The sequence below is a fragment of the Delphinus delphis genome, chromosome 2, assembly GCF_949987515.2.
Source record: "Delphinus delphis chromosome 2, mDelDel1.2, whole genome shotgun sequence".
NCBI lineage: Eukaryota > Metazoa > Chordata > Mammalia > Artiodactyla > Delphinidae > Delphinus > Delphinus delphis.
The window spans coordinates 124315273-124387361 of NC_082684.1; the positions used below are offsets into that span (position 1 = coordinate 124315273).

At 39.2% G+C, this 72089-nt stretch overlaps 2 protein-coding genes and 1 non-coding gene across 3 annotated transcripts; all 3 read left to right on the forward strand.

The window, feature by feature from the left end:
* The first annotated feature begins 16905 nt into the window (after window positions 1-16905).
* NDN (necdin, MAGE family member) lies at window positions 16906-18560 on the forward strand. Its single transcript, XM_060003657.1, has one exon. The coding sequence runs from the start codon at window positions 17008-17010 to the stop codon at window positions 17983-17985; it is 978 nt and encodes a 325-aa protein (XP_059859640.1). The 5' UTR covers window positions 16906-17007; the 3' UTR covers window positions 17986-18560.
* A 13856-nt stretch (window positions 18561-32416) lies between these two features.
* TRNAK-UUU (transfer RNA lysine (anticodon UUU)) lies at window positions 32417-32489 on the forward strand. Its single transcript has one exon. It is a non-coding gene; the product is annotated as a tRNA-Lys (tRNA).
* A 24316-nt stretch (window positions 32490-56805) lies between these two features.
* Window positions 56806-60809, forward strand: MAGEL2 (MAGE family member L2). The gene has a single exon (XM_060003658.1). It carries the CDS (start codon window positions 56806-56808, stop codon window positions 60352-60354), a length of 3549 nt encoding a protein of 1182 aa, XP_059859641.1. The 3' UTR covers window positions 60355-60809.
* Window positions 60810-72089: the final 11280 nt, after the last annotated feature.

A 72089-nucleotide genomic window follows, 5' to 3' on the forward strand; every position in this document is an offset into this window, starting at 1 on the left:
GTTTAAAATATACACACATACACAGATAAACACACAGAAAAACCCACACATGCCCATAACATTGGAGCCAACCTAAAAGAGCTGGCAAGGGCTAATGCTGGAATAATTTGAACAACAAAGTTAATTACACTAGTACAGTTTATAAAGCAAAACACAAAATAAGTATTCATAAGTTCATCTTGACATTAAAAACTTAATTCAGGGACTTCCCTGGTGGTCCAGTGGTAAAGAATATGCCTTCCAAAGCAGGGGACACAGGTCTGATTCCTGGTCGGGGAACTAAGATCCCACAGGCCAAGGGGTAACAAAGTCCACACACCACAACTACTGAGCCCATGTGCCTCAACTAGAGAGCCCGTGTACCACAAACAACAGAACCCATGTACCCTGGAGCCCACGCACCACAACTGGCGAGAAATACCCTCATGCCACAGCTAGAGAGAAGCCTGTGCACCACAACAAAGAGCCCACACCACAACGAAAGTTCCCACATGCCACAACTAAGACCCGATACAGCCAAAAAATATTTCTTTAATAAATAAATGAAAGCTTAATTCAATAAACAAATTAATGAAAGTGAAATGGCAAAACTTACTCAAAGAAGCATTTTAATTAATGAGTATAAAAAATTGAGTACAACATAAAATCACCAACAGAACATCACAGTAAGTAATGCTGTAGGCAAGATTATGATAAATACAAAAATCACTGGGTAAAACTTTAAAGAGAAACAGGATAGCAGACTATTCACATGGCCTCAAGTAATTTCTCTCAAAATATTTACCACACTTAAAATTTCAGGCTGTACTATAAAACACTAATCATCAAATCAATGTAGTACTGACATAAAAAAGACAATAGAACAATGAATCTGAATCAAAAACCCAGAAATAAACCCCAAGTATATATGATCACCTAATATTTGGCAAGGGAGCCAAGAATACTCATTGGGAAAGACAGTCTCTTCAAAAAACGGTACTGGGATAACTGAATATTCACATGTGAAAGAATGAAATTGGATCCATATCTTACACCACTCACAAAAATTAACTCAAAATAGATAAAAGACTTAAATATAATACCAGAAACCAAGACACTCCTAGAAGAAAACATAGGGACAAAGCTCCCTGACATGGGCCTTAGTAATATTTTTTTTGGATATGGCACCTAAAGCACAGGTGACAAAATAAAAAATAAACAAGTGGAACTACTTCAAACTAAAAAGCTTCTGCACAGCAAAAGAAATCATCACCAAAGTGAAAAGTCAATCTAAGAATGGGGAAAATATTTGCAAACCTTATATCTGATAAGAGGTTAATATCTGAAACATAAAGAACTCATAGCAATCTATAAACAACTCAATAACGGAAAATGATAACCCAATTGAAAAATGGGCATAGGACCTGAATAGACATTTCTCCAAAGAAGATACACAAAAAGCCAACAGGTATCTGAAAAGATGCTCAAAATCACTAGTCAGTAGGGAAATGCAAATTAGATATCACCTCACACCTGTTAGAATGGCCATAATAATAATGAAAAAAAGACAAGAGATAACAAATGTTGGCATGAATGTGGAGAAAAGGGAAACTTTATGCACTATTGGTGAGAATACATTGAATAAATTGTATTCAATTCATTACACTGTGGTGGAAAACAGAATGGAGGAGCCTCAAAAATTTAACAATAGAGCTATCATATGATCTAGAAATTTCACTTCTGAGATTATATTCAAAGGAAATGAAAACAATAACTTGAAAAGAACCCCATGTTCATAGTTCATAGCAGCATTATTTACAATAGCCAAGACATGGAAAGAACATAAATGATCATCGATGAATGAATGGATGAAGAAGTTGTGATCTCACACAGACACACACAGACACACAGACACACACACACACACACATAATTGGATGTTATTTATCCATAAAAAAGAAGAAAAACCTGTTATTTGTGAAAACATGGATGTGCATTTAGGATATTATGCTAAGTGAAATGTCAGACATAGAAAGAATATTGTATGAGCTCACTTACATATGAATCTAAAACAAACAAAAAAACCAAACTCATAGGAAAAAAGATCAGATTTGTGGTTACAGGAAGTGTGGAGGGTGGGGGGAGGGAAATTGGAGAAAGGTGATCAAAAGGTACAAACTTCGAGTTATAAGGTAAATAAGTACTAGGGATGTAAGGTACAACATGATGACACTATAGTTTACTCTGATGTAAGACATATAGGAAAGATGTTAAGAGAGTATATCCTAAGAGTTCTCACCATAAGGAAATTTTTTCCTTATTTCTTTTTTTCTTTCATTTTATTGTATCTATATGAGAAGATGGATGTTAGTTGAACATATTGTGGTAACCATTTCACTTTATATGTAAATCAAACTATCATGCTGTCTGCTTTAATACATACAGTGACATATAAACAATGGTGAATGTCAAGTATTTCTCAATAAAAAATATTTTATATTTTCCAGGTTTATTGAGATATTATTGACATATAACAATCTGTAAGTTTAAGTGGCCATTATATATATACACACACATATGTATATATTTCATATACATACATATATGTATATATATTTTAATTTTTAAATTTATATTTATTATATTTTATATATGATATATATATAACCTATTTGTATGTTTCATATACTATATTTTATATTTTTATTATATATATAAATATATATGTATAGTAAAATGATTACCACAATAAGATATTTCATTGTGGTTTTGGTTTGCATTTCTCTGATATTTAGTGATGCTGAGCACCTTTTCATGTACCTGTTGGCCATTTGTATGGCTTTGGAGAACTGTCTATTTAGGTCCTTTGCCCATTTTTTAATTAGACCATTTTTTTTTTTTTTGCTGTTGAGTGTGTAACAATATGATTAGTTAACATATACATTGCATGATATGATTAAAATATTTTTTGTGTGTGGTGAGAACATTTAGGATCTACTTTCTTAGCAATGTTCAGGTATATAATACAGAATTATTCATTATAGTCACTATGTTATATATCAGATGCCCAAGAATTATTTACCTTATAACTAGAAGTTTGTACCTTTTGAGAAACATCCCCTCATTTCTCCTCCACACTAGCCTCTGGTTACCACCATTCTACTCTCAGTTTCTATGAGTTCAGTGCTCTCTTTCTCTCTCATATAAATATATCACATTTTCTTAATTCTTCCATTCACTTTCATTCATTTTATAGAAACTTAGGTTATTTCCATATATTGGCTATTGTAAATAATGCTGCAATGAAAATGGGGGTGCAGATATTTTTGGAGGTAGTGACTTCCTTTCCTTCAATTATATACCCAGAACTGAGATTGCTGGGTTATTTAGTAGCCCCATTTAAAATTTTTGAGTAACCTTCGTACTGTTTTCCACAGTGGCTTCACAAAATTGCATTCCTATCAACAGTGTACAAGAGTTGCCTTTTTCCCACATCCTCACTAGCACATGTTATGTCTCGTCTTTTTGCTAATACCCATTCTAACAGGTGTGTGGTGATATCTCCTGGTGGTTTTAATGTGCATTTCCCTGATATTTAGTGATGTTGACCACCTTTTCTTGTATCTGTTGGCCATTTGTATGTCTCTTTGGAGAAATGTCTATTTAAGTTCCTTGTATACTTTGGATATTAGCACCTTATCAGACAGATGGTTTGCAAATATTTTCTCCCATTTTGTAGGTATGCCTTCATTTTATTGATTGTTTCTTTTACTGTGCAGAAGCTTTTTAGTTTAATCCAGTCCCACTTACTGAATTTTACGTTTGATGCTTGTGTTTTGGTTTCATATTGAAAAAATAATCACCAAGACTGATATCAAGGAGTTTTTTTTGTTTGTTTGTTTTTGTTTTGTTTTGTTTTTGTGTGTGTGTGGTACACAGGCCTCTCACTGTTGTGGCCTCTCTCGTTGCGGAGCACAGGTCCGGACGCGCAGGCTCAGCGGCCATGGCTCACGGGCCTAGCCACTCCGCGGCATGTGGGATCTTCCAGGACCGGGGCATGAACCCGTGTCCCCTGCATCAGCAGGCGGACTCTCAACCACTGTGCCACCAGGGAAGCCCCAAGGAGTTTTTCTCTATGTTTTCGTCAAGGAGTTTCATGGTTTCAGGTCTTACATTTAAGTATTTAATCATTTTGAGTTAATTTTTGAGAGTGGTGTAAGATAGGGGTGCAATTTCATTATTTTTCATGTGAATATCCAGTTTTCCCACCACCATTTATTGAAAAGACTGTCTTCATCCCATTGAGTATTCTCGGCATCCTTGTCAAATATTAGTTGAATGCATATGTATAGGTTTATTTCTGAGTTCTTGATTCTGTTCCATGGATCAGTGCATCTGTTTTTAAGCCAGTACCATACTGTCTTGATTATTATAGATTTGTTGTAGAGTTTGAAATCAATGGGTGATGCCTCCAGCTTTTTTTCTTTCTCAAGATTGCTTTAGCTATTCAGAGTCTTTGTGGCTTCATACGAACTTTTGGATTTTTTTTTCTATTCCTGTGAAAAACGCCATTGGAATTTTGATAGAGATTTCATTTAATCTATAGATGGCTTTGGGTAGTATGGCCATTTTGGATATCTTTTATTCATTTTTCTTGTTTAATTGCTCTAAATAAAACACTGGTTTATTAAAATATGGTTATTTTAATATATGTTCACATTTTTCTTTGATGTTATTCCCTCCAGTAAGTGGTGGAACATAACTCCTCTCTCCTTGAGGGCAGTCTGGAATTAGCAATTTTCTTCTTACAAATAGAGAGGGAAGAATACTAAATTGACAGTGTAGAAACCTGACAGATACCACTCTAAGTGATCCAGGCTAATATCAACAATAAATAATGTTGATATCATCCATACTCTGTTATTAACGTCGTGAAAAAGCCATCTCATGTCTGTGTTATTTTTTCCCCCAAATTCACAACTCAAGTATCATCATAAGAAAATGTCAGACAAATATAAATGGATGGATATCCTTCAAAATGCCTCAGTAGTTTCATTCAAAAGTGTTAAGGTCATTAAGAACATAGACAGAAACTGTTGCTGATTGGATGAAATTAATATATGATGACTAATCTAGATATTCTAGATTAGATTCTGGAAAAAAAAGAACATTAGCTGAAATAAAGGTAAAGTACAAATAAAGTCTGTAGTTTTATTAATAATATTGCATCAATTTTAATTTCTTAGTTTTGATAAATATGTCATGCTTATTTAAGATATTAACTTTAACAGAAATGGTATGAAACACATACACAAACTTTCTGTACTATCTTTGCCTCTCTTCTGTAAATCAAAAATTATTTCAAAATAAATATGCAAAACCAAAAATGTAACCATTATTAATTGGATATAATAGCAAGATTGACCTATATTTTAGCCTACAAAAATCACTTTTAATATAAAGATAACCATAAGTTACAAGTAGAAGGGTAGAAAAATGTATACCATGCTAACATGAAGTAAACAAAATCTGTAGAGGCTACAGCAATATTGGACAAAGTATATTTCAGAGCAAAGAATGTTTCCAGGAGATCATTTCATAAATACTCATCAAGAAGATGTACGAGCACTAAACATTTGTACACCTAAATACAGAGCTTAAAAATAATTAAATTAAAAACAGATAGATCTAAAACAGGCAGTAAATATAATTATAGCTGGCAATTTCAATATTTCCCTCTCAAAAATTGTTACAACAAGTAGACAGAAAATTAACAGGAATATAGGAGAGCTGAGTGAGAGTGTAAACCAAATTAACCTAATTGACAGTTACATAACATGCTACCAAATGCTAGAGAATGCTAAAGAATACCCATTCTTTTCAAATGTACATGTAACATTTGCAAAGATAGACCATATTCTGGGCCACAAAAAAAAAAAGTCTCGACATATTCAAAAAGGTTGAAAAAACACAAAGTATGTTATTCTCTTTCCACAAAGAAATTCAATTAAGAATCAATAATGGAATGATTTCTGCAATATCCCAAATATTTAAAAACAAAATAACATACTTGCAAATAACTCATTGACCCAAGGGGAAAAATAGTCAAAGGGAAAATCACATCAAAATGTGTGGGGTGTTGTTGAAGAAATTCTTAGGAGGAAATTTATAAGATTAAATGTGTATGTTATAAATAAGAAAGATCTCAAATCAGTGACCTCAGCTTCCACCTTACAAGAATTTTTTAAAAAAAAGAGCAAATCATACCATGAGTCAGCAGAAGAAAGGAAATAATAAGTATTAAGAAGCAGAAAATAGGGAGATAGTAGAGAATATCAAAGAAACAAACAAAAAAACATGATTATTTGAAAAAAATCAAGAAAATTGACAATTCTCTAGCCAAACTGCTCAGGATCAAAAGACAAGAGATGCAAATCACCAATATCAAGAATAAAGAAGGCGACAACACTACAGTTTTGAAATGTATTGAAGGGACACTAATGGAATATAATGAACAACTTTACAGTCATTTATTCTACATATTAGAGATGGACAAATTCCTTGAATGGCACAAACTGCCAAACCTCATCCAATAAAAATATATTATCTGAATATTTCCCTTATATATTAAATAAATGGAATTTGACTAAAAATCCTTCTAAGAAAACCCTTAGAAACTGAGAGGACCTTTAAACAGAAAGATCTTAAGATTTGTCTAATATTTGAAAATTGATTAATGTAACTCACAATAGTACAAAATATAAGGATAAAACATATTATCTCAATCGAGTAGAAAAATATACTTGATGAAACAATGCATCATATCCTTGTAAGATTAAGAATAAGACAAGAATGTCCCATGTTACTAATGGATGTTCTACTCAGTGCAACAAATCAAGAAAAAGAAATAAAAGGCATGTGGACTAGACATGAAGAGATAAATAATTTGCATTCTCAAATTACAGCATCATCAATGTAGAATAGCTGAGGGAATCTACACACACACTCACACACAAAAACCCTATTACATATTATACTTAATATGTTGTATTAGTAAGGTGCTAGGATACAAAATCAATATGAAAAAATCAATTATATATATACATATATATGCATTAGCAAAATAATTAGACTTTTTAAATTAAAAATATTTATAATGGCATCAAAATCGTGAAATAAATAAAGATAAATCTGACCAAAATCATAAAATACCTGTACACTGAAAATTATGAAATATTGATGGAAGAAATTAAGGAATACCTTAGTAAATGGAGAGATTTACCAGGTCCATAGGTCAGAAGATTAAAGAATGTAATTGCTTTCAAAATCGTTTATATAGTCTATATGATCCCAATCAAAATCCTAGCAGATACTTTGGTAGAAATTGACAAATTAATTCTAAAAATCCTATTGAAATTCAAAAACCTAGAATAGCTAAAATAACCTTGAAAAAGAATAAAGATGAAATCCTAATAGTGTCTGATTTTTAGAATTATGATAAAGCAATATTAATCAAGACAGTGTGCTATTTGTTTCAGATAGATAGATCAATGGAACAGAATAGAAATCACAGAAATAGAATTGCACATGTATGGAAAACTGAATTTTGACAAAGTTGCAAAGGCACTTTAGTGTTGTAAGAATAGTCTCCTTGATAGAATGAACTTCAATCCATAACTTATTCCATATACAAAATTTGAGTCAAAATTGATAACTATAAAATATGCCATTTAAATTGTAAGTGTACCCCCAAATTAAACCTAAAACCATAACACTTCTATAAGAAAATTTTGGAGAAATTGTTTGATACCTTGGTCTAGGAAAATATTCCTTAGCTATGGCATTAACAAGCACAATCCCTTAAAGAACTGATATCCCTGATATTTATCAGTCCCTGATAAAATGTGACTTTATCAAAATAAAAAGACATCTGCTCTCAAAAAATTCTGTTAAGATAATAAAAAAGGCTAACTGTAACTGGGATAAAATATTTGCAAAGCACATTTCACCAAAGATGACATGTGGTTGATGATAAGCACATGACAAGATGGTCAATATTAGTCATTAGGTAAATGCAATTAAAACTACAATGTGATACCACTACACATCTATTAGAATGGCCAAAATTTAAAATGACTGTACCACGGGTTTGTGAGAATGTGGAGGAACTGGTACCCTCATGTACTGTTAGTGGGAATGTGAAAGTTTACAACTTTGGAAAAATATTTTGGCAATTTCTTGAAAAGTTAAACATTAACCTCCATATGATCTAGCCATGTCATTTCCAGGGAGAGAAATGAAGGCATATGTCCATACAAAGTATTTTACATAAATGTTCAGAGCAATTTTATTTGCAACAGCTCTAAGCTGGAAATGGTCAAAATGTTATCAATAGAGTTAAACAGAGTGATTAAATGGTTAAACAAACACATTTGTGGTATATTCATACAATAGAATACTACTCAGGAAAAAAATGCATAAACTCTTGGTATATGCTATAATATGGATGAATCTTAAAATAACAATGTTGAGTTAAAGAAGCCAAATAGAAAAAATTATATACTGTGTGATTCATTTATAAAAGATGCTAAAAAATGCAGACTATTGTGACAGAAAGCAGATCATTTGTTACCTGAAAGTAAAAGTGGGTTGGGGTACAATTACAAAGGGACATGAGAAAACATTTGAGGGTCATAAATATTACCTTGACTGGGGTAACGATTTCATGAATATTTATTTATTTGTCAAGGTATACCCTTTAAATATATGCAGTTTATCATATATCAATTATACCTCAATAAAGCTGTTAAAAATATAAGGCTTCACCTGTGGAATTAATGGTGAATAATTGAGAAACAGCAGAGCTAAGATTTTCAAAGGCACATATTAAACAGTATCTATGTCTATTTGTCCCCTGCCCCATAATGTATGGGCAGAATCCCACTGACCTGGAGGAAAACTTACAGTTCTACACCCCTGTCTTCTATGGGAAAAAAAAAAAAAAGCCTTCTCTCACCTTTCCCAGGAGAGTAGAGAGTTCAGTCCAATGAGGGCTGCAGTAGGCATGGGGTGAGAATGCATTCAAGTTGTCATCACAGGCTGTGGTATAATTAAGAATTTGTCTGGTCTTTGTTCGAGGTTCCTGGCTCAGAACTTCGAAAACCTTTGTAATTTCATGAGTGACAAGAGTGTCCTCGCTATGCTAATGAGGTGCGTCATGGGGGGCCAGTGAATTACTTCCAAGTGGGGGCTGGTTACCAGAAATATCAATCATGACTAGAAGGTTGGGGCTTTCATCTTCCAGACCACAAGGGTGGAGAGGGTGGCTGGAGACTGAGTTTGATTACATGGCCAGTGATTTAAACACTCATGCCTACACAAAAAGAAACCAGTAAAAACTCTGGAACTGAAGCTCGGTAGTGAACACGTTAATGTCCTAAGAGGGTGACACACCCTGACCCCACAGGGTGAGGACATGGAAAATCTATGCTGGGAAACCTCCCAGACCTTGCCCTATGTATATCCTTCATAATAAAACCATAATCCTATATGTAGTATTCTTAGTGAGTTCTGTAAGTCATTCTAGTGAATTGCGGAAACTGAAAGGGTCATGGGAACTTCCAAAGTTATAGATAGTTGGTCAAAAGTGTGGGTAGCCTGGGAACCCCTGAATTGCAGTTTGTGTCAAAGTAAGGACAGTATTGTTTAAGACCTTACCCTTTAACCTGTGGGGTCTGCACTAACCCTGAGTGGTAATTTCCAGAACTGAATTGCAGTACCTGCAGTTGGGGTTGAAAGAGTACAAGAAATACAATAAATGTAAAGCAAAATGGGGATCATTTATCTCTTTCATTGATACATTAATGGAAAGGGAGACATATAAGGCCAGCATTATAAGATTTATTTTATCTAATTTTATATCATTATGTAATTATAAAAATTAATCCCTGGCCATCAATGTGAGCAGGTAGAAGCAGCCATTCTAATAACTAAGGACTCAGATGTAATGAGGATGATGGGGTCCCATTTTCATGAAATGAAGAGCCTTTCTTATTCCAAAAGTTAGTACCTGAATGTAAGATCCTAATTTATCAGTGGTTAAGTGGGATTTGAGGCTATTTCCCATGGGGCTCCCAAATACAGCCAATAGGACCTAATGATATTGAGACAGTGAACTCCCCTCCTCCTGAGGCCAGCCTTCTGTAGGTCACTATGACTGTACTGTACCAGACACCAAGGAGTTATGAGAAATACTAGACTTGGACTATATCTAACATCTCAGTTCATTGTCTCTGAACATGAAAGAATCCATGTGGTTCCTTGTAAACCCCAAGTTACTCTATGTAATTTTGAAATCACCTTCTTATTCATCCCTCCAAAGGGCTCACCTTTCGGAGGAAAAGGATTTTGCTAAGATTCTTTCTTCCATTGATTGTTTTCAAGCACCCAGGCTGTGTCTCCACTTCTTACACTAATGAAATACCTGGAATCTCAATTTTCGTAACAGATTATTAGCCCCTGTGGTAGGTTGGAAAATAGCCGCCACTCACCCCCACCCCCCACAAAGATATCCATGTCCTAATCTCTGAGACACGTGAATGCTACTTCAAATGGCAAAAAAACCCAAAAATAAAACAGAGTGTCCTTGCAGACAAAGATTAGGATCTCAAGACGAGATGACCCTGGACTTCAGTTGGGCCCTAAATCTAATGACTAGAAGACAGGAGAAGGAGATCAAAGATGGAGCGATATATGTGGGAGACAACTCTGTGAAGACCCACGTCAAGGTGGAGGGAGAAACTGGAGTTATTCTACCACAAACCAAAGAATGCCAGGAGCCACCAGATGCTTGGAGGAGTGAGGAAGGATTCTCGCCTAGAACTCCAGTGGGATTGTGGCCATGCCAATATCTTGATTTCAGATTTCTGCTGCCAGAACTAACAGGGAATAGAGTTGTGTTGTTTTATCCAACCCAGTTTATGGCAATTTGTCACAGCAGTCCTAGGAGACTGTTACTGGGGAAGATTTTAATTTCAGAAGATGTACTGGTTTCAGTGTAGGTGATAAACTGTAAGTAAATAAATAAACAGTGAGAAGATGCAGCGGAAGTTGACTGTGGTAATCTAGGTGAGAAAGATCAGTGGGAAATTGTATCAGCATGCTGAGAGAATGGTAGCAGTGGAACTTAGGAGGTGAGTATTGTGTGATTCATTGGATGTGAGGATAATCAGTGGCATTCTCATTTCTTTCTGGGAAACTGGATGGACAGTCATGATATGTACTGTGAGGCAAGGAACATACAGGCAACAGAAAGATTGAGAGCAGCCACTGATGAAGTACAGTACATAGAATGTTGAATTTAAAGTTCAAAGTCATAATGTTCAGATGTCTCTTAAGCAGTTCAATATCCAGTTATAGACCACAGAAGAGACATCTAAGCTGAAGAAATAAATCTGGGGCTCATCAGTGTATAGACATCAACTTCAAGGTCTGGGAGATGGCACTGATCAAGGAGAACATAGGGTGAGGAGATAAGGGGACATAAAGCAGGACCACGAAAATCCTCAACTTTTAGGAGACACTTAAAATATTTGAGAAGGTGTAGACAGAGGGTTCTCAGCTGTCCCAGGAGTTGTGCATATGGAGAACTTGGGACTCTCTGGAAGAATACCTATGGCCTGGGTGGGGTGTGGACCTGTGTTGCCAGTACAAGTGAGGAAGCCAAGAGTGGGCTTAGTAGATAACTTGATCATTAAAAGGATAATAGGAAATACTACAAACACCAGTACACACACAAAATTAGCAACTTAGATGAAATACACCAACTCCTTAAAAACCACAAAGCACCAAAATTCACCCAGAATGAAAAAGATAAGCTGATAGGTCTACAATCAAGTTGAATTGGTAGTTACAAACCATTTGAAAAAGAAATTTCTAGGTACTGGTGGTTCCATTGAAAAAATTCTACCAAATATTTTAAAAAGGAATAAAAACAATTCTATACATTTTCTTCCATAAAATTGAAGAGTGGGGAACATTCTCCAAGTTATTTTAAGAGGCTCTTATATCAAAACCAGATAAAGGCCATGCAAAAAGTGAAAATTATAGACCAATATCTATGATGAATACTCACATAAGCATCCTTAACAAAATATCAGCAGATTAATGCAGCAACATGTAAAAAGAATTACGCACCACAAACTTGTACCCCGGGTCTGACTGAACAGGATTTATCTTCACGAAGATGTTGAAGATGAAGCAATCTATTTTAACAGGTCCTAGAACAGGTCCAGTGAGCAAAGTCATATGATAGTCTGGAAACAGGCTTACATGACCTGGGCTTCTTGGTCAGCTCTGTCTTTCCTCACTCCTGCTTGTAATTTTCAGTGGTTCTCAACTAGAGACCAGACTGCCCATAAAAGGGTTTTTGGCTGTGTAGGGGGAAGGTATCTTCTTTTTCTTTTCCTACACTTCTTTTTTGCTTTTCCCATGTCCGGAAGGCATTCATATGTGTGTTGATAGGGACAGAGGTGTTCAGATGTTGGTACTTGTGTGGTGTGCATTATGGTCTCACACAATGAAAAATTGTCCCACTCTCATGCCAGGACTGTTCTTTTTGAAGAACCTTGCTCTAGACAGTCTCTCAAGGTGGTGCTATTTACCATGTTTATCTCCCAAACTTCTACTGTCAGTCCAGGCGTCTTTCCTGAGACATACATACCCAGATACCTGCTGGGCACGACCCCTCCCTCTTCCCAGGTACATCTCTCTGAATAGTCTCAGGAAGTGGTGCCTCCATATCCTGGATCCACAATATTGCTCAATCCCAGCCACCCTGAGACAGGATCCCAGTGGTCCCTGGTATTCACCATCTCCCTTCACCTTTCCTTACTATTTACATCCCTACTGAGCATCCATTGCCTCTGTTCTATTCTCTGCAACAACATTGTGCCTCAAGAGATATGCATGGCAACATAATGCATGATGATTATTTAATTACTAACTTGTTTATTTGCTTATGGCCCTTTTTCTCCACCATTTCTCCTCACTGTGGATTGCAGAGACCACTTCTCTCCTTCTCATTTATTTCCTCAGGCAAAATAACTGAGATGTAGTGTTTCATAAATAGTTGCATAATGAAGATGAAATGCAAGCAATCATCCATTTTTAAGTGGATTCCTGTGAAAACTCTCCTAATTGGTCTCTCTGCCTCTGCTTCTCTACCTGCCCCCAACTCCAGACTTAACTCTGATTCCACTTGACTTTTCTAAAAGACACTCCTGACCCTGTTAGTCCTTGAGTGCTGGCAGGCTGCACTGTGGGTCTGGACAGGACTAGAAGGTCTCCGGTTGCAGAGGTGTCTTTAGGCCTCAGTTGGACAGGCATGCACAGTGTCCCCTAGGGAGACTGAAGGGGTGAAGGGCCAGGGTTGTGTCCTCTCCCTCACCCTCCCAACTGCGGACAGCAGCACTGCCTGTCCTCACTTCTTATTCTTTTCTAATTAAAAGGGGCCAGCCTGTCAAACAGTCCCAATGTGATTGGTTTCTCCCCTGACTGAGCTACTTTTCTAAAATGCAAATCTTTCAGGCACATGATAGACATTGCTCAATATTTGCTGAATGCATTAATGTAAGTTCTCTGTCTCAATTCCTTGGCCTGCAAGGCATTTGGGGCCCCTCTGGGGGCTCCAAGGTGGGGTTGCTGCCTATGTGGACAGGAAAGAGCCAGAAGGATTCACATTTCATTCGGGGCCTCTGGGCCTCTGCACTGTGAGCATGTACGCTGTCCACGGGAGGCTCTGGGGTGACCACCCCTCCCTCTGTTCGCTATGGAAACCAGTGCCAGGACAGGCCTCTCCTCCTATTCCTGAGTCTGCCAAGAACAGCCTATTCCACAGTTGTGTAATCTTTTCCACATTACAGAGTTTGAAGCAACCCACCAGCAAAACTGTCCACGCTAGAATATTTTATGTTAAAAGTTCTCCATATAGTTCTTGCATCCATGGAACTTCTGTTTAAAGAATCTTGATTTAAAGAGTGGCCCTTCATGAGTTCTATGGGGAGAGATATTTTGCAACCTTCAGGCCTTTGCGTCTAAGCTGCTGGCCCTAAGAGGACTTATTGCCCACATCGAATAGCGCCAACTCTGAAGATAACCAGTGAGCCTAAATTAGACAGTATTTGGCAAGGCAAGGCATCACTGGAGCTCCAGACCCAAATCTTGACCCTTGAATTAAAGAAGTTTTGGATGCCTCATGAGTACTGACTTCCTCTTCCATCCACAGTTGTCATCTGCCTTTTTATCTTATCTCTCTGAAGGTCTGCATCTCTGGGTTACGGAGTGACACATTATTAGGTGTTACTATCAAGCCACCAAGCTACTGTCCTCTCCCATGACACATCTGCAGGTGCACTTTCTCTATTTAAGGGATATCCCAAGCTTTACTTTTTTCCACCCCCTCTCCATGGATTTTCTTTTTGTTGAGAAATGCACCCTCTTCAGCCAATCTTTTCCTGGAAGAAAATGATATCACATTAGCAGGTGTACAGTTGGGCTCCAATGGTGAGCAGCACTAGGGGTTTACTCTGTACTTGGTTTCAAACTTGGCATCAATTCTAAAGTTTTAAACCCTCTGAGTATAATCCATCATAGTGGTTCCAGTCCACAGGCTCTGGGATAGTATTAAACAACCCTCCCAATAGAAGAAAGGTGTGGAGTGAGCTGTGGCAGAGGTAGGAGTTTACTGTTGGCCATGGGAAACTTCACCAAAATGAGGACAAGTCCAGCTCAGGCAGCAGCTGAAACACAAGCAATTCTCTGGCCAGAGCTCTGTTATCTCACAGCATCAGGAGCTCCTATAATTTTTAAATTGTTGTTTGTAAAATTGCTTTCCTACTTTTTCTATATAAGTGTTAATTGTTGTGCTCAAGCTTGTGATCATTAATTCATTAAATCTAGGAAGGTGAAATAGGAGGATTTAATTTTCATAGTCTCACAATGGCAAAATTATGGTCCATGGCTAAAGTTGAGCTGAGATTTAAATTATAGGCTCAAACATTTTCATTACTGAAAAAATCTTAAACGAACACAATCATTAACCCAAACAGTTAGAAAAAGAATAAATATCCAGGGCTTCCCTGGTGGCGCAGTTGTTGAGAGTCCGCCTGCCGATGCAGGGGACACGGGTTCATACCGAGCCTGTGCTCCACAATGGGAGAGGCCACAACAGTGAGAGGCCTGCGTACTGCAAAAAAAAAAAAAAAAAAAAAAAAAAAAAAGAAAATTAGAGGAGATAAAATGCAAGAAATGAGGATGAGTTTAAGAAGAATGGGGGCAATCAATCTATTTGAGTCATTCTTACATACTTAAAAAAAACTAATATAACTGACACCACCCTGTAAGTTATTTTTAAAAAATAGAAATCTATAAATTAAAGAAGAAAATGATGAACAGGAAAAAAATCCCACTGAGACATATCTGAATGATCTGTAGGAATTATCCTCGTGAAGTAAGAGGTTAAGGGGTGCTATTGGACTGGTGTGGGAATGGTCCTGCTAAAGGTGATACAAGCATGAAAATCCAAAGATAGAAAAACAGCATGGAAGACCGTTTGAAGTCAATCTACCTGAGAAAAAATAAAGTGAAAAATGAGAAAGGGGATATAAGCAAATAAAGAGAGGATTCTAGAAATGTCAAGACAATATTGTAAATATGCTTTGGGTTTCAACTGACAATAACCAGACTCAGGAGAGCATACTTAAGAAGCTGTCGGCTGGAGGAAACCCAGGAAGGATTGAAAGACCACATTGGCTCAGACCAGGGTTGCTGGTCATCCTCAGGAACCTTGGATCCAGAGGTTCCTGCACCTATTCCTTTATTCAAGGATGCTTCTCTGGGAGTGTCAGCTTTGTCTTTGCCTACTGCAGATTTGTTTTCTAAAATTGAAAAAAAACACCAATATGTTACATCTCATGTCGTTGGTCATCTGAGAAAGCCTGACATATACGATGTAGGGGACCTATGTTAATTTAAAAAAAAAAAGTCTTGGGAGGGATTTGGGTGTGGTTGCCAACATGGGACCAGTCAGTCTCTGTGAAAGGTGGGGTTGGGGTCCTGTGAGAAGGTGAAGTTTCCACAGGAACAAATGTGGAGGTTGCAGCAGTCATAAGGGGAAGGAAGATCCTGGACAAACAGGATGAAAGCCATCATACAAGTCTGTGCTAATAAATACGGCAATCTGTGTGATGGGATCCTAATGAAACAAATTAAAAATTACATCAAAATCACCCAAGGGAAGTGGAAAACCAAAATCAATGACCATTAAAACACTAAGAACGTCATTAATATATTACCTTCAAGAACGTTTCCACTGCACACAGATTGACTACCTTCTGCATTTTTCATTTATAACCCTTGATTTGGTAGGGAATCAATCAATTTTTGTTACTATTCCTCAGAATTCCAATCTCCCATATCTTTTTCAGAGTTTACACATTTTCTTGAGCAATCCTGACTGTTCTCTGTTTACATTCTCACACTTGTCCGAAAGCCAAATTGACACACCAGCCTAGGTCTTGCTCTGGGACTCATCTCTTAACTTGATTCTGGATATACCCAATTGGACATCTCCTAAGCTTAAGTTACCATCTTTCCCCTTAAACTTGCTCCTTGTCCAGTGCTCATCCATCTCCGCCCCCTCCTCTCCAAGACCTTAGCCCCAACAGGACGCCTGGGGTGGCGGTGGTGATCCTTGATGCCATATTCTAGCGGAGCCTCTACCCTCCTCGGGGCCTCACTACCCCCCACCCCCAGCTCCCTCCCGCCAGGCGCCCCGCCCGCCCGCCTGCCTGCCAGGCCCGCGGACGCGCAGGCGCACTGGCCCGTCCCGCCGCTGCCCCGCCCTGCCCAGCCGCTGCGGAAGGCGCCGCGCGTAGCAACGCGCACTTCCTCTCTAGGAGTCCGAGGAGGGATCGCTGACTCGAAGAGCTCCTGGACTCGGCGGCCGTGCCCTTGCCAGACGGAGCAGACATGTCCGAACAAAGTAAGGATGTGTGCGACCCCAACTTTGCAGCCGAGGCCTCCAACTCCGAGGTGCACAGCAGCCCCGGGGTTCCCGGAGGACCCTCTTTGCCCGCGTCTCAGGCCGCGATCTTCCCAGGGCCGGAGAGCCCTCCCGTAGGCCCGCCCGACGCCCCTTTGGCCTCGCCGGCGCCCCAGGCCCCAAGCGAAGAGGGAGACCCGAAGGCCCTGCAGCAGGCCGCGGAGGAAGGCCGCGCCCACCAGGCCCCGAGCGCAGCGCAGCCCGGCCCGGCGCCGCCGGCCCCGGCCCAGCTGGTGCAGAAGGCGCACGAGCTCATGTGGTACGTTCTGGTCAAGGACCAGAAGAGGATGATCATCTGGTTCCCAGACATGGTGAAAGATGTCATCGGCAGTTACAAGAAGTGGTGCAGAAGCATCCTCCGGCGCACCAGCCTCATCCTCGCCCGGGTGTTCGGGCTGCACCTGAGGCTGACCAGCCTACACACCATGGAGTTCTCGCTGGTCAAAGCTCTGGAGCCCGAGGAGCTGGACAGGGTCGCTTTGAGCAACAGCATGCCAATGACAGGCCTCCTGCTGATGATCCTGAGCCTCATCTACGTGAAGGGTCGCGGCGCCCGAGAGAGTGCCGTCTGGAACGTGCTGCGCATCCTAGGGCTGAGGCCTTGGAAGAAGCACTCCACCTTCGGAGACGTGAGAAAGCTCATCACCGAGGAGTTCGTCCAGCAGAACTACCTGAAGTACCAGCGCGTCCCCCACGTCGAGCCCCCTGAGTACGAGTTCTTCTGGGGCTCCCGTGCCAGCCGTGAAATCACCAAGATGCAGATCATGGAGTTCCTGGCCAGGGTCTTTAAGAAAGACCCCCAGGCCTGGCCTTCCCGCTACAGGGAAGCACTGGAAGAGGCCAGAGCCCTGCGGGAGGCCAACCCCACTGCCCACTGCCCCCGCAACAGTGTCTCCGAGGACTAGCAAGGTCTGAAGGCAGATGGATGGTTTCTGCCCCTCACCAGGGCGGTGGAGGGGTGGGGGTGGGACATTAGAGTATTCAGGATTTACAGTGCAGTATTTCACGTGTAACTTTTAAGTTTTCAGTACAGTGCTTTTATACCTCTTAATGCAATGATGTATTAATTTCAGTAATATTAGGTAGAGTGTAGGATTCATGCATGTTTGTTTATAAGTAAGCTCAGTTGGTGCTTTTGCTTTTGTGCTACCTTTCTTGAATTTTTTGTACCAGAGACGTGCTAAACTTATGAAATACATTGAGACATTTTCCATCTTATTCTTTTACATGGAACGGAGGATGTGTATTGGGTAGACTGGTCCTGGAGAGTTTGGAAGAACTCCCCAGAAAAGCTGGCCTAACCAAGAGAAAAGTCAAGACCCCTGTCTTTGTGATCTCCCTGGGCACAGGAAACATCCTTGTGGAGTGTGGTGATGTGGACTGAAATGGGCGCAACATGGGCACACTTTACTAAACACAGATACAACCCCACCATGAGTAAACTTTAAAGTAAACATTAAAGATTCTTGTGATACAATCATTCATGGAAAAGTGTACTTTATCTTTTTAACAAAATATTATCGGTTGGGAATGGGAATTACAAAATGTACAGATACCACTATTTCATCTAATAGGGCGGGGACATCACTATGCATCATGACTCATAAATGTGTGAAGTGTATAGTTTTATTTTCAAAATGGACCTCACAAGTTCAATTCAGAACTTTGACAACTAGAGAAAAGTTTAAAAACCAAAAAAGAGTCCTAATCACATCACATAGAAATAATAAATGTTAATATTTAGAGTAATTTCCTCTCTTGCATTTCTATATTTTATGAAAAATAATAGCTGTTTTTGTGGGCACTAAAATAGTGAGGCATTGTACTAAGTCCTTTATGTGTATTTTCTCTTTTTATTTAATCCTCACAACAGCCTTGTGAGGCAGGCACTTATTACATCTGCACTGTGGAGGAAATACAGGGACAAAGCAGGTAATTAACTTTCCCTAGATCGTAAAGTCTTCCTGTGAGGAGAGGCTAGAGTTTGGACTCAGATTGAATGAGTCCATAGCCTATACTTTTACCCGCCTGCCTCCAGCTGCTCCCCTACCTCCTGCCTTTTAGTTTATGCCTTTTAAAAAATTCCTTGTTAGAGTCTGTACTTTTAGCTCCCTACCCCGCAATCCATTCACACAAGGCTAGGGGTTTTATTTTTCTAATGAATCCTCACATTAATCTTCTAGAGGAAGCAGCCATATTATGACTGTACAAATCAAGAAACTTCATTTCGGAGAGACTAATGGACCTAACCAAGTCATGTTCCTGCTTAGCAGTGAAACCAAGATTTGAAACATGGTCTTCCCTGAAGGACTGGGATGATGGAGCAGTCTCTAATCAGTGGTGCTGGAGGAACACACATGGGACACCTGGGAGAGGGAGGTGGGGTTGGGGTGGGAAGGTTGCCTATTGGGGTGTCTCCAACCCAGCAACTCTGGAATTGCAATGGGCCACTAAGCAATCCCTCGGAGAGTGAGATGGGGTGAGGAAGGGGGTGAGGGGCAGTGCCTGGGGATAAATCTCATTATAAAACTCTCAGTCCTGCAAGGGGGAGAGAGAGAAATGGGCTTTTAATAAGACTGAAAATCCTTCAAACTTCAGGACATTGGGAAAGACCATTTGGTTAAAGCCAGATCCATTTCTGGGGAAGCTGGAAAATGAGGCAAACACATAGGTCACATCACCCCGAAAAGAAGTAACCTGGGAGTTATATTTGGGTGAGGGAATTACAACCTGAATTGGGAACTAGGATTCTCATCACTTAAATGACAGTACATAACAGGCAGGTGCAGGTGCTAAGTGCTGAAGAAGCCTCACATGTCCTTAGACGAAATCCATCCCTTTTAGTAGACGTCCTGTGAAGTCTGTGGCAGGTAGGGGGCATTTCTGCAATAACTCAGGCAGCTGTGCCCTGGCTTCGATGCCACTTCTTACCCTGAGCCAAAGTGAACTCAGACATTTTAGAACTGTTAAAAAATTACCTCCCTCTCACCCCAGAACTTCCTGCAGAATCAAAACAAATCTGTCCCTTTAAATGTAAAATTATGTCTGGGATGTCTCAGTTCTGGAGCAGGGCCACAGCTGTCTCCCCTGCCAAGGCGGGGTACTGGACACTTTCTCTAATGCCCTAATTCTGTTTGCAGCAACTGTAACTCCTGAACACTTTTTTCATCAAACCCAGAAGTCACCGGGCAGGCAGTCCCCTCACCTCTCAGTGTTTTTATTTACTTTCCTCTCTGCCAGGAGAGACTGGGAGAACCACTCCAGAGCTTCCCCAAGCTCACTGACACAGGCACATCACCTGTGCTATAGAGGACCAAATCTTGAGAGAAGGACAGGGTCATGAGAAAAGAGAAGCTGACCCCAGCAAGCCATGCGGGCAGGGCTGCTCACCTCCCATGCAGGCTTGGAGGCAGCCAGACCCAGAGGAAAAGGCATACCAGATGTGGAACAGGGCTAATTCATGGCACCTGGTCCTGCAGGGACAGCAGCTTGGGGCACATGGAAGGAACATCCAATATCGCTCTTGGATTTTCATGCTGGACTCAATTGAAAGGTTGGGGGGGGTGGTCAAATATTTTCCAAAAGGTTCATCTACAAGGTGCTGGATAATTATGTGATATGCTGGAGTAGTTAGCTAACATTTTGTTGGTGATCATTTTGCAATCTATAAATGTATCAAATCAACACATCATACACCTTAAACTTACACAATGCTGGTCAATTATATCTCAGTAAATCTGGGGAAAAAAAGAAATACAGAGATAAGTAGGTGGCTATTGATAATTGTTCAGTGGTTTGTAGATGTCAAGCTCAACATCTCTGTGATTTGCCTCTTTTCATTCTTGTCATCACATGATGTGCAATAGCTCCTGATATTCCTTCTATGTTCGTAGAAGGAGTAAAAGGTCATGGGAAGGAAAAGCTTAGGTATTTCTTCTCTGTCTTAACTGGAACATCTCTGACAGGCTGAGATATCACATACTTAGCTTGTGCTGCCTATGGTTTTATAGATGCCAAGGGAAAGAGAAGATGAGAGTAGTGTTAAATTTAGTTGAGCTGTGAAGTACTAAAATAATGTGCACTGAAGTTACTAATAAATAGATCATTTTCCTCTAATTAAGAGTAATTTCAATGGAATAAATTTTAACAGAAGACAAACTTCAGTGACTTAAGAATTGAGCATGTCAGTGGAGGGGGTGTGGAGAAAAGGGAACTCTCGTACACTGTTGGTGGGAATGTAAGTTGGCACAGCCACTGTGGAAAACAGTATGGAAGTTCCTCAGAAAACTAAAAATAGAATTACCATATGATCCAGCAATACCACTCCTGGGCATATATCCAGACAAAACTATAATTCAAAAAGATACATGCACCCCCATGTTCACAGCAGCACTATTTACAATACCCAAGACATGGAAACAGCCTAAATGGATAAAGAAGATGTAAGATATATATATATATATATATATATATATATATATATATATATATATATATATATATATATAATTATATATATATAATTATATATATATAAAATAAAGCCATTTGCAGCAACATGGATGCAACTAGAGGTTATAATACTAAGTGAAGTAAGCAGAAGGAGAAAGACAAATTTCATATGATATCACTTATATGTGGAATGTAAAATATGACACAAAGGAACCTATCTATGAAACAGAAACAGAATCATGGACATATAGAAACAGACTTGTAGTTGCTAAGGGGGAGGGTTTGGGGAAGGGATGGAGTGAAAGGTGGGGGTTAGCAGCTGTAAGCTTTTATATATAGAATGGATGAACAACAAGGTCCTACTTGTGTATAGCACAGAGAACTATATTCAACATCCTATGATAAACCATAATGAAAAAGAATATTTTTAAAAGAATGTGTGTATATATATACACATACACACACACACACACACACACACACATATATAACTGAATCACTTTGCTGTATAGCAGAAATTAACACATTGTAAATCAACTATACTTCAATTTTTTTAAATTGATTTAAAAAGAAAAAGAATTGAGCATGTCAGGGTCAACAACTCGAATATATTCCACTACCATTGGAAAGAAACCAGTGTTGAGATCGAGCCTTAAACAAAGTCAGTTATGCATTCTCTATACGGACAAGACAGAAGGGTAAAATGACTGATTAGATGTATGCACGTTTGTGTATGTGACAGGAAGTTTGTGGTGCTCTATTTTCTCAAAGGAGTGGCAAGGGAAGTAAAAATTTAAGACAGAAAGGAAGTGAAAAGAGAGAAAGTTAGTCCTGGAAGTGTCCTAGAGAATGGAGAAGACTGAGTTTTTCCAGGAGTGGCTGTCATGTCTGATTCCGGCAGATATTAGCAAATTTAATGTATCAATATGAAAGAAGAATAATATTCTACTACCAAGTTTATTTATTCTAGGAATGCAAAGTTGCTTCATTATTAAAAAATCAATCATCTTAATACACCATATTCATAGTCTTTATAATAAAAATCACATTTTCGTATCAATTCATGCAGAAAAAGTATTTGACAATATTCAACTCCCGTTCATGATAAAAAATTCTTAGCAAACTAGGTATAGAAGAGAAATCATCAACCTGATAAGGACCATAAACAAACAAACAAACAAAAAAAAACAGGCTACAGTTAACATTACATAACGTTTAATGGTGGAAGACTGAATGCTTCCCTTGAAGATTGGGAAGAGTAGGCTCTTTTACCACTCCTTTTCACATTGGGAGTTAACTTCCTGACCAGTTCAATAGGATGAGGAAAGAAAACACATGTTTACATAATGACAGTGAAGAAATAAAGCTGCCTCTATTTGCAGGTTACATGATTGACTACCTAGGAAAAAAAATACAAAAAAAAAAAAAAAAACCTTCCAGAACTAATAAGTGAGTTTAGTAAAGCCACAAGATAAAAGGTCAACACACACAACCAATTATATTTCTGAATATTAGTAATTAACAATTAGAAACTGAAATGTAAAATCCAGTGCATTTATATCAAAGGTAGGTGTAAACCTAACAAAACACATATAGGCTATGTATGTTGAAAAGTATAAAACAATGATAAAAAAAATCAAAGACCTAAATATCAATAAATGGGGGGAAGCATCATGTTTATAAGACCAGAAGACATTACATAGTAATTAGATCCAATTCATCTGTAGGTTAAACACAATTCCTATCAAAATCCCAGCAGTTTGCCTAGGATTGCCCTGGTTTGAGCACTGATAGTTCCACTTCCTAAGAAGTCCCTATGTGGAATGTGATATATCCCAGGTTTGGGATATGAGTGAAAAAAAATTGGAGAAAAACTGTAGAGTCATTTGGCAGCCACAAAATAGAGGCTGGATGCATTTTAGTGTCAAATAGATACAGCATATATTATCTGCTTTTCATCATTCCTGTCAGTAATTTTTTTCTTTTGTTTTATTCACTGATCAGTTATATTGGCAACTATGATTTACAGTCCACAGTAATGGACCATCTATTATTGCAACACTTGAAATGTTGTGATCTAAATATGCTTCTTAGGCATGCTGGAATCGTGAGTGTTAGTTCATATTTTACTTTGCTTGTGGATTAATGGTTCTGCTTCATATCCATTTAGTGCTAGTACAGTTTTTACCTATACAAATATTGTGACCATGTTTTCCAGGAATTCAGATAGCAAAAATGAGAACAATTGCAATACTCTAGCTAGTATGTCCCAGCCTTCACTGAAAAGAAGGTTAAATGACTGTGTTATTTTAATGACATATGAAGGGCACATACCAAGGGGTTAGAAAAGTAAATGAACAAAACAGCAGATTGCACAATATACAGAAAATAATTTGGGGTTGGATATAGTAGAGAAGGTGATATGATCTACATTAATTTTCTGGGGCTGCTGTAACAAAGTACTATAGAATGAGTGGCTTAAATATCAGAAATCTCTTTTCTTACAGTTCTGGAAGCTAGAAATCTGAGACCAAGATGTCAGCAGAGTTGGTTCCTTCTGAGGACTGGGAAAGAAGAATCTGTTCCAGGCTTGTTGATGGCTGTCTTTTCCCTGAGTCTTCACATTGCCTTCCCTTTGTGTGGAGACTGAATCTCACAAGTTGGGGCAAACAAACAAATACCCTTAAAAAGACAAAAGCTTCTCTTTTTTTTTGTCTCCTAAAAAGACTCCAATGCTCAGCTGAAAATAGCAGCCACTGAATTGGTGTAGGCATACCACACAAACATACTTCATCATTTCATTTCCTTTCCATCATGTCTGTTGTCCTCTGAAACTAAAGTTTGTGAGCTGCAACTAAAATGTCCTTTGGGCAAACAAAAGGGGATATTCTGATTAGGAATGTAACAGCCACTTACCACGGAGAGCTGATTACATCAGGTCTAACCACCATCAATCTTTCTACAGCATTTTAAGTTATTTGTCAAATCAAAGCAACAACAGAAAATGCATCCCCAGCCCTTAAGCATTTTGACTTGAAAAATGGAGCTTGAAATTATCTTTTTGGTTTCTATGAAAATTTTAACTGAACCACAGAAAACATAAAACAGAAGATTATTGATATCTCATCCAAATCCAAACTAGACTTTGCTCATATATCAGCATATTTGGCAGATGGTACAAATGTAAATTTGGCAAATTTCATTCAGTCTATGAACTCCTTGCCAAAAAAATGAAATGAAAAGATCTTACTTGCTAAATGTCCCACACATCTTTTACGTAGCAGTGTTAAAATGGGGCTTCATATGCTTACCTGTGGTTTTGAGGCTTTCATAAAGTTTTTGGTCACTTTTCAGTTTTCTGAAAACATGGAGAAACACTAATGATAGTGGTAGCTTTATAGAAACGGAAGGAGACAGCCTCCATGGACACATGACTACAAGATGGCTGTCATTGTTTACACTCATAAAAGGACTATCAAAATGTTGGCTTACATTTAAATTATATTTTCAATGTGTGTGGGAGGAAGAATGCCCTGTCTAATTTGGAAATACATTGAGGATGAGAATGAAGGTAAGAGAACAATAAAACCAAAATGTATATGGTTTTTATTCTACAATCATAAAAAATTCTAGTAAAAGACAAACTGACTGCACCTGCGTTGCCTGATGCTATGTATGGTTGCAAAAAAAGAAAACAAAACAAAAAAACAATTTTGGGGGGCAACATGGGGAAAAGACTGTTTCAGAACTAAAAAAGAATTATCAGAAAAGGACAGCCAAGTTAAACAAGACTTTCTCAATTTTTTACAATTTTTAAAAATTGTAACTTATTTGGAATAAAAATTTTATTTCACATGTTAAAATTATCTCTGTGCTTTGAAGCCAATTTCCCTGAGAAAAAGTATTAACTCCTGATGACATCCAGTGCACTTCAGAGTGTTTATAAATCATGGACATTTCAGATGTTATAAACCTACATGATGAATTTATAGAAGCAAAAATATGGGCGACCATTCAGCCAGTCTGTGTCTTTTGGTTGTAACATTTTCAAGACCCATACATATGCTGCCTACAAGAGACCCACGTCAGACTTAGGGACACATACTGACTGAACATGAGGGAATGGAAAAAGATATTCCATGCAAATGGAAATCAAAAGAAAGCTGAAGTAGCAATACTCCTCATATCAGATAAAATAGACTTTAAAATAAAGACTGTTACAAGAGACAAGGGAGGACACTACATAATGATCAAGGGATCAATCCAAGAAGAAGATATAACAATTATAAATATTGATGAAACCAACATAGGAGCACCTCAATATATAGGCAAATGCTAACAGCTATAAAAAGGGAAATCAACAGTAACACAATAATACTGGGTACTTTAACACCCTACTAACACCAATAGACAGGTCACCCAGACAGAAAATAAGGAAATACAGGCTTTAAATTACACGATAGAACAGGTAGACTTAATTGATTTTTATAGGACATTCCACCTGAAAGTGGCAGAATACACTTTCTTCTCAAGTGCACATGGAACATTCTCCAGGATAGTTCATATCTTGGGTCACAGATCAAGCCTTGGTAAATTTAAGAAAGTTGAAGTCATATCAAACATCTTTTCCAATCACAATGCTATGAGATTAGAAATCAATTACAGGAAAAAAAACTGTGAAAATCACAAACACATAGAGGGTAAACAATTCACTACTAAATAACAAAGAGATCACTGAGGAAATCGAAAAATACATAGAAACAAATGACAATGAAAACATGATGACCCAAAACCTATGGGATGCAGAAAAGCAGTTCTAAGAGGAAAGTTTATAGCAATTCAATCTCACTTCAAGAAACAAGAAAAGTCTCAAGTAAAAAACCTAAACTTACATTTAAAGCAACTAGAGAAAGAAGAACAAGAAAACCCAAAGTTAGTAGAAGAAAAGAAATCATAAAGATCAGAGCAGAAATAAATAAAATAAAAACTAAGAAAACAATAGCAAAGATCAATAAAACTAAAAGTTGGATCTTTGAGAAGATAAACAAAACTGAAAAACCTTTAGCTGACTCATCAAGAAAAACAGGAAGAAATCAAATCAATAAAATTAAAATATAAAAGGAGAAATTACAACTGACACCACAGAAATACAAAGGATCATAAGAGATGATTACAAGCAACTATATGCCAATAAAATGGATAAGCTGGAAGAAATGGCCAAATTCTTTAAAAGGTACAAATTTGCAAAACTGAACAAGGGAGAAATAGAAAATATAAGCACACCAATCACAGGTAATGAAATTGAAGCTGTTATTGAAAATCTTCCAACAAACAAAGTCCAAGACCAGATGGTTTCCCAGGTGAATTCTATCGAACATTTAGAGAAAAGCTAACACCTATTCTTTTCAAATTCTTCCAAAAAATTGCAGAGGACGGAACACTCCCAAACTCTTTCTACAAAGCCACCATCACCCTGATACCAAAAGCAGACAAAGATATCACAAAAAAAGGAAATTACAGACCAATATCACTGATGAACATAGATGCAAAAATCCTCAACGAAATACTAGCCAACAAAATCCAACAATACATTAAAAGGGTCATATACCATGATCAAGTGGGATTTACCCCAGAGATGCAAGGATTCTTCAATATATGCAAATCAATCAATGTGATACACCATATTAATAAATTGAAGAATAAAAACCATATGATATTCTCAATAGATTCGGAAAAAGCTTTTGACAAAATTCAACACCCATTTATGATAAAATCTCTCCAGAAAGTTGGCATTGAGGGAACCCATCTCAACATAATAAAGGTCATGTATGACAAAGCCACAGCAAACATCATTCTCAATGTTCAAAAATGGAAAGCATTTCCTCTAAGATCAGGAAGAAGACAAGGATATCCACCCTTGCCACTATTATTCAACATAGTTTTGGAAGTCCTAGCCATGGCGATAAGAGAAGAGAAACAAATAAAAGGAATACAAATTGGAAAAGAAGAAGTATAACTGTCACTGTTTGCAGATGACATGATGCTATGCATAGAGAATCCTAAAGATGCCACCAGAAAACGAATAGAGCTAATCAGTGAATCCAGTAAAATTACAGGATACAAAATTATTGCACAGAAATCATTTGCATTCCTATACACTAACAATGAAAGATCAGAAAGAGAAATTAAGGAAACAATTCTATTCACCATTGCAACAAAAAAGAATAAAATGTCTAGGAATAAATCTACCTAAGGAGGTAAAAAGACCTGTACTCAGAAAACTATAAGACACTGATGAAAAAAATCAAAGATGACACAAACAGATGGAGAGATATACCATGTTCTTGGATTGGAAGAATCAATATTGTGGAAATGACTACACTACCCAAAGAAATCTACAGATTCAATGCAATCCTGGTCAAACTACCAATGGCATTTTTCACAGAATTAGATCAAAAAAAATTTACAATTTGTATGGAAACACAAAATACCCCAAATAATGAAAGAAATCTTGAGAAAGAAAAATGGAGCTGGAAGAGTCAGGCTCCCCAACTTCTGACTATACTACAAAGCTACAGTAATCAAGACAGTATGGTACTAGAACAAAAACAGAAATATACATCAATGAAAAAATATAGAAAGCCAAGAGATAAACCCATGCACCTATGGTCACCTAATGTATGACAAAGAAGACAAGAATATACAATGGAGAACAGACAGTCTCTTCAATAACTGGTGCTGGGAAAACTCTACAGCTATATGTAAAAGAATGAAATTAGAACACTCCCTAACACCATACACAAAAATAAACTCAAAATGGATTAAAGACCTAAATGGAAGTCCAGACACTATAAAACTCTTAGAGGAAAGCATAGACAGAACACTCTTTTACATAAATCACAACAAGATCTTTTATGACCCACATCCTAGAGTAATGAAAATAAAAACAAAAATAAATGGGGCCTAATTAGACTTAAAAAGTTTTTGCACAGCAAAGGAAACCATAAACAAGATGAAAAGACAACCCTCAGAATGGGAGAAAATATTTGCAAATGAAGCAACTGACAAAGGATTAATCCCCAAAATATACAAACAACTCATGCAGCTCAATATTTAAAAAAAAAAAATAACAACCGAATCAAAAATGGGGGAAGACGTAAATAAACCTTTCTGCAAAGCAGACATACAGATGGCCGAAAATCACATGAAAAGATGCTCAACATCAGTAATGATTAGAGAAATGCAAATCAAAGCTACAATGAGGTATCAGCTCACACCAGTTAGAATGGGCATCATCAGAAAATGTACAAACAACAAATGCTGGAGAAGGTGTGGAGAAAAGGGAACCCTCTTGCACTGTTGGTGGGAATGTAAATTGATACAGCCACTATGGAGAACAGTATGGAGGTTCCTTAAAAAACTAAAAATAGAACTACCATATGACACAGCAATCCCACTACTGGGCATATATCCAGAGAAAACCATAATTCCAAAATATACATGTACCCCATGTTCATTGCAGCACTATTTACAATAGCCAGGACATGGAAGCAACCTAAATGTCCCTCAACAGAGGAGTGGATAAAGAAGATGTGGCATATATAGAGAGTGGAATATTACTCCGCCACAAAAAGGAATGAAATTGGGTCATTTGTAGAGACATGGATTGACCTAGAGACTGTCATACAGAGTGAAGTAAGTCAGAAAGAGAAAAAAAAACATTGTATATTAATGCATATATGTGGAATCTAGAAAATGTTATAGATGATCCTATTTGCAAAGCAGAAATAGAGACACAGATGTAGAGAACAAACATACGGACACCAAGGGGGGGAAAGAGGGGGTGGATTGAATTGGGAGACTGGGATTGACATATATACACTATTGATACTATGTATTAAACAAATAACTAACGAGAACCTACTGTATAGCTCAGGGAACTCTACCCAGTGCTCTGTGGTGAACTAAATGGGAAGGAAATCCAAAAAGAAAGAGGGGATATATATATATATATATAAAGCTGATTCACTTTACTGTACAGTAGAAACTAACATTGTAAAGCAACTATACTCCAATAAAAAATAATTGTAAAAAATGTTGAAGACAAAAGGTACTCTGGTGTGAGATCATCCAGATATATCACAGCAGAGCACTGGCTTGGCCAGGAAGGGCCAGTTTCCCTCCGGCTGGCGGCCTCTTAAGGATTCCTGATCTTTGCTGAGCTTCAGTTTCCTCATCTGTGGTCTGGGGTTGACCATCCTTGCCGCCCCCCTTAAAGGGTAGTTTTAGAGGTCAAGGCAGTGCTGATGAGTATCCGCATTTCCCTTTTTAAAGGGTCCACCAGGAATGTAATTTGGTGTATCCACTATAGAAAACAATATGCAGTTTCCTCAAAAAACTAAAAATAGAGTTACCATATGATTCAGTAATCTCACTCCTGAACATATATCCGGACAAAACTACAATTCAAAACGATACATGCAACCCTAAGTTCAGAGCAGCACTATTCACAATAGCCAAGACATGGAAACAATGTAAAAGTCCATAAACAGATAAACAGATAAAGAAGATGTGGTATATATATATACAATGGGATACTACACACCATAAAAAAAGAATGAAATAATGTCATTTGTAGCAACATGGATGAAACTAGAGATTATCAGACTAAGTGAAGTAAGTCAGAAAGAGAAAGACAAACACCATAGCATATTGCTTATATGTGGAATATAAAATATGACACAAATGAACTTATCTGTGAGGCAGAAACAGACTCACAGACGTAGAGAACACACTTGTGGTTGTCAGTGGGGAAAAGGAGTAGGAGGGATGGATTGGGAGTTCGGGATTGGAAGATGCAAACTATTTTGTATAAGATGGATAAACAATGGGCTCCTACTGTATAGCATGATAAACTGTGATAAACCATAATAGAGAAGAGTATGAAAAAGAATGTATGTGTATGCATGGCTGAGTTGATTTGCTCTGCAGCAGAGATTAACACAGCATTGTAAATCAACTATAGTTCAATAAAATACTTTTAAAAAACCCATAAAACTACAATGAGGTATCACACTGGTCAGAATTGCTATCATCAAAAAATCTATAAACAATAAATGCTGGAGAGGGTATGCAGAAAAGGGAACCCTCTTGCACTGTTGGTGGGAATGTAAATTGATACCGCCACTATGGAGAACAGTATGGAGGTTCCTTAAAAATCTAAAAATCAAATTACCATATGATCCAGCAATCCCACTACTGGGCATATACCCTGAGAAAACCATAATTCAAAAAGAGACATGTACCCCAATGTTCACTGCAGCACTGTTCACAATAGCCAGGACATGGAAGCAACCTAAGTGTCCATCAGCAGATGAATGGATAAAGAAGATGTGGTACATACATACAGTGGAATATTAGCCATGAAAAGGAACAAAATTGGTCATTTGTAGTGATGTGGGTGGATGTAGAGTCTGTCATAAAGACTGTCATAAAGACTGAAGTAAGTTAGAAAGGGAAAAACAAATATCATATATTAACACATACGTGTGGAATCTAGAAAAATGGTACAGATGAACCTATTTGCAGGGCAGGAATAGAGACGCAGATGTAGAGAACAGAAGAGTAGACATGGTAAGGGGGAAGGGGAGAGTGGGAGGAAATGGGAGATTAGGATTGACATAGACACACTACCATGTGTAAAAGAGATAGCTAGTGGGAACGTGCCATATAGCACAGGGAGCTCAGCTCGGTGCTCTGTGATGACCCAGATAGGTGGGATGAGGGGTTGTGTTGGAGGGAGTTCCAAGAGGGAGGAGATATATGTATACATATAGCTGATTCACTTCATTGTACAGCAGAAACTAACACAACATTGTAAAGCAATTATACTCCAATAAAAATTTAAAAATAAGATTTAAAAAATGGGTGACACACAGCTAGTCTATTAAAATAAGGCTGTAGATTCAAAGTACATTGTGTTTCAAACATTTGTTTTGAAAATGGACATTTTGGAAAGCTGGAAACTAATTCCTATAAATCTAAAAATCTACTGTTGCTGATAAGTAAAATTCTAAGTACCCTAGGCTAAGAAGTGTTTGCTGAGAAAACATTTAGTTTCATGTCATCACATTGGACTTACGCAAGGAATCAGTGTAGGTGGATTGGCTGAGGGCAGAGCTGCAAGTCAAAGGAAACCATATGTTTGTGCTCCTCTTATCATTGCATGAAAAACACGACTTATCACAAACGCTACAGGCTTTGTAGAGAAATGTTATTGGAAAAGGAAACAGAAGGAGAAAAAATAGCCCATGTATCATGGGACAGAAAGAATTATGTCATTGTTATTTTAAAGTTAAATGTATTAATATCCTATACCCTTTTGAATTTATATTCCTCTAAATTTCTTACATTTAAGAAAAACTAAATTATATCTTAAGAAAAACTAAATTATAGCCTACAATATTCAAATATGAAATCAAGAGTTAAAATAAATTGCTGTATCAGAGGGCAGAAACATAAAATCTTGTTATATTTTCTCACAAGTATTACTTATCAGTTCAACAATTAGTTACTACTAACTTCCACTATTAAGTAGTCCTATTTTTTATTTTGTTTAAAAAATGTCAGTTAGGTAATATAAAAGTAAATGAAGCAAATAATTACAATTCCAAAATAATAAAAAATAATATACAATTTTAATATACATATAAACCCTGATTTTATATATTATATTAAAGTAAAAAACTGCTTGTGTATAATTATTTATTACATATTATGTTATTATAATTTATTTTGTCTAGTATGACAATTCCCAGGTTGACTCTCTAAAAGACTTGTCACCTAAGATATAGACAAACTGATTCTAAAATTCATATTGAGAGTGCCTGGGTAGCTCAATTGGTAGAGCATCAGAGTTTTAATCTGAGTGCCCAGGGTTCAAGTCCCTGTCCAGGTGCCAAAAGAAAAAAAAATAATAAAATTTATATTGATAAGTAAAGGGACTAGAATAACTAAAGCAATTTTGTGAAAGGTGAATAAAATTGGAGAAATTGCTCTAGCCAATTTCAAGACTTAGTGTACAACTCTGCCATCAGTGTGGTATTTGGCAGAGAGATAGACACATGGATCACTGGAGCAGAATAGAGAACTCAGAAATAGACTCACCACCAGTACAGCCAACTGATTTCTCACAAGGTGCAAAAGCAATTCAGTGGAAGAAGGATTCGTTGCCTTTTCAACAAATAACGTTGGAGCACTTAGGCACCACATGAAAAAACAAACAAAAAAACCCCATGAACCTTAACATAAACCTCACACCTTATACAAAGATTAACTCAAAAAACGAATTAAAGATCTAAATGTAAAATATAAATCTCTAAAACTTTTAGAAGAAAACATAGGCAGGAAATCTTCATGACCCTTGTTATAGAGGAGGACACTGAAAGCATGATTCACAAAAGAAAGGACTGATAAACTAGAGCTCATAAAGATCAAAAACTACTGTTCTTTGAAAGACACTGTTAAAAGAATGAAAACAAAAAGCCACAGACTGGGAAAAATTATTTGTGAGCCACATAACCAAAAAAGGATTCATATCCAGGAAATATAGAGAACTCTCTAAACTCAACATTATGAAAACAAACAATCTGATTAGAAAATCGTCAGAGATAGAAACAGACACTTAAACAAAATGGATATCTGGATGGCAAATTAGCACATAAGGAGATGGTCAATACCATTAACCATTAGGGAAATGTAAATTAAAGCCACAATGAGATACCACTGCACACAAATTAGAATGACTGAAGGAAAATATACTGTCAGTATCCAAGGGAGGCTGTTGAAAACACCGACTTCTCACATGGCTGGTGGAAATGTAAATTTATACAGCCATTCTGCAAAATGTTTTGGCAGTATCTTATGAAATTAAACACACACTCACCATAAGACCTAATTTTCCCACTCCTGGTTAATTACTCTACAGAAATGACTGCATAGATGCTTAAAAAGCTGGTACACTAATGCTTATACCAGCTTGATTTTGCAATAGTGCACAACTGGAAACAATCCACATGCCCTTCAACAGTGAATACATAAATCCTGGTATATGTATACAAATAAACACTATTCAACAATAAAAAGGAACTGAATATTGTTACACACACCAACTTGGATGGACCCTAAGGGTGTTATACTAAGTGCAAAAAGCCAATCTCAAAAGGTTACATACTGTATGACTCCAATTTTATAACATTTTAAAAATGACAAAATTATAGTGATGAATAACAGATAAGTGGTCATCAGGGTTAGTGAAAAGGTGTGACTATAAAGGGCTAACATGAGAGAATTTATTTGTGGTGATAAAAGAGTTCTGTATCCTGATTATGTTGATGGCTACACAAATCCATATCTGTAATAAAATTTCACAGAACTATACATACACACTCTCAAAAAATGAATGTATTCCCAAACTGATGAAACTCAAATAAGGTTTGTAGTTTATTTAATAGTATTGTACCAATGTTAATTTCCTAGTTTTGATCATTCTACCTTGGTTGTATAAGTTGATATCATTGGGAGAAGATGGATGAAAGGGATACTATAATTTTCCATACTATTTTTGCAACTTCTATATGAGCCTAAAATTATTTAAAAATGAAGAGTTAAAATAAATGAATGTTAATAGTAGTACAGAGACAGAACAGTTTTTAGAACTGCTTAAGTGTGGTATCCATCCTTTTGACTACCCAGTGTGCCTCATAATGTGAGAAAATGAAAATCCAACATTTTTACAAAAATCAGATTAGAAGGATAAAAGGATAAAGTATGACATTTCTAAAAAGACTGTACAATTATCAAAGTTCACATGGTATGGTAACATAGTAATGATGATGTTAACATAATGACTAGTATTTACAAAGCACTTAATATACAATTCTTAGAACAAGCTGAGAGTATGTATTTCTTTGCCACCATTTTACAGATGAGGAAACTGAGACACATAGATATTAATTCATATACCCTTGACCACAGAGCTAGTTAAAGACCACAGTGGGACTTTCACGCAAGGTGGTCTGGTCTTAGAATCTGTACAGAATATAGAAAAATGTGTAATATATTCTGAAATTCTGAAAGATAAAAAGAACATAATCTCAATAGATGAAAATACCTACTGTCAACATTTTGATGTATTCTCTTTTTGATATTCCTCCTTTAACTTATTCATTTTTTGATTCATCAATAATTAAAATATTAGCTGAACATGTAAGATGTGTCAATCCTTGTTCTGGGAACATGGGCTACAGAAAAGAAACTAACAACATCCCTGCCTACATGGACCACCTAGTCTAATGGGGGGACAGAAAATACAAATGAAAAAAGTATAAGAAAATTTCAGGTGATAAGTCCTAAAGTAGAATAAAGGATTAAGACAGCAGGGAGTTTTCAGGGAAATGAGGGAGTGAGCCACAGGAACTTCTTGGAGAAGCAGTAGAACATTCTGGGCAGAGGGCATGGCACTTGCAAAGGCCTGGGTGCTGGGACTGGATCCAAGGTCTCCAGGGAGGCCCATGTGGATGGAATTGGGCAAGGGAGATGGAATGTGGGAGAGATCTGGCCAGGATCCTGTCCCACTGCCCAGATTGCACAACTTATTCAGAAAATCTCTTTACGTAGCCACCACTTTACATTTTCATTTCCTTTTATTGCTTGTTTGTTTTGTTTTTAATAACAAGATTATTTATTATAAATTCTTCTCAAAAACAGCAGTTTTTAATACCATGAGTTTACCATTAAATAATTGGTTTTAAAATATTTTTCCATCCACATAAGCAGAAAGTAGGTAGTATTTACTAATCCAAACAGAAGACGATGTGGAAGTGAAATGCTCTGTTCACTCCTTTCCCAACTTTCAATGGGAAGTTCCCTCAGACGTGTGTGAAAGATGTGTCCTCATAGACACCTCCACTGGGCCTTCCTCTGAGCCTGGCCTTGAGGGGTTCAGTGGAGCTGGGGTCATTCCTGAGGTCCCATTCTCAGAAGTCCCAGAAGATCAGATAGAACTTCATCCCTCCCACCAGTTCAAGAAGAAATAGAGGCCTCTCAAGATGCTTCATAAAGGGTGGGGCTGAACTCTTCTGCCACCTTGTGACTGATTCCATTTCTCCCTTCTCATTAGATGGATGCTTCTCTAGAAACTCCATGAGTAGAACTTCAATTTTCAGGAGAAGCTTTTGACAGGATCAAAGGACATGGGGACCAGAATCCACAAAGGATTTTTCAACACAGAGCTAAGCCTAAATCAAAGATTATACTTGGTAATGAAATGGACAGTAGACTGTGAAAGAAAAGGCCATGGAAATCATGTATTTTATGGATGCATGCGAAGTAGGAAAAGCAGAGAATCAAGGTTAGATGTGGGAACGAAGAACGAAAGGATTGAATGGCAGGTAGCTCTTGTGAAATTCTCTTCCTTGGAACTCAATTTAATTCTCTATCTCTTCTGTATGACATACTCAAGCTCCAGTGAATCCAATATCTCCTTTCTCTACATGCTCACCTGATACTGAATCTCCTGCTGTCAGGAGATGTACTTGCCTGTCCATAGGCAACTCCCGCTCCCTTTCCAAATAAGGAGACCCTACCACCTAGCTTCACTCTGCTCAAGCCCACTCTGTCCTCCTAGTGGTGAAGAAATCTAGGCTGTAGTTCAAGAGCTCCTTCAATACTTGGCCCTTGTCCTGTTCAAGATGGATGCCTAGATCCAGCCTCTCTTTTAGTAATTATAAATATGACTTTCCTACCACCGCATCCCATCTCCTATGAGATAGCAATTCTCCTTCAGCTTACCGTGGTGTATTTTCAAGCTCTCCCTCTCTGCTTCACAGACACATGTCCCGAATATCCTTAGTACATCCTTGTGTTGGCAGTGTTATTTATCAAAAACTTCCCATTCTGTGCTGTGCTAAGTGTGTCACAACTTAGGCCACAAATATTAATTCCAGGGCTGATTGCAAAGCATGGTAAAGTTATTCAAAGTGCCATTTTAGATTGAAACAAACATGGAATTTTAATGACTTTTTGTCAAGTCATTGGCACCTTTATTCTTTGATCCTGTCATAATATGAAGATGAATGTACACTTTGGGTGAAATTTTTAATATAAATCATGAAATTTCAAATAAATTTCAGGTTCAAGCAGTGCCGTAATAATAGCATCTTCAGTTCCATCACACAATGATGAATCTTAAATGCTTTATAGATATGCTTTGGCTAAAAGTTTTGAAAAGCACTTCCACTTCTGGGTTGGAAACAGAAAGTTCCACCCTAGTCATGAGAGCAACATGGATAAATTATAAAACACATCAGGACACTGAAGACACAGAGACACCCGAATGAATTAAATTCCAGAAATGGCAAGGGGTCATTTGGTGCTTTCATCTCTGTAGGTAATGCAGAAGTAGGAACAACTCCCCAAGGATGGCTGAGAAGAGAAACCAAACTATTAACAAATTAGTATTGACTACATATGTCTGATGTGACAGATTCAAATTCTGAGGAGTCTAAAAGCACTCTACATCCACCTGCCAAATCTCCTTCAATGCTCTGGCTGGCTGTGTGTGAGTATCACACGAATGGCTGAGAGCAGGGCAGGGGAGATGAGACAGACTCGTGAACCCTTCCCTGAGTGCAAGATAATGACCAGGAGGAGGATGCTGAAGTGGAACAGGAGAACTAAGGCCTTCCAAGGTGCACGGATCTTTCATGAGCGCAAGGCAGTAGCCTGCAGGAGGCTATGGGCAGAGAAAGAGAACTGACAGCTCTTACTCCCAAGGTGCACACAAAATCTTCATTGAGTACACTACAGTGGCCTAATAAAGACTGAGGCAGGAATTAAGGATTAGAAGGACCTCCTGAGGCTTGAAGATGCAGGATCAGAGCTAGAGTGTAAAGAAAACTCCTTAGTGAACCAAAAAGTTGTAAGAGAGTCAGAAGAGGGAGACTTGGGTGCAGCCAGTGGGAGAGGGAGACGGCAGGGGGGTGGTTAGAAAGTGAAAGAGAGATTTATTTCCTATATTCTTACAACAAGCAACTAGGTGTAATACATAGATATTTGAAGTCTCACTGGTCTTAGATTTGAATCTCTGCTAAAAGGAATATCTTAATCTAACCCTCAAAATATATGAAGCCATTATCGGGGAACTGAATCTAAGTATAGTTGCGAAAAACACCCATATTCAATTCAACTGCATATTTAAATATTTAAATCTCACATACTACTGGTCAGACAGAGGAATGATTATGCTTTCTCTGGGAGAAAGCATATTTACTTCAGTCTTTAATTTTCTTACACAATGTTGTTTCACATACGATAAAAAATTAAGAAACATGAGAAGAAACAGAGAACTGTGACCCATGGACAAGAAAGGAAACAAACACAAGAGAAGAGACTCAGAAAATCTACATGTTTGACTTGGTAAAGAAAGACTTTAAATAACTATGAAAAAACATGTTAAAGTATATAATAAAAAAGGTAGATAACATACATGAACAAACAAGAGATTAACAAATGAGAGATTTCAGCAAGAAGATAAACTATTTGAAAAAGTGGAAATGTTATGAGAAAAATACAATATCAAAACAAGTAATTCATTCAATGGGCTTAATATCAGACTGAATACAGCAGAAGAAGAAAGGGTCAGTGGACATGAAGGTAGACTAATGACAAGTATCCAAACTGAAGTAGAGAAAGAGAAAGATCATTCAAGAACCACAGACTAATGTAAAAATAAATTTAACCTATGTGTAATTGGAATCCCAGAATGACAGGAGAGAGAATAAGACAGAGCATTATTTAAAAACATAATGGCATTGACATATATACAATACCAAATGTAAAATAGATAGCTAGTGAGAAGAAGCTGCATAGCAGAGGGAGATCAGCTCAGTGCTTTGTGACCACCTAGAGGGGTGGGATAGGGAAGGTGGAAGGGAGGCTCAAGAGGGAGGAGATATGCAGATATATGTATACATATAGATGATTAACTTTGTCATACAGCAGAAACTAACACAACATTGTAAAGCAATTATACTCTAATAAAGATGTAAAAAATAAATAAATAAATAAAATGAGGAGTAGAAGGAAGCAAAAAAAAAAAAGACATAATGGCTGAGAATTTTCTAAAAATGGTGAAATGTATTAACCTACATATACAGTAAGCTCAGTGAAACCCGAATCAGGATAAACAAAAGAAATCCACACTTATGCCTATTATCATGAAACTGCGGAAAACTAAAGATAGAGAGAAAATCTTAAAAGTGCTTAGTTGGCAAGAATATTACTTGCAGGAAAACAATGATAAGAATGCCTTATTGCCAAAAGACAGAGGAATAACATCTTTAAAGTGCTGAAAGGAAAAAGAGAATTGTCTGTCTATAATTCTCTATCCAGCAAAAAAAATTTTCAAGAATGAATTTGACAGAGAAGAATATACAACGAAGAAAAGATAATCTTTTCAATAAATGGTGTCAGGAAAACTGGACAGCTCATGCAAAACAATTAAACAGTTTTACACCATACACAAAAATCAACTAAAAAAATATTAAAGAATTGAATGTAAGACCTGAAACCATAAAAATACTAGAAGCAAACAGAGAAATAAAGCACCTTGACATTGATCTTGGCAATTTTTTTGGTGGCGGGGGGGTGGGTAGATTTGACACCAAAAGCAAAGGACGCAAAAGCAAAAATAAACAAGTGGAACTACATGAAACTAAAAAGCTTCTGCACAGCTAAGGAAACCATCAACATAATAAAAAGGATACCTGTGGAATGGGAGAAAATATTTGCAAATTGTATATCTAATAAAGGGTTAGCATCCAGAATATATAGAGAATGCATACAATTCAATAGCAAAACAAAAAATCCAATTAAAAATGGTCACTACAAATAACTAAATTTCATTTCTTTTTATGGCTGAGTAATATTCCATTGTATATATGTGCCACAGACCTAGAGTCTGTCATACAGAGTGAAGTAAGTCAGAAAGAGAAAAACAAATACCATATGCTAACACATATATATGGAATCTAAGAAAAAAAAATGGTCATGAAGTACCTAGGGGTAAGACGGGAATAAAGACACAGACCTACTAGAGCATGGACTTGAGGATATGGGGAGGGGGAAGGGTAAGCTGTGACAAAGTGAGAGAGTGGCATGGACATATATATACTACCAAATGTAAAATAGATAGCTAGTGGGAAGCAGCCACATAGCACAGGGAGATCAGCTAGGTGGTGTCTGACCACCTAGATGGGTGGAATAGGGAGGGTGGGAGGGAGGGAGATGCAAGAGGGAAGAGATAAGAGAACATATGTATATGTATAACTGATTCACTTTGTTGTAAAGCAGAAACTAACACACCATTGTAAAGCAATTATACTCCAATAAAGATGTTAAAAAAAATGGTCAGAGGAACTAAATGGACATTTTTCCAAAGAAGACATACAAATGGCCAGCAGGTACATGAAAAGGTGATCAACATCACTAATCATCAAGGAAATGCAAGTCAAAACCACAATGAGATATCACCTCACACCTGTTAGAATGGCCATCGTTAAAAGTACAAGAGAGGGGCTTCCCTGGTGGGAACCCCCATTAAAAGTACAAGAGAGGGGCTTCCCACAACCAAATTTAGACATACTAACTTTCTAACACTTTCTTGATTAATTGATAGAACATATTAAAAACAAAGTAAGAATACAGAAGATGTGAACATAATCTAATTGACCTAAGTGACAATTACATATATCAAAGAATGGCAGAACACACTTTCTTCTCAAGGGTACATCGAATATTTTTCAAAATATACCCTATGTTCAGGCTTCCCAGGTGGTGCAGTGGTTGAGAGTCCGCCTGCCGATGCAGGGGACACGGGTTTGTGCCCCAGTCCGGGAAGATCCCACATGCCGCAGAGCGGCTGGGCCAGTGAGCCATGGCCGCTGAGCCTGCGCGTCTGGAGCCTGTGCTCCACGACGGGAGAGACCACAACAGTGAGAGGCCCACGTACCGAAAAAAAAAAAAATACAAGAGATAAGAAGTGTTGGCAATAATGTGGAGGAAAAAACAACCCTTTATGAACTATTAGTAAGAATGTAAATTTATTCAGCCACTATGGAAAACAGTATGAAGTTTCCTAAAAAAATTAAAAATAGAATTACTATATGATCCAGAAATTCCGTTTCTGGGTAAATGTTCAAAGAAGACGCAATCACTTTCTGGAAAATATATATGTGCCTCCATGTTCATTGCAGCATTGTTTACAGTAGACAAGACATGAAACAAACTAAGTATTCATGGACAGATGAATGTATAGAGAAAACGAGGTGTGCGCACGTGTGTGTGTGTGTGTGTGTGTGTGTGTGAATAATGGAATATTATTCAGCCAGGGGCAAAAAAAAAAGAAAATCCTGCCATTTGTGGCAACACAGATGGACCTTGAGGGCATTATGCTAAATGAGGTAAGTTGGACAGAGAAAGACAAATATTGTATGATCTCTCTTATATGTGGAATCTAAAAGAAACCAAGCTCATAGATACAGAAAACAGACTGGTGTTGCCAGAGGTTGGGTAAGAGGTGGACAAAAATAAATAAAGGTAATGAAGGTAAAATAAAGTCATTTTCAGATAGACAACAGCTGAGAAAATCTGTTTCTTGCAAATATTTACTATAAGTAATAATAAGGAAACTTTCTCAGGCTGAAGGGAATTAATACTAGAAAAAAATCTTGATATGCAGGAAGGAATAAAGGGAACTAGAATGTATATATATATATATATATATATATATATATACACATATATGTGTGTGTATATATATATATATACATATATATGTGTGTATATATATGCGTGTATATATATATATACATATACATATACACACATATGTACAACATAAAAGGACTTTGAAAACTATTGTAATATACATTATATGTACAATAATGTTTACAATAGTTTAATATATAGCATTTAATATAAAATATAATAATAATATAATACACACAAATATTCATATATTTAAAATTGTACACACAGATATATAGTATAGGCAGTCCTCAATTTGCACAGTACTGCCTTGACTGAAACTTGTGTGTATCAGAACAATGTTCCCAGTTTGCACAGAACTTCAGTTACCAGACACCTGTGTAAAGTGAGTACACTTTTCCAATGTGCACAGGATTCAGATAATATGGTTTTATGCATAGTAAGAACTGTAATATATATAAAATATATAATATATGTATTTTTTGACCACCTTCATCCATTTTGTCCATCCCTCACCCCAACCTCTGGCAACCACCAACCTGTTTTCTGTATATATCATATATTATTTTAAAAAGACAACCGGCCATTAAAAGAAAAATAAATAGTCACATGTTGTAGGGTTTGTAGTATATAGAGAGGTAAAATAAATGGCAACAATAGCACAGACAGTGTGAGGAGTCTAAATGGAATTACATTGTTGAAAAGCTCTTATATTATTCATGAAGTAGGTAGGATATTCGACGTAAATGTTGCTAAATTAAAGATGCATATTGTAATCTGTAGAGCAGCCATAATAAAATTAAGGAGGTATAAATTAAAAACCATACAGAAGGGCTCCCCTGGTGGCACAGTTGTTGAGAGTCCACCTGCCGATGCAGGGGACATGGGTTTGTGCCCTGGTCCGGGAAGATCCCACATGCCACAGAGTGGCTAAGCCCGTGAGCCATAGCCGCTGAGCCTGCATGTCTGGAGCCTGTGCTCTGCAACGGGAGATGCCACAACAGTGAGAGGCCCATGTACAGCGAAAAAAAAAAAAAAATACAGAAGATAAAATTTAATACTAAAATATTTGATTAATCCTAACTGGAAAACAAAAAAATAGGTGGCATACATAGAAAACAAATATCAGTACAGTCACCTTATATCCTAGTCTATCATTAATTACATTAAATGTTAACTATTTCATGAAAAAGGAAGAAATTAGCAGAAATGATTAATAAATCACCACTTAACTGTGATTGTTAATTTTATGTGTGAACTTGACTGGGGCACATGGTGGCCAGACTTGGTCAAACATTATTCTGGGTGTTTCTGTGAAGCTGTTTTAGATAAGATTAGCATTTAAATCAGTAGACTAAGGCATATTATCATCCATAATGTGGATGGGCCTCACCTAATCAGTTGAATGACTGAATAGAGCAAAAAGACTGATCCTCCCCCCAAGTAAAAGTGAATTATTTCTGCCTAATGGCCTTTGAACTGGGACATTGGTTTTTTGCCTCCCTTTGGACTTGAACTGAAACAACAGCTCTGACTAGGTTTCAAGCCTGCTGGCTTTCAGATTGGAATTACACCATTAGCTCTGCTGGTTCTCAGCCCTTCAAACTCATACTGGAATTAAACCATTTGCTCTTCTGGGTCTCCTGCCTGACGACTGACCCTGCAGATCTTGGGACTTGCCAGCCTCCATAATCACATGAGACAATTCTTTATAATTAATCTATAAATTAAATAAAATATATGGACTTCCCTGGTGGTCCAGTGGTTAAGACTGTTTCTCTGGAGAACCCTAATATACTTAGTATATCTTATTTATCAAAACACACCTTAAATATGATGAACTGGGTTAAAAGTTTAAAAGATGCATATAAATAGGATTTCCAATTTACTAAGCATAAAAGCTAATGTGACTCTGTTAATATCAGACAGAGTAGACTTCAAGAGAAGGGGTATTTATAGAGCTAAGGGGGACATTTCACAAGGATAAAAGTGCCAGTTTATCAAAAATACATAACCATACACATAATGTGTGTTCCAATAAAAGTTCTTATAATATATTAGATTAAATTCCTTAACTAAGGGGAGAAATAGACAAATCCACAACCAAATTTAGACATACTAACTTTCTAACACTTTCTTGATTAATTGATAGAACATATTAAAAACAAAGTAAGAATACAGAAGATGTGAACATAATCTAATTGACCTAAGTGACAATTACATATATCAAAGAATGGCAGAACACACTTTCTTCTCAAGGGTACATCGAATATTTTTCAAAATATACCCTATGTTCAGGCTTCCCAGGTGGTGCAGTGGTTGAGAGTTCACCTGCCAATGCAGGGGACACGAGTTCATGCACCGAACCGGGAAGATCCCACATGCCATGGAGCAGCTAGGCCCATGAGCCATGGCTGCTGAGCCTGTGTGTCCGGAGCCTGTGATCTGCAATGGGAGAGGCCACAACGGTGAGAGAGGCCCATGTACCGCAAAAAAAAAAAAAAAAAAAAAAAAAAAAAAATATATATATATATATATATATATATATATATATATATATATATATATATATATATATATATACCCTATGTTGGAAACTACATGCAAGTCTTAATACATTTAAAATAACTGAAATAATATTGGCCATATTCTTTGATCACAGATAACAGTGGAATTAAATTAATAATTAATCCTATGAAAATATGTATAAGATATCCAAATGTTTGGAAATTAAACATCATATTTCCAAATAACCCATAAATCGAACAAAAAATTCAAAGAAAAGTATAAAATATTTTGAAATGAATGATAAAAATTATAATAAAAACATTGTTTCTACAGTAAGGCTGAAAGATAAATTTGTAGATTTAATTACCTATACTACAAAAGAGGATATATTTAAAATAAATTACCTAAACTTGCATGTTAACAAATATAGAAAAAGAATAAATCAAAATTAAAGTAGAAGAATGAATAGAATAGAAATAAGACCTGAAATAAATGAAATAGAAAACAGACCAACAATGGTGACGATTACACAAGTCAATCGTTTATTGTTTGAAAAGAGTATAAAAATGGGTAACCCCTAGAAATACTAATTAAAGAAGAAAGAAAACAAAAGAGAAAGAACAAATTACTCATGTCAGGAATAAAAGAGAGACAATACTACATATTATACAGACATGAAAATGATATTAAAGGAATATTTTGTTAATCTCCATTTAATAAAAAGAAATCGTTAACTTAAAACCATTTAACAAATAGCAGATTGTTAACTGTTAATAAAGGTAGATTGATAACTGTAAGTTGACAACTTAGATGAAATGGAAAAATCCTTAAAAACAAAAATTACCCAAACTGGCAAATGAGAAAACAGAAAATCTGAACAATGTGATTTCTATTAAAGTCAACAAGAAAAAGACAACCCAGTTGGAGATTGGTTCAAGATGGCAGAGTAGAAGGACGTGTACTCACTCCCTCTTGCGAGAGCACGGAATTGCAACTAACTGCTGAACAATCATCAACAGGAAGACACTGGAACTCACTAAAATAAATACCCCACATCCAAATAAAAAGGAGAAGCCACAAGGAGAGAGTAGGAGGGGTGCAATCACAATAAAATCAAATTCCATAACTGCTGGGGGGGTGACACAAGATGGCGAACAACTTATACCACAGAAACCCCAACTGGAGTGAAGGTTCTGAGCCCCATGTCAGGCTACCCAACCTGGGGGTCTGGCAACCGGAGGGGGAATTCCTAGAGAATCAAACTTTGAAGGTTAGTGGGACGTGATTGTAGGACTTTGACAGGACTGGGGGAAACAGAAACTCCACTCTTGGAGGGCACACACAAAATAGTGTGTGCATCGGGACCCAGGGGAATGAGCAGTGACCCCATAGGAGACTGAACCTGACCTACCTGCTAGTATTGAAGGGTCTCCTGCAGAGGTGGGAGGTGGCTGTGGCTCACCATGAGGACAAGGACACTGGCAGCAGAAGTTCTGGGAAGTATTCCTTGGCGTGAGCCCTCCCAGAGTCTGCCATTAGCCCCAACAAAGAGCCAGGTAGTCTCCAGTGTTTGGTCGCCTCAGGCCAATCAACCAACAAGGAGGGAACCCAGCCCCAGCCATCATCAGAAAAGTGGACTAAAGTTTTACTGAGCTCTGCTCAACAAAGCAACAACCAGCTCTACTCATCACCAGTTCTTCCCATCAGGAACTTGCACAAGCCTCTTAGATAGCCTCATCCACAAGAGGGCAGACAGCAAAAGCTGCAGTTCTGCAGCCTATGGAACAAAAAACACACTCACAGAAAGATAGACAAGATGAAAAGGCAAAGGGCTATGTACCAGATGAAGGAACAAGATAAAACCTCAGAAAAACAACTAAATGAAGTGGAGATATGAAAACTTCCAGGAAAAGAATTCAGAATAATGATAGTGAAGATGATCCAGGACGTCGGGAAAAGAATGGAGGCAAAGATCAACAAGATGCAAGAAATGTTTAACAAAGACCTAGAAGAATTAAAGAACAAACAAACAGAGATGAACAATAAAATAACTGAAATGAAAAATACAGTAGAAGCAATCAACAGCAGAATAACTGAGACAGAAAAAACGGATAAATGACCTGGAAGACAGAATAGTGGAATTCACAGCTGCAAAACAGAATAAAGAAAAAAGAATGAAAAGAGATGAAGACAGTCTAAGAGACTTCTGGGACAACATTAAACTCAACAAGATTTGCATTATATGGTTACCAGAAGAAGAAGAGAGAGAAAGGATCTGAGAAAATATGTCAAGAGATTATAGTCAAAAACTTCCCTAACACGGGAAAGGACAGCCACCCAAGTCCAGGAAATGCAGAGAGTCCCAGGCAGGATAAACCCAAGGAGAAAAATGCTGAGAAACATAGTAATCAAATTGACAAAAATTAAAGACAAAGAAAAATTATTGAAAGCAACAAGAGAAAAGTGATAAATAACATACAAGGGAAATTCCATAAGGTTAACAGCTGACTCCTCAGCAGAAACTCTCCAAGCCAGAAGGGAGTGGCATGATATACTTAAAGTGATGAAATGGAAGAACCTACAACCAAGATTACTCTACCCAGCAAGGAGCTCATTCAGATTCGACAGAGGAATCAAAAGTTTTACAGACAAGGAAAAGCTAAGAGAACTTAGCACCATCAAACCAGCTTTAAAAAAAATGCTAAAGGAACTTCTCTAAATGGGAAACACAAGACAAGAAAAGAACCTACAAAAACAAACCAAAACAATTAAGAAAATGGTAATAGGAACATATATAATGATAATTACCTTAAACACGAATGGATTAAAACCTCCAACCAAAAGACACAGGCTTGCTGAATGAATACAAAAACAAGACCCATATATATGCTGTCTACAAGAGACCGACTTCAGACCTAGGGACATGTACAGACTGAAAGTGAGGGGATGGAAAAGGTATTCCATGCAAATGGAAATCAAAAGAAAGCTGGAGTAGCAATACTCATAGCAGATAAAATAGACTTTAAAATAAAGAATGTTACAAGAGACACTGAAGGACACGACATAATGATCAAGGGATCAATCCAAGAAGAAGATATAACAATTATAAATATATATGCACCCAACACAGGAGCACCTCAATACATAAGGCAACTGCTAACAGCTATAAAAGAAGAAATTGACAGTAACACAATAATAGCGAGGGACTTTAACTCCTCACTTACACCAATGGACAGATCATCCAAATAGAAAAGTAATAAGGAAAAACAAGCTTTATTTTTTTAACATCTTTATTGGAGTATAATTGCTTTACAATGGTGTGTTAGTTTCTGCTTTACAACAAAATGAATCAGTTATATATATACATATGTTCCCATATCTCTTCCCTCTTGTGTCTCCCTCCCTCCCACCCTCCCTATCCCACCCCTCCAGGCAATCACAAAGCACAGAGCTGATCTCCCTGTGCTATGCGGCTGCTTCCCACTAGCTATCTACCTTACGTTTGGTAGTGTATATATGTCCATGCCTCTCTCTCACTTTGTCACAGCTTACCCTTCCCCCTCCCCATATCTTCAAGTCCAATTTCTAGTAGGTCTGTGTCTTTATTCCTGTCTTACGCCTAGATTCTTCATGACATTTTTTTTCTTAAATTCCGTATATATGCGTTAGCATACGGTATTTGTCTCTCTCTTTCTGACTTACTTCAATCTGTATGACAGACTCTAGGTCTATCCACCTCATTACAAATAGCTCAATTTTGTTTCTTTTTATGGCTAATATTCCATTGTATATATGTACCACAATTTCTTTATCCATTCATCCAATGATGGACACTTAGGTTGTTTCCATCTCCGGGCTATTGTAAATAGAGCTGCAATGAACATTTTGGTACATGACTCTTTTTGAATTATGGTTTTCTCAGGGTATATGCCCAGTAGTGGGATTGCTGGGTCATATGGTAGTTCTATTTGTAGTTTTTTAAGGAATCTCCATACTGTTCTACACAGTGGCTGTATCAATTTACATTCCCACCAACAGTGCAAGAGGGTACCCTTTTCTCCACACCCTCTCCAGCACTTATTGTTTCCAGATTTTTTGATGATGCCCATTCTGACGGGTGTGAGATGATGTCTCATTGTAGTTTTGATTTTCATTTCTCTAATGATTAGTGATGTTGAGCATTCTTTCATGTGTTTGTGTCTGTATATCTTCTTTGGAGAAATATCTATTTAGGTCTTCTGCCCATTTTTGGATTGGGTTGTTTGTTTTTTGGTTATTAAGCTGCATGAGCTGCTTATAAATTTTGGAGATTAGCTTTAAATGACACAATAGACCAGATAGATTTAATTGATATTTATAGGACATTTCATCCAAAAACAGCAGATTACACTTTCTTCTCAAATGGATCATGGAACATGCACACAGAACATTCTCCAGGATAGATCACATCTTGGGTCACAAATCAAGCCTCAGTAAGTTTAAGAAAATTGAAATAATATCAAGCATCTTTTCTGACCACAACACTATGAGAGTAAAAATCAGTTACAAGCACAAAAACAGAATTATAGATCAATGGAACAGGATTGAAAGCCCAAAGATAAACCCACGCACCTAGGGTCAACTAATCTTTGACAAAGGAGACAAGGATATAAAATGGAGAAGAGAGTCTCTTCAATAACTGGTGTTCAGAAAACTGGACAGCTACATGTAAAAGAATGAAATTAGAACACTTCCTAACACCATACACAAAAATAAACTCAAAATGGATTAATGACCTAAATGTAACACCGGACACTATAAAACTCTTAGAAGAAAACATTGAAAGAACACTCTTTGACATAAATCACAGCAAGATCTTTTTTGATCCACCTCCTAGAGTAATGGAAATAAAAACAAAAATAAACAAATTGGACATAATGAAACTTAAAAGCTTTTGCACAGCAAAGGAAACTACAAACAAGACATAAAGACAACCCTCAGAATGGAAGAAAATATTTGCAAATGAATCAACGGACAAAGGATTAATCTCCAAAATAAAAAACAACTCCTGCTACTCAATATTAAATAAACAAACAACCGAATCCAAAAATGTGCAGAAGACCTAATAGACATTTCTCCAAAGAAGATATACAGATGGCCAAGAAGCACATGAAAAGCTGCTCAACATCACTAATTATTAGAGAAATGCAAATCAAAACTAGAATGAGGTATCACCTCACAACTGTTAGAATGGGCATCATCAGAAAAATCTAAAAACAACAAATGCTGGAGAGGGTGTGGAGAAAAGGGAACTCTCTTGCACTGTTGGTGGGAATGTAAATTGATACAACCACTATGGAGAACAATATGGAGTTTCCCTAAAAAACTAAAAATAGAATTACCATATGTTCCAGCAATCCCACTACTGGGCATATACCCAGAGAAATCCATAATTCAAAAAGACACATGCCTGCCGATCTTCACTGCAACACTATTTACCATAGCCAGGTCATGGAAGCAACCTAAATGCCCATCGACAGACAAATGAATAAAGAAGTAGTACATATATACAATGGAATATTACTCAGCTATAAAAAGGAACGAAATTGGGTCATTTGTATAGATGTGGATGGATCTAGAGACTGTCATACAGAATGAAGTAAGTCAGAAAGAGAAAAACAAATATCGTATATTAACACATATATGTGGAACCTAGAAAAGTACAAATGAACCGGTTTGCAGGGCAGAAATTGAGACAGAGATGTAGAGAACAAACGTATTGACGCCAAGGGGGGAAGTGGTGGGGGAGTGGTACTGTGATGAATTGGGAGATTGGGATTGACATATATACACTAATATGTGTAAAATGGATAACTACTAAGAACCTGCTGTATAAAAAAATAAACAAAATTCTTAAATTAAAAAAAAAGACAGGGCTTCGCTGGTGGCACAGTGGTTGAGAGCCTGCCTGCTGATGCAGGGGACACGGGTTCGTGCCCCAGTCCAGGCAGATCCCACATGCCGTGGAGCGGCTGGGCTCGTGGGCCATGACTGCTGAGCCTGTGCATCTGGAGCCTGTGCTCCGCAACGGGAGAGGCCACAACAGTGAGAGGCCCGCGTACCCCCCCCAAAAAAGGCAACCCAATTAATAAATGGGAAAGAGAATGAAATGCACAAAGATGATATACAAATGGTCTCAAAATACAGCCACTTTGGAAGTCAGTTTTGGTAGCTTCTTACAAAACTAAATATACTCTTATCATACAATCCAGCAATTTTGCTCCCTGATATTCATGCAAATGAGTTGAAAATGTATGTCGGCAAAGAAATCTTCATGCAAATGTTTATAACAGCTTTATTCATATGTGTCCAAACTTGGATGCTACCAACATGTCCTACAATAGGTGAGTGCTAATAAACTATGGCACCTCCACACAGTAGAATGTTATGCCAAGATAAATAGAAATGAATCACCTATCCACGGATGTTTATGGAAGCTCTATTCATATTTGCCAAAATTTGGAAGCAACAGAGGTGTCCTTTCATAGGTGAATGGATAAACTGTGGTACATCCAGACAATGGAATATTATTCAGTGCTAAAAATGAAGTAAGCTATCAAGCCATGATAGCTTGGAGAAATCTTAATTGCATATTAGTAGGGGAAAAAAAGCCAATCTGAAAAGTTTACATATTGTGTGATTCCAAGTATATGACATTCTGGAAAAGGCAAAACTATGGAGATCTTAAAAAGGGGGTTTGGGGGGAGGTAGGGTTTGCCTGGGGGTTTGCCGGGGGTTAGGACGGAGGTAGGGTGAATAGCAGAGCACAGAGGATTTTTAGGGTATTGAAATTATTCTGTATGTCATGAAGGTGGATACATGTCATTATACATTTGTCAAAACCCACAGAATGTATAACCCCTAGAGGGAAACTTAATATAAACTACAGACTTTGTATGATAATGATGTGTCTGTAGGTTCATGGATTATAACTCATGACCCTCTGGTGCAGGATGTTGATATTGTGAGAAGTTGTTTATGAGTGTGGGACGGGCAAAGATTATATGAGAATTCTCAATTTTGCCCTCAATTTTTTGGAAGCCTACAGCTGCTCAAAACTTATCTATTAATAGGGCTTCCCTGGTGGCACAGTGGTTGAGAGTCCGCCTGCCGATGCAGGGGACCCGGGTTCGTGCCCCGTTCCGGGATGATCCCACATGCCACAGAGCAGCTGGGCCTGTGAGCCATAGCCGCTGAGCCTGCGCGTCCGGAGCCTGTGCTCCGCAACGGGAGAGGCCACAGCAGTGAGAGGCCCGCGTATCACAAAAAAAGAAAAAAAATTATATTAATAAACAAGCATACAGACAAACAAAAATACGATACAACCATTTCTCACCCACTAGAAAGCTTAAAATCAAAATGGCCAATTACATCAATTTTGGCAAGGATTTGGAGCAAATAGAACTCTCATACATTGCTAAGAGGAGTACAAAATGGTACAATCACAATTTCACATCTGCTAGGATGACCAAAATAAAAATGACTGACAATACAAAATCTTGTAAGGCTGTCAAGCACGTGGAATTCTCATAAGTTCTGGAAGAGTGTATGTAAAACATTCTAACCCAATGGTGGAGAACTGTTGCAGTTCCTTATAAATACACACGTATCTACTTTATGAACCAGTCATCCAGTCTGACATTTACACAAGATACATGAACATGTACTTTAAAAAGAAGAAATTTAGAAGAATTTTCAAAGCAGTCTTTTTTTATACTAGCCCCAAATTGTAAATGTCTCAATGTCAACAGGTAATAGATAAACAAACTGTGCAGTATATAAAGTTGGAGTTCTAGTTGGCATCAGTAAGTAGCAAACTTCTGATACATGCAATATGTTTAAATCTAAAAAAAAAAAGTTGAATCCAGACACAAAAAGAGTATACACTATACTGATCAGATTTATATGAAATTCAAGAACAGGTAAAACTGATATATGGTGAAAGAAATCAGAAAGCAGCTCCCTTTGCACATGAAAAGATGCTCAACATCTCTATTAGAGAAATGCAAATCAAAATTACAATGAGGTCTCACCTCACACCAGTCAGAATAACCATCATCAAAAAGTCTACAAATAACAAATGTTGGAGAGGGTGTGGAGAAAAGGGAACCCTCCTACACTGTCGTTGGGTTGGTGCAGGCACTATGGAAAACAGTATGGAGGTTTCTTAAAAAACTAAAAATAGAGTTTCCATTTGATCCAGCAATCCCACTCCTGGGCATCTATCTGGAGAAAACTCTAATTCGAAAAGATACATGCACCCCAATATTCACAGCAGCACTATTTACAAGAGCCAGGACATGGAAACAACCCTTGTGCCCATCGACAGATGAACGGATAAAGAAGTTTGGTTGTGTGTATATGTGTGTGTGCATATATATATATATATACACACACACACACACACATATATACAGATACACACACAATGGAATATTACTCAGTCATAAAAAATAATCAAATTTGCAGCAACATGGATGGACCTAGAGATTATCATATGAAGTGAAGTAAATCAAAGATAAATATCATATGATATCACTTATATGTGGAATCTAAAAAAGTAATACAAATGAATCTATATACAAAACAGAAACGGACTCACAGACATAAAAATCAAACTTACAGCTACCAAAGGGGAGAGGGTGGTGGGGAAGGGATAAATCAGGAGTATGGGGTTAACAGATACAAACTACTCTATATAAAATAGATAAGCAACAAGGATTATTGTTTAGCACAGGGAACTATATTCAATATCATAATAACTGATAATGGAAAATAATATTAAAAAATAGCAGTTGCCTTTGGAGGTGAAGGAATTGACTGGAAAAGGGCACATGGACATTTATTTGGTAAAGAAAGTGCTCTTCATCTTGTTTTGACAGATGGTTACTTGGTGACAAAGTTCATTTAACAGAATGCTGTATATCTATGCATTTAACTGTATGTTAATTATGTCTTAAATTTTTTAAAAAAGTTTTGGCAACGCTGGTGTAATGGCCAAGAAAGCTCCCTTTGGCAACAAATAGATTTGGCTTCAATTCCAGAATCTGCTATAGATTTCCAGATTTGTGACAAGTTAATTACCATCCTGAGCCTCAATTTCTTGATGTGTAAAATGGGGCCAAACACTTGTGGATTTTGTGAGGAATGTACAGTGTTTGACAGCTTTTAGGGTGGTATTTGGTCAAATAATCACCATTCAATAAATAGTAGTTACACAATTTTAATGAATCTCTCACAATTCTTCTTTCAAATGCCTTGTACTTCTGACATACCCTGTTTTTGTTTTTCTTTTTTCTTTTAGTGCTCTATTTGTTCACTCATGAATCTCCCACACCTTTGGATTTGTTTTTCTTTTCATTGCTGTTGCCAGCATCACACCCCTACCCCCACACTCCAAGCAGAAGTAAGTACTCAGTTATTTGCATCAACTATGACCAATATGAATTTTAAACAATGCAAACAACAATACTTTATTGCACTAAAAATAGCATATTCGTATCCCTCTGTGTCTATAAGATCCAATGTCAGATTTTTCTCTGTACATAGCACCATGTCAGGCACATACTAAATCCTTAATAAAAGGCATTTCATAAGTAAATAATTTTAGACTTTGTGAAAATCGTAACTATTTTACTCACTTATCAATATTTACACCAAGTCTAACAGCTATCGAGGAGTGAAAGATGGGCGCTTCTAGGGCTACTCTTACACTTTCATTCACTAGCTCCTTACTGAACACTCAGAATGATCTGGGGATAGAAGAGTAAGCAAAACAAGGCTCCAGTCTCTATTCTTTCCATGTTGCAGACAATAAAGAAATGGACAAATTCTTCATACATCTGGCTCAGTGATTTTCCTATTCCTGTTTGTCTCGCCTCATTTCTCCTTCCCCCAATCTTTTCCATTACTTGTGTTATCCTTTTGTTATATACTTATGCAAATACTGAAAACTCCTTTCTAATTAGAAGACAGACACCTACATTCCATGGATGTTTTGTATATACATATATATATATGTGTGTGTGTGTGTGTGTGTGTGTCTTTTATTTTCTATGCACCTTGGATTTTTAAGCTGTTTCATGGAGAAGGAAGGGAAGGGAATTTGACAACACTTGGATCAGAGGTATGGAGATGGGAGAGCATATGCACAAAAGGGTGGTGGGACCCTCAGGAAGCTAGAACATTCCACAAGGAGAAGAGGGGTTTTTGGAGACCTATTTAAAGCTTGTAGTTCAAACCCACTAGACTCAGGACATTATTGGGTTTTGCTTTTATCAATATTAAAACAGTCGACCTTCACAAAGGGGCTATATGTCACTCGATTCCTCAGGTGTTACTGACATTGGGAATAGGAAATTTGTCAGTAGCTAGATCATCAAGTGGCCTGGGTCTGAGAGCACTGATTGTCCAAAACAGGCAGATGTATTTTCCAGGGAAGAATAAACCCGATTCACCCACCATTACTGTACCCAGCAGAACCACTGGATTCTCATACCCCAATTTTTCTCAGATAGTTCAATAACATTAACCAAAGAGTTGCAAAGGTGCTACCTTGACTACCTTCCATTTATAATGACACCTACATTGCCCACCCCTTCATAATTCCTGATAATTTGCTTTTGGCTTCTGTATCATCCGTGGGTATAAACTGGGCCTCCTTTGACATAATGGATTTGGTGGGGGTTGACGTTGTGAGGCAGTGCTATTCATTAAGCTCCAACCTCCGTGAGAACAATTGGGCCCTGCTGGTAACCATTTACTGTGTGGGATGATCCACAGCATGGTGGACCAAAAGCTAAATCCGCCATAATCCTGAAAAAAAAAATGGTTAGTGGGAGAACTTGATCTCTGATGAATTTATATATTGGAATTAGAGGAGGAAAAAGTGCTTTATTGAGGGTAGAAATGTCATAGGCTGAAAAATAAACTGATTTTTCCCAAAGCCATCCACAGCCAGCAACTGTTATGTGACAAGGTTGGTAATAGGGGAACATGAGGGTTATGGGTCCAGAGTTGGCGCCCATGAAGTCGTTAGCTCTAAACCCCATCAAACTGAGAAATCTTATATGGATTGACTATTATTAACCTACAGGAGGGATCTGAAACCATGAGACATGGAATATCCATTCTGTATAAGCATCTTTCTGGGGTTATATAGGCATGACACATCAACAGCCACCAGGGAAGAGCTGCTGGTCTCTGAAAAGAAGATGTTCCTGGGGGATAACAACTCATTTCTCATCCCTTCAATTGCCAGAAAAACTACTGAAACCTCACTCCCAAATTATTATTTCATTATTTAAGGCAATAGTAAACTTGGGAGTGTGTATATGCCTTCACTGGGATTCATAAATTATCAAATTTGAGGAGGAGTGGGGTGTAGCCTTCATCATTCTCGTCTGCCCCCTTGTGGCATCTTTCATGGTTTTTTTTTGTCACTGCAGACTCTTGCCCTAGGCTGCAAATAGCCTCTTCTAAACTAAACATCTTTGATATTTAGTATGTTGTACATTTCCAGAAAACTACCCAACTAGAGCTGAGACTGTCATTTCCTTTCATCATGAAGTAGTATAGTGTTACTCAATACATTTGATGTCTTCTGCTTTATCTGTTAATACATTGTTTGTCTAATTTTTAAACTGATTTGGCTGAGTAGATGTCCCCCCAGTTCTGTGTGTTACTCTTCATCTGTTTTTCCTGTATATGAACCATGGATCTATTCATTCACCCATTTTATTACTTTCTAGTGCATTTTTTTTGGTTGTCGCTGTTACCATTTCTTTCTTGCTCTGCAACTGATAAACAAGTAACAGGAAACATACCTGGTCCTTTCATCCCAGTTATTCCATGGGAATTATCCCCCATACTAAAAATGCTTCCTCTCATGGATGTCTGGAACATCTCAATTTCCAGGATCTCTTTCCTTCTCTATTCTTTGCCATCTTTTTTCTCTTCCTGGGTCTGAAAATGCCTGTATCCTCCAAGAAAGACCTTTCATAGGAGTTTCACCCTAAACACTCTTCTTCTGCATCCACAATCCCTGCAACAGCTCTATTTCCATGAAGAGTATCTGGACTCCCAGCTCATTTATCTTCTGAATCCCAAGCCATTATACAGGAGTGTCTGCAGGGTATCTCTCTTTGGCAGGTCCACAGCACTGTAAATGCCCGTGTCCCATCCAATAACCATCAATCTCTCTTCCTACCAGCTTCCACTGTGTCCCTAAGAGAATCATCTACACCAGCAATTTCCCACTTTCCCAGGACACACGTCTCTTTCACACTTACATTAAATTATAATAGCTGCCTACTATCACTCTTGAAATATATATATGTATATATATATATGTGTGTGTGTGTGTGTATATATATATATATATATATATATATATATATATATATATATATATATATTTCCCTTCCTCCGGCTCCAGTTTTGCTGTATCTGAGCTCAGACCACACCATCTCCCCCTTCATGGATACCTTCCATGTTCCCAGTGGTCTGTTCCCAACTCTATAATGCAGTAGAGTGATTTCTAAAACATAAATCTGTTCCTGTCACTCCCCTGTGAAAACTCATCCATGGGGAGTCTGACGAGGCTGCATTTGGGGACTGGACGGAGTGAGGAGGGATCTTGTGTCAGCCAGGATTTCTGGTAGACGCCCCTATGCACTATCCACTTGTGGTGGTCGGGGGCGGAGAAGGGGCGGGATTGAGCCCCCTTCCCCCCTCCTCCTTACTGCGGAAAGCTGCAGAGCTAAGGGCACTCACTTCCTATTCACCAGTCAGCAGGGAGGAATCCTCTCAGCAGCCACGTAGGCATTCTCTTCTCTCTGGAGGAAAAGGCCCAGCAGCTGTCGGAGGAAAAGGCTCACCAGCTGTCAGAGCAAAAGGACATGTCGCAGCTAAGTAAGAATTTGGGTGATTCGAGTCCCCCGGCGGAGGCCCCTAAGCCTCCGGTCTATAGCCGTCCTACGGTTCTGATGCGGGCTCCGCCCGCCTCCTCTCGGGCTCCACCAGTCCCTTGGGATCCACCTCCGATTGATTTGCAGGCTTCATTGGCCGCTTGGCAGGCACCTCAGCCTGCTTGGGAGGCCCCGCAGGGCCAGCCGCCTGCCCCAGTGGCTCCCATGGCCCAACCTCCGGCCCTAGGGGGCCCGATGGTCCAGGCTCCCCCTCTGGGAGGCCCGATGGGCAAGCCTCCAACTCCGGGAGTCCTGATGATCCATCCTCCCCCTCCGGGAGCCCCGATGGCCCAGCCTCCAACTCCGGGAGTCCTGATGATGCATCCTTCAGCTCCCGGAGCCCCAATGGCGCATCCTCCCCCTCCGGGGACCCCAATGGCTCATCCTCCCCCTCCGGGGACCCCGATGGCACATCCTCCCCCTCCTGGGACCCCGATGGTGCATCCTCCCCCTCCGGGGACCCCCATGGCGCATCCTCCCCCTCCGGGGACACCGATGGCTCACCCTCCCCCTCCGGGGACACCGATGGCCCATCCTCCCCCTCCGGGGACCCCTATGGCTCAGCCTCCAGCTCCAGGAGTCCTGATTCCCCAGCCTCTGACTCCGGGAGTCCTGATGGTCCAGCCTCCTGCTCCAGGAGCCCCGATAGCCCAGCCTCCACCCCCGGCACCCTTGATGGCCCAGCCTCCGCCTCCAGGAACCCCGATGGCCAAGCCTCCAGGTCCTGGAGTCCTGATGATCCATCCTGCAGGCTCAAGAGCTCCGATCACCCAGCCTCCAGCTACAGGAGCCCCGATGGTGCAGCCGCCTGCGCCGGCCCCACCTGCGCAGCCTATGGCTTCCTGGGCCCCACAGGCTCAGCCTCTGATCCTGCAGATCCAGTCACAGGTTATAAGGGCTCCTCCGCAGGTTCCCCAGGGTCCGCAGGCCCCGCCAGCGCAGCTGGCCACACCCCCGGGCTGGCAGACCACTTCTCCGGGATGGCAGGCCCCACCGCAAGGCTGGCCAGCCACGCCCCTGGGCTGGCAGACCACACAGGTCACCTGGCCTGCTCCAACGATTGCCTGGCAGGCACCTCTACCTGTGCGCCCGGGGCCACCACCCATCCGACCGGGCCCACCGCCCATCCGCCCGGGCCCCCCGCCGGTGCGCCAGGCCCCACCCCCAATCCGCCAGGCACCTCCACTGATCCGCCAGGCACCGCCACCCATCCGACCTGCCCCGCAGGTCCTGGCCACCCCGCCGCCTCTCTGGCAGGCTCTGCCGCCCCCACCACCTCTGCGGCAGGCCCCACAAGCTCGGCTGCCCGCCCCGCAGTTGAGGGCGGCTCCACCAATTCGGGCGGCCCCACAGGTGCCGACGGCCCCTCCAGCACTGCAGATGCCCACCGCACCTCCCGCTGTTCCGCAGGCGCCCCCGGCCGTGATGCCAGCCCCTCTGCCGGCCGCACTGTCAGCCCCGCAGGCTGTGCACTGCCCACCCATCATCTGGCAGGCCCCGAAAGGCCAAGCTCCGGTGCCACACGAGATGCCAACCTCAATGGAGTTCCAGGAAGTTCAGCAAGCCCAGGCCAGCCTGGCCTGGCAGGCTCCAAAGGCCCCCGGGCAATTCTGGCAGGCCCTGCCCACCCAGGAGGCCCAGAGGCAGGGCCCACCACTGGTTCAACTGGACCAGCCCTTTCACGGGGCCTCCGCCTCCCAAAAGGCCCTGCAAATCCAGCTACCCACCCAGCAGGCCCAGCCCTCGGGCTCGCAGGCAGAGCTGCCAGCCATGCACCTCCAGCCCTCCTGGCAGGGCCCCCCCTCAGCCTTGCAGGGCCAGCCCGGAGCCCCCTTAGTGGGGGCAAATTTTCCCATGGGCTCTGCTAAATCATTGATGACTCCATCAGGAGAATCCAGGGCCTCCTCTATAGACCGTAGGACCTCTTCAAAAGAACGTAGGACCTCTTCAAAGGAACGCAAGGCTCCTTCAAAGGACCGGATGATCTTCGGTGGCACTTTTTGTGCTCCCAGGGCAATGCCAACTGCTGGAGCACACCTGCCAACTCCCTGGAAAAACTTGCCTGCCGCATCTGAGACCTTTACTGCCACCCCAAGGGTCTTTCCATCTACCTCCCAGTTCCAGCCTGCCTCTTCTAATGCCTTCAAAGGCCCGTCTGCCACCTCAGAGACCCCAAAATCACTGCCACTTGCTCTGCAGGATCCATTTGCCTGCATTGAGGCCTTGCCTGCAGTCCCATGGGTTCCACAGCCCAACGTGAATGCCTCGAAGGCGTCCAAGGCAGGGCCCAGCATCCTGATGGCGACGGCAGCTGCCCCCAAGGCAATGGCCACCACTCAAGAGGCCTCGAAGACCTCCGCTGAGCCTCCACGTCGTTCGGGCAAGGCTACCCGGAAGAAGAAGCATCTGAATACCGAAGAGGAGGATGGCAGGGGCCAGATGCTGAGCATGAGCACCTGGCAGGCCCCCAGGCCCTGGGAAAGTGTGGACTTCAATGACTGGGAGGTTCAAACCCCTATCCAGGTCCTGTGTGACTGGGAGGGCCTGAGCACCTCCCATGGCCTGAGTGGCTGGGAGGGCCCGAGTACCTCCCGGATCCTGAGTGGCTGGGAAGGACCCAGCACTTCTTGGGCCCTGAGTGCCTGGGAGGGCCCGAGCACCTCAAGGGCCCTGGGTCTCTGGGAAAGCCCAGTTAGCCCTCCGTCCTTGATCATCTCTGAGCTCCCTAATCTTGCTCAGGGATTTGGTGCAACCCAAGATGACCCCAAGATGGAGACTCAGCCACTGTCTCCCTTGGATGAGAGAGCAAACGCACTGGTGCAGTTCCTCTTGGTCAAGGACCAAGCCAAGGTGCCCATCAAGCGCTCAGAGATGGTGAAATTCATCATCCGTGAATATAAAGATGAGTGCTTAGAAATCATCAGCCGTGCCAGCCACAAGCTGGAGTGTGTCTTTGGTTATCAATTGAAGGAAATTGATCCCAAAAACCACTCTTATATTCTCATCAACAAGGGTCGGAAGGGTGAAGCAGCGTCATCCTATTTAGACAGGCCCAAGGTAGGACTCCTGATGGTGGTTCTGAGCCTCATCTTTATGAAAGGCAATTGTGTCAGGGAGGACCTGATCTTTACTTTTCTGTACAAGTTAGGGCTGGATGTCCGGGAGACACATGGTCTCTTCGGAAATACAAAGAAGCTCATCACCGAAGTGTTTGTAAGAGAGAAGTACCTAGAGTACAGGAGAATCCCTTTTACTGAGCCAGCAGAATATGAGTTCCTCTGGGGCCCCCGAGCATTCCTCGAAACCAGCAAGATGCTTGTCCTGAAGTTTTTGGCCAAGCTCTATAAGAAAGATCCACGGTGCTGGCCATACCAGTACTATGAAGCGCTGGCAGAGTGTGAGTCTGAAGATTTGGATGAGGATAAGCCTGGCCCCGATGATAAAGCCGATGACCCCACCAGCAGCCCCCCTCCCCGCTAATGTGGTTTAGCCGATATCTCATTGTTCCTTTGGGTCCCCGGCCTGAGGCCACTGACAGGGTGGGGTGGGGGGGACGTTTTGTTTCTGGTGTTTATGTTCCAGTTCTCTGTGTGTAAGTTTGAATTTCAATTTGCTTTCATATCTGCCAAAGCTTTGTACATTTTCATGTGGTGTTGATTTCAACTGGCTACTGTTCTATTTGGTATTTTGGCATCTGTATTTTTAAGTGAGATCTGTGATTCTCTGTTTTGTGTTATAATTGTTATGTTTTGCTATCAGAGTTGTGCTGGCTTTGTGAAATGAATTTGAGAAGCTATCCATCTCATTCTGGTACAGATTATGTAGCATCAAAATAGGCTGTTCTTCGAACGTTAAAATGACTCATCAGTAAAAGCTGTCTGCAGAAAAGTAAATATCTATATCTATATCTATATATAAATATAATTTCAGCATAACATGGAAGTGTTTGTCTTTATTCTAATTTTTATTCTAGATAGTGCGAGCCAAGCTTTACCGTATTCTCCAAATACAGCTGAACATCAAGACAACTACCAGTGATAGTAGAAACCACGGTGACGAAACTGCTTTTCAAAGACAGTGCTACATGCATTGTAATTAGGCAGCGATTGCAATGGGTGGTGAAACGTAAGATTAAAGCAAAAGTAAAACTTAAGTCAGCAAGGCTGGATCAAGAGGAGGTTTTTAATCCTCTTGACTCCTCACAATAATCCTTCAAAGTAGGCATTATTCCCATTTTGTAGCTGAGTGTCTAAGGCTCAAGTAGAATAATTAAATGGGACATGTCTGTGCCAAGGCAATAATGTTGTAATTTGGAGCAGAAAATATTCTTAAGGTTATGTGAGAAGTGAGGACCATCTGCCTGCAGGACCACAGCTACCAAGTTTGTTAGCCACAGGGATGAATTGGCCAAAGGGGCATTGGTCAGTCATGTGGTGGGTGGTGGGTGTCCAGCAGCTCAGGAAATGTGGGTTTCATCAACACATTGACACGGGCATTGAAACACACTCCCTGCAAAACATCCAGGTTTAGAACAGGGAAAAGGAAATACCAGGCTTCACTGAACTGGGGATCCTGCAGATTGCAGGCAGTAGGGGGGAAGGAGGCGGACAACACGGAGGTCTAGCTGAAGCTCCTGGGAGGGGCCATCAGTTGTAACATACAGGGGACTTCAGCTGGCAACGTCTGATGTGCTAAATAGCCTTAGTCAGCCTTTGGGTGCAGGGCCTGGTGTGGGAGGGAGTGGATGTGGACAGGGGAGTTTCGGAGAAAGATATTCATGCACACCTGACCAGGCTGGTGTGTGCAAAAGGACTTTCCTGAAGGTACCACTGTCTTCACGTGGATTGGGACCATCAGCGCTTCTGCCATCTCTACTGTCCTAGAAGGATCCAGAACCCCACCCCTAAACCCCCCTTCTCTTGGTGAAGATGAAGTTCCAGAGAGGAGGTAAATGGCAAAAGTGGTATTCGTCTGCCCCCTAGTGGCCTGCCACAGTTCTGTTGCTCCTGCAGTGGCTCAGTGCAGCCCCTGCCGCAGTGAAGAAACACCCCAAATACCCTGGGTTTAGGCTAGTACTTGCTTCATAACCCTTGCCCATAATTCTACTTGCATTTGGGCCCAAACGTTTCTTCTTTTCTCTTATGTCATAGGGCAAGGTGAAACCTCCTCTCCACGTCCAATCCAGTTGCATTTAGGAAGCTGAGTTTCTAGAAGAGGAGATGAACTCATAAGATGCAGAGTCCATTCCCCGACTGCCCCCACCCTGGGACCTGCCTGGCTACAGGGGATCTTTGGTAAGTTGTCCAAGTGACCAGGTTTTCCAGAAATTCTGAAGAAGTTTCTTGTAAGCTCTGTGGTTCAGAGAGTATTGGGCTACTGCCCCCATCAGTCTTTAGTTATTTTGACGACAACAGCAAATGCCCATTGAAGGCAACAGCCCTGTCCCAACTGAGAAGTATCCCCCAAAGAGGCTTTGCTGGGCCAGAAAAGTGACACATAGGTCTAGTATTTCTTATTTGGTTTTAGTTTATTTATTATGTTTTTTATAGTTTTCTCCAAATCATTCACTCATGGGGGACTTGAGCAAGTGGCTTTTTGTGGAGCAAAATTTGGAAAGTAGCATCATATGACTTTGGTGCCATGCTTAAGGTGTGGCTTTACTTCAGGGCAGAAAGGCTCACTTCCCATTGACAATCCTTAATCTCATTTATCCCATCATCGGATATAAAGCAAATACCTAATTTAAGCAATGTCAAGGGCTTAAGACCTGACTAGAGTTAAAATGTAATTAAAGATAAGTTACAATAATAATACAATTGTAACTATAAACAAACAAACTTGACCAAATATTCCACTGAAAGGTTTAAGAAAGAACAGCTTCTTTGGAGAAATGTCATGAAAAACCTAGGGGTGAAACAGGAATAAAGACACAGACTTACTAGAGAATGGACTTGAGGCTATGGGGAGGGGGAAGGGTAAACGGTGACAAAGCGATAGAGAGGCATGGACATATATACACTACCAAGCGTAAGGTAGATAGCTAGTGGGAAGCAACCGCATAGCACAGGGAGATCAGCTCGGTGCTTTGTGACCGCCTGGAGGGGTGGGATAGGGAGGGTGGGAGGCAGGGAGACGCAAGCTGGAAGAGATATGGGGATGTATGTATATATATAGCTGATTCATTTTGTTGTGAAGCTGAAACTAACATACCATTCATTGTAGAGCAATTATACTCCAATAAAGATGTTAAAAAAAAAAAAAAAACTAGGGGAGAAAAAAAAAAAAAAAGGACGGACAGCTGACATTATGAAATCAGAAGGCAGAAAACAAAAATCCAGGAAAATGGGAAACTACAGGGTAAGAAGCAATGAGAGAAAATTCAAGACCCATTATTTCAAAGTTCTAAAATATAGATAAATTTAGTATGAAGATTTTTATTGTAAAATGAAGAAACCTAAAACCTCTATAAACTAAATGGGCAAAAGATAACAGGTGACAAAAAACAAAAGAAATACAAATAGAAAATGACATTGTAAACTGTTTCACCTCACTAATACGTGAGGACAATATTACCTATTATAAATATTAGACCAGTATTCCAGCTTTCATTTATTAAATTAGCATAGAATGAAATAAAAGCCCATGGAATATCCAATGCAAATAAAGTTATCATGAAACTGGCACCCAGTTTATATGGCTGATGAAACTATAAATTACTACAAATTACCCTGAAATAAATTCAGTCAACTGCATCTCCAAGAGATTTAAAAATATTAACACTATCTTACCTACAAATTCTTCATATAGGAATATATTGAATGGAAATAATCTGTAGTGGGGGCAGAAGCTTTTTCACAAGGAAAACTACTCAGGAAAGTGGAGGAGACATTATGATATGCACAGCTGCCCTCCACCCCCATACAAACATACTAGCATCAAGGTGGTCCAGTGACCTTCTGCTGAAAAGACCAAAGGCTTCCTCAGAAAACCACGTGCAGTTTTCTCCAGCACAAAATTGTGTGCAGCAAAGCAGAGACATGAAATCTGTGCCTGAAAAATTTGAAAGTGGGTGCTAGCAGGTTCCCATCAAAGCTGTGGAATGATCTCAGCCATTTCCGATTAAGCTGTAGACTCTTCAAGAAGAGAAATTTAAAATGTTTCCCAAAGTGGTAGAATCCAGGCACTGTTGTACAGGATGTTAAGTTATAAGCAAGGTAATATCTTAGGATGCTTGCCTAGAAATGATGATCTGAATTTTAGAATAATACAGGGAATGGTAAAGCAGGGAATGGTAACTAATCCCATGGGTGCACCACAAATTCAAGTGAGTGGGCACATTTTTTGGTACCAATAAATAAGTACATTGGTATATCAAAATAAAAAAAAAGAGAGAGAGAGAGAGAGAGGGAGAGAGAGAGAAGCCCTACTGTATAGCACAGGGGACTCTGCTCAATATTCTGTAACAACCTAAATGAGAATAGAGTTTGAAAAAGAATATATACATGTATATGTATAACTGAATCACTTTGCTGTACACCTGTAACTAACAACATTGTTAATCAACTATATGCCAACATAAAATATTTTTTGAAAAAAAAACAGAAAGAAGCCTCTGACATTTAGATCACAAACTTCCTGTTTTCTTTTGTTTCCAATCCAGAAAGTCCTGTGTGTACAAGAAAGACATGCAGGATAGTAGATCTGGCTTCTCTGGAGGGAATCTCTGGGAAAGGAAGCCTAGCAATCCATCTTTAGAGCACAAGCTATAGTGCAAGCAATGTCATTCTTCCAAATTGTTCAAAGGGTCCTATTGTGAATCCCATGGAGAGATTTATAACACTACTAGGCCACTGGTCTGATCCCCTAATCCTTTAAGATTCTGAAAGTTACTCTGGCTCCTTTTTGTTTTAAGAGATGAAGCCTACATGGGGAGCCTCCTTCATTCTAAGTTTTCTCCTATTTTGCTTGGTGGCACCGCAGGAATCCTCCTGGGGTCTCAGAGAGATGCCTTCTCAGTACAAATGACTTCACTCTGCAAACTGCCCATCCATTTCCCAGCAAGACTGGCTTTCTTTGCCCTCACTTGTTCAGAGTAACTTCAGCTTGAGGTTCTCAGAGGGTTAATAGAGGGATTGAGGTTGTCCAATCAACCAGCAATAACCACAGAAGCATTTCCTATCTAGTAGCCTTCCTGGGGTGTGCTTTCTAGTGACTCAGACTCTTCCCTGAAACAGAGCCAGCTGGGGCCACAAAGCTGTGGGATTTGAGTGCTGGTTTTCTTGGCTTCTACAAGACATACTTAAAAACATTTTGTTTTGAAATAATTATTGATTCATAGAAAGTTGCAAAGATTGTACAGGACAGTCTTCTGCATCTTTCATCTAATTTTCCCCAATGTTTACATCTTATATAACGGTAGTACAATATCAAAGACATTGACATTGGTACTATGTATATTTCAATGATATTTTATCACAAAAAACTGTGGACTCTGTAAACATCACCTCAATCAACATACAGAACTGTTCCACCACTACAAAGATTTCTCTCATGCTGCTCTTTATAGTCATGTGCATCACTTCCCCAACATCCCCCTGGCGATCATTGCCCTGTTCTTCTTCTCTGTAATTTTGTCAGTTTGAGAATGTTATATAAGTGGAATCTACCTTTGAGTGGCATTTTTTCCACTCACTATAAAGCCTTTGTTATCCATCCAAGTTGTTGTGTGTATCAGTACATAGTTCATTCGTTTGCAGTGCTGCAAAAACATTTACCTGTGAAGGACATTTTGGTTGTTTCCAGCTTTGATCTCCTACAAAGCTACTATGAACATCCCTGTGCATGGGATGGACATAAATATTGTATGGACATAAATTTTCATTTATCTGCGATAAATGCCCCTGGGTATAATCGCTGGGTGGTATGGTAAATGAATGGTTATTGTTTTAAAGAAACTACCAAACTACTTTCCAGAGTGGTTGTAACATTTTACATTCCCACCAGCAGTGTACGAGAGATCCATTTATTTCATATCCTCACCAACAGTTGGTGTAGTCAGTTAAAAAAACTGTAGCTGTCGGGCTTCCCTGGTGGTGCAGTGGTTGAGAGTCTGCCTGCCGATGCAGGAGATGCGGGTTCGTGCCCCAGTCCAGGAGGATCCTACATGCCGCGGAGTGGCTGGGGCCGTGAGCCATGGCCGCTGAGCCTGTGCTTCCAGAGCCTGTGCTCCGCAACAGGAGAGTCCGCAACAGTGAGAGGCCCACGTACCGCAAAAAAAAAAAAAAAAATGTAGCTGTCCTAGTAGGTGTGTCCTAATACCACAAAAATTTCTAAATAAATTTTTGTTTGTTTTATAATATGGGATTTGGGGTGTTCTTTATGTAATCTAGATCTGAGTCATTTATTATATATGCAATTTGAAAGTGTTTTTTTCCCAGTCCGTAGTTTTGCTTTTTATCCTTGTAACAGGGCCTTTCACACAGCAAAAGTTTTAAATTTTGATGAAGTTCAATTTACTGATTTTTTTCTTCTATGTATCATGATTTCATATCTAAGTACTTTTTATCAGACTGTAGGTCCTAAAGATTTTCTTCTGTTTTCTTCTATAAGTTTAATAGTTTTATATCTTATATTTAAATCTATGATCCATTTTGAATTTATTGTGTATGAAGTATGACATTTAGGCCGAGATCCTTTTTCTTTTCCATATTCTTTTTCCTTTTTTTGGGGGGGGGCTATGGATGTCCAGTTGTTACAGTAACATTTATTGAAAAGACTATGCTTTCAACATCTAATTGCTTTAGCACATTTGTCAAAAAATAGTTTAGCTCTGCTTGTGTGGGCTAGTTCTGTCTCATTGATTTGTGAATCTATCCCTCCAGTGATAACTACACCACCTTGATTACTGTGGCTATTATAAGACTTGAAATCAAGTACAGTGATTTTTCCCACATTATTCTTCTCTTTCAAAATTATTTTTAGCTATTCTAGATTCTTCGACTTTCAATATCAATTTTAAAATAAGATTGCCAATTTTAAAATAAGATTGTCTATAAAAAATTTGCTGGGATTTTTAAAAGAAATTTAGTTAAACTTATATATGAAGTTGGGGAGAATTGACATTTTTTACTATGTTGAGTCTTCCAAACCATAAAGACAGTATATCTCTCCATTTATTTGGATCTTCTTTGATGTCTTTCATCAGCATTTTGTATTTTTCAGTGTACAAGTACTGGATATGTTTGTTAGATTTATACCTAAGCATCTCATTCTTCACGAGTGATTACAAATTATATTACATTTACATTTCAGTTTCCATGTGTTCAATGCTAGCGTATAGAGATTTGTATGTTGGTCTTGTAGCCTGCAGCTTGCTGAACTCCCATGTTAGTTCTGAGAGTTTGATTCCTTAGGATTTCCTATGTAGTCCATTGCGTCATCTGCAAATAGGGACAATTTTATTTCTTCCTTTCTATCTGTATACCTTTTTTTTCCTTTTACTGTCTTGTGCTGAGCTTCACATAATATATTGGACTGGAGGGGTGAAAGCAGATATCCTTGCCTTATTTTGATGGTGGGGGAAAAAAGTCTTTCACCATTTAAGTATAATGTCACCTGTAGGTTACCTGATGTGCTTTATCAAGTTGAAGAAGTTCCCTTCTATTCTTATTTTTCTTAGGGATTTTATCATAAAAGAGTGTTAAACATTTTATTAAATGTTTTTCCCGCATTGATTTCTTTGATCATGTGATTTTTGCTATTTAACCTATTAACAGGATGGATAACATTAATTTATTTTTGAAAATTAAAGCAGCCTTGCATTCTTGGAATAAACCCCACTTTTGCTGAGTTTTATTTACCAATATTTTGTTAGGATTTTTACAACGATGTTCACGAGGGATGTTGGTCTGTAGTTTTTCATTCTTTCTTTCTTTTTTTGGGAGGTATGGGGGAGGGGGTACTGTGTTTGTCTGATTTTGGTACCAGAGCATTACCAATTTCATAAAACATTCTTTCCTCTTTGGCTTTTTGGAAGAGATTGTATAAAATTTGTGTTAAATCTTCTTTAAACAGAATTCTCTAATGAAACCATCGATTTTACAAGAAATTAGTTTCTAATATAGTCTTGCTTCAGGATGGAGGGAATTCTGCTGCACATAAGTATAACATCCAGTGGAGTTTCCAAAGAGAAGATACCAGCCTATACCTGAAGATGATCCAAGAATGGGTGTCATTGTTTCTCCTTTGGGAGAACCCAGGGTCAGCACCAGCCCCTACCTCAGAGTCAAGGGCAAAGTCCAGCCTGGACTGCAGCATATGACTGATGTCTGAAATTCCAAGTATATCACAGGTTTCCCCATTTCTGCCTTCCATTGCCAAGCAGGGCGTTTGGCCCTGGTCTCTGAGCTCTCGCTCTCTTTTACCCAGTGTGTGGCTCATTTTCACTCTCTTATGAATTTCTACAATTTAAAAGAAGATATTAGCATATTTACCCAGAAGAGTTGAAATTGTTAAGGATAAAATAAGAATTGAAACAGAACCAGAACAAAAAAATTCACAATTTTTATGGAAACACGAAAGACCCCAAATAGCCAAAGCAATCTTGAGAAAGAAAAACAGAGCTGGAGGAATCATGCTCCCTGACTTCAGACTATATTACAAAGCTACAGTAATCAAGATAGGGTAGTACTGGTACAAAAACAGAAATAGAGATCAATGGAACAGGATAGAAAGCCCAGAGATAAACCCAAGCACATATGGTCACCTTACTTTTGATAAAAGAGGCAAGAATATACAATGGAGGAAAGACAGCCTCTTCAATAAGTGGTCCTGGGAAAACTGGACAGCTACATGTAGAAGAATGAAATTAGAACACTCCTTAACACCACACACAAAAATAAACTCAAAATGGATTAAAGACCTAAATGTAAGGCCAGACACTATAAAGCTCTTAGAGGAAAACATAGGCAGAACACTCTATGACATAAATCACAGCAAGATCCTTTTTGACCCACCTCCTAGAGAAATGGAAATAAAAACAAAAATAAAGAAATGGGACCTAATGAAACTTAAAAGCTTTTGCATAGCAAAGGAAACTATAAACAAGATGAAAGGACAACCCCCAGAATGGGAGAAAATATTTGCAAATGAAGCAACTGACAAAGGATTAATCTCCAAAATTTACAAGCAGCTCATGCAGCTCAATAACAAAAAAACAAACAACCCAATCCAAAATTGGGTAGAAGGGCTTCCCTGGTGGCGCAGTGGTTGAGAGTCCGCCTGCCGATGCAGGGGACATGGGTTCGTGCCCCGGTCTGGAAGATGTCACATGCCACGGAGCGGCTGGGCCCATGAGCCATGGCCGCTGAGCCTGTGCATCCTGAGCCTGTGCTCTGCAACGGGAGAGGCCACAACAGTGAGAGGCCCGCGTACCGAAAAAAAAAAAAATTGGGCAGAAGACCTAAACAGACATTTCTCCAAAGATATACAGATTGCCAACAAATACATGAAAGGATGGGCAACATCATTAATCATTAGAGAAATGCAAATCAAAACTACAATGAGGTATCACCTCATACCAGTCAGAATGGCCATCATCAAAAAATCTACAAACAATAAATGCTGGAGAGGGTGTGGAGGAAAGGGAGCCCTCTTGTTGTTGGTGGGAATGTAAATTGATACAGCCACTATGGAGAACAGTATGGAGGTTCCTTAGAAACTAAAAATAGAACTACCCTACGACCCAGCAATCCCACTACTGGGCATATACCCTGAGAAAACCATAATTCAAAAAGAGTCATGTACCACAATGTTCATTGCAGCTCTATTTACAATAGCCAGTACATGGAAGAAACCTAAGTGTCCATCAAAGGACTAATGGATAAAAATGATGTTGCCCATATATACAATGGAATATTACTGAGCCATAAAAAGAAACAAAATTGAGTTATTTGTAGTGAGGTGGATTGGCCTAGAGTCTGTCATACAGAGTTAAGGAAGTCAGAAAGAGAAAAACAAATACTGTATGCTAACACATATATATGGAATATAAAAAAAAAATTTCTGAAGAACCTAAGGGCAGGACAGAAATAAAGATGCAGGCATACAGAATGGACTTAAGGACATGGCGAGGGGGAAGGGTAAGCTGGGACAAAGTGAGAGAGTGGCTTGGACATGTATACACTACCAAATTAAAATAGATAGCTAGTGGGAAGCAGCCACATAGCACAGGGAGATCAGCTCCGCACTTTGTGACCACCTAAAGGGTGGGATAGGGAAGGTGGAAGGGAGATGCAAGAGGGAGGAGATATGGGGATATATGTATATATACATAGTTGATTCACTTTGTTATAAAACAGAAACTAACACACCGTTGTAAAGTAATTATACTCCATTAAAGATATTAAAAAAACAAGAATTGAAAATATACTCAAAATATACTCAAATATAGTGGTGGTAAAGGCAGTGAGTTCTATAGTCTGGGACTTAGGTACTATCATTACACTTGCTACAGTACATTTTTGAGGTTTCTCTGCAATGAGTAGGCTGATAGCATACATTTGCAACTTCATGCCATCATCCTGTTACCCAGCTCCATGTTTAGGCAGAAGTGTTCAGCAAGAGGAAAATCAACATTTCAGTTAATTTATTTCTATATTAACCAGTAAGTTTACAGAGATAGCCAAAGGCAATAGTGGTTAAAGAAAGCTTATATTCAGATGAGGTGCCATTCAAGATTCTTTTGTTTCTGCTTCATGGGTTGACCACTTACCCTTAGATAAGGGGAACATCTACTATTAGGGTTCACATGGTTCTGGAAAAGCAACAAAAGAGTGAAGACACAGATAAAAGTCCCCATTATCATGGCGCTTACATTATAGTGAAGAGAGGTGAGTCACAAACAAATGAGGAAATGTCAGTAGTGACAATACTGTGTAGAAATTAAAACAAGACGAATTATAGGGAGATAAAGGGGCTCTGTAGATAGTGTGATCAGAAAAGGACTCTGAGAAATTCATATTTACATTGATATTTTAAAGACAGAATGGAGTCAGGCCACGTAAAAGGCTGGGACAATAGCATTCTAAGAAGAGGAATTGCCTAGTGCCAAGGTCATCAGGAGGAGGTATTCATGGACTGGGTACAGAACATATTTCAGTGTGCCTGGAGCAGACTGAGTGGTCAAGGTTGGTGTGAGTGCTTGCCCTTTTTTTTGGCGATGGACACCCATAAATGAGGAGGGTAACTTGGGAACATTGATTTGCCTTGCTCTCCCATTAGCTGATTAGGGGTTGGTGCACAATATCCTTGTCTACAGATTGCACACAGGATCCCTTAAGAAGTCCATCTGTGGAAATGAGTGGGCTGAGGATATATGAATCAGGTTTGTGCAGCTGGCCAGGGCTACTGGGGCCAGCTGGCCTTAGGATCACATTTGTCACTTCTTCCATGACTTCGATAAGATGGATGTAACCTCACTTGTCTCTAATGTGATGCGTACTTCCTAGTCGTTTGGGTACATTGTAAAAAGGATATACCTAAAGGAATTCCCTGGTGGTCCAGTGGTTAGGACTATGCACTCTTACTGTTTAGGGCCCAGGTTTGATCCCTGGTGGGGAAACTAAGATCCCACATGCTGCGCAGCCAGAAAAAAAAATAAGAGAGAGAGAGAGAGAGAGAGAAAGAGAGACATCGACGGGTGTGCCTGAGAAATTTTTTTTAAAATAATAAAACACCTAAAAAATGACCCAAAAAATGGATATACCTAAGGGAAGTTTTTCTTGAAGTCTTTGAGAGCAGGCATTATTCAAAAATTAATACTAGTTTCAGAGAAAGCTACCTCAGTTTGAGGAAAGGGCCAGCTGTGTTCAAATAATTCTAGAAAAATAGATGAGCCATCTCCTTTTAAGGCTGTCTGAGTTTCATCTGTGTGGTTTAGGTACCAAAATGAGTCCAGGTCTGTGTTGTAGAATTCCCTGAAGAGTTTATATGGTATTCATGGAGAGGCAGACAGTGCTAGTGACTTCCTCGTCCAGGGAAGCATGTAGGGAGCATGGTACTGATCAAAATGAATTCCTATGCTCTTGGAAACCAGGAGCCACCAGAGACTTAGATGCCCTTCCTAGGGGCATGCTGTGTGCTGATGCCTAGAAGATAAAGCTAGGAGTTCCAGTCCATCATCACTGGTCATTCTGAACCCTGGGTTAACACCTCTG

Coding starts and splice junctions, on each gene's coding strand:
- NDN (XM_060003657.1), top strand. CDS start 17,008: ATGTCCGAACAAAGTAAGGATGTGTGCGACCCCAACTTTGCAGCCGAG.
- MAGEL2 (XM_060003658.1), top strand. CDS start 56,806: ATGTCGCAGCTAAGTAAGAATTTGGGTGATTCGAGTCCCCCGGCGGAG.